Consider the following 70,324-nt stretch of genomic DNA (forward strand, 5'->3'; position numbering starts at 1 on the left):
GGACAGGAATAAAGACGCAGACATAGAGAATGGACTTGAGGACATGGAGGGGAAAGGGTAAGCTGGGATGAAGTGAGAGAGTGGCATGGACATATATACACTACCAAATGTAAAATAGATAGCTAGTGGGAAGCAGCTGCATAGCACAAGGAGATCAGCTCGGTGCTTTGTGACCACCTAGAGGGGTGGGATAGGGAGTGTGGGAGGGAGACGCAAGAGAGAGGGGATATGGGGATATATGTATATGTATAGCTGATTCACTTTGTTATAAAGCAGAAACTAACACAACATTGCAAAGCAATTGAACTCCAATAAAGATGTAAAACAAAAACAAGTGTACAAAATGGAAATATCGAAAAAGATATAGAAAACATAAAAAAGGAACCAAAAATACATTTTAGAACTGAAAATTACAATAACTGAAATGAAAAATTCACTGGAAGGATTCAAAGGAAGGTTCAAGAAGGAAGAAGAAAGAGTCAGGGAATTCCAAGTAGGATAAATTCAAAGAGATGCACACCAAGACACATTATAATCAGACTATTGAAAGACAAAGACAAAGAGAGATCTTAAAAGCAACAAGAAGGAAGTAGCTCATCACATACAAGAACTCTCCAAAAAGATTATTATCAGATTTCTCTTAGAAACCTTGGAAGCCAGAAGCAGTGGGTTGACATATTCAGAGTGATAAAGGAAAGAAAAACCTGTCAGCCAAGAATCCTATATCTGACAAAACTGTCCTTCAGCTATTAAGTAGAAATTAAGACATTCCCAGATAAGTGAAAGCTGAGAGAGTTTTTTATCACTAGACCTCCCCTACAAGAAATGCTAAAAGGAGTCCTTCAGGTTGCAATGAAGAGACTAGAGAGTTATGTGAAGCCATGTGAAGAAAAAAAGACTCCTGGAAAAGGTAAATACACGTGTAATGATAAAAGCTAGTACTATTATAACTTCGTTTTATAACTCTCTTTTTGTTTTATATATAATTTAAGAGATTAGTCCATTAGAAAATAATTATTAGTCTATGTTTTTTGACACACATGTATAAAGATGTAATTTTGTGACATCAGTAATCAAAGAGAGGGGACAGAGCTGTATAAGAGCAAAGTATTTGAATGCTATTCGAATTAAGCGGGTAGATATTCAAATTAGAGTGTTGTAATTATAGGATGTTGAATATAATCCCCAATGGTAACTACAAGGAAAAATAGCTATAGAATAAACACAAATAAAAATGAGAAGGAAAATGAAAAGTTTCATGACAAAACATCAACTACACATAAAAGATAGTCATGCAGGAAATGAGGGAGAAAAAACTATAAGGCAAATAGAGGACAAATAGCAAAATGATAGAAGTAAGTCTCTCATCAATAATTTATTTAAATGTAAATGAATTAAACTCTCTAATCAAAGGCAGAGATAAGCAGAATGCCTTAAAAAACCATGATTGAACTACATGATATCTACAAGAGTCAGACTTTAGATCAAAGGCCTAGATAGGTTGAAAGTGAAAGGATGGAAAAAGATATTCCAAGCAAACAGTAACCAAAAGAGAGCAGGGCTATACTAATATCAGACAAAATAGACTTGAAATCAAAAAATGTTATAAGACAGAAATAAGAACATTATCTATTACAGAGCGTTCAATAAAGCAGGAAGATATAAAAATTATAAACATTTACACACCTAATAACTGATCAAAAACTGACAGAATTGAAGAGAGAACTAGTTCTCCAATAATAGTTGGAGACTTAAACACCATGCCACCGTGCTTCCAATAATGGACAGGACAGAAGAAAAGTAAGGAAATAGAGGACCTGAACAACATAATAAATGAACGAGATTCAGCAGACATATTAGAACATTCAACCCAACAACAATAGTGTACACATTATTCTCAAGCGCACATGGCACCATCTCCAAGATATGTGGGGACACAAATAAAGCATCAGGAATTTAAAAAATAGATATCATACAACTATCTACTTCAACCACAATGGGATGAAGTTAGAAAACAATAACAGAAGGAAACTGGAAAAATCCACAAATTTGTGCAAATTAAACAAAACATTTTAAATAATGAGTCAAATAAGAAATCACAGGGGAAATTAGAAAATACTTAGAGATGAGTGAAAATGAAAACACAGAATGCCAACGCTAATGGAACACAGCAAAAGCACTGCTAAGGGGGAAATTTACAGCTAGAAATGCCCACATTAAAAATAAGAGGATCTCAAATAAACATCCTAACTTAATAAATTAAGGAACTAGGGAAAGAATTAAACACAAATCTAGCAGAAGAAAGGAAATAATAAAGATTATGGCAGGGATAAATAAAAAAGGGAATAGAAAAACAGTAGAGAATATCAATGAAAAGGTTCAGGAAATTTCTTTGAAATGTTTAAAAAAATTGACACACCTTTAGCTAGACTGACTAAGAAAAAAGGGAGAAGATGCAAATTACTAAAATCAGAAATGAAAGATGGGACAGGACTACTGATTCTACAGAAGTAAAAATATCACAGCAGAATACTACAAACAACCATATGTCAACAAATTGGATAATCTGAATAAAATAAATATGTTCCTAGAAACACAAAACCTAACAGGACTGAAACATGTAGAAATAGAATTCCACATGTTATTTATTTTAAATTTAATTGCCTTCTAAATTCTTGAAGACTTGGTTTGTATTTATTTATTCTTAATACTATAGACATGTAGAAAATTTATTTTCTATATTCCACTATCACAGAAGCTAATAAATAATGATTTTTATTTTTTATTCAGATTAAAAAATATTCTTTACATCGTGGATTACCAAAGTTTACCCAGACAATATTTTGAAAACCTTTAAAAAAATTAGTATATGGTAGGACACATTTTTATACTACTGTTGGTATTTATTTAGTGTGTTGTTTTGTATTCTGTGGCTATTTTATACAGAATTTTAAATTTACTTTGAGAGTTCATAATGTCAGCAGTATAGCTGGAAGGATGGAATGCAGTGCAGAGTCAGACTAGAGACCAAATTCTCAACTGAATATTGGATACAACATGTTTTGATGTCCTGCACAGTGTTCTCTAAAAGATTAGAACTTATCAACACGCTACAGTCAAGAGAGAGCACATGTAAATCCAGAAGATGTGGCCACATAGGCGCTGAATTTCAGCGTGGCAACCACTGGCTGCATCACGCCCTTCAGCCCACTCTCCAGTTTCCCAAGTCCCCACTGCTTGCTACTGCCTTTCTCACACCCACTGCACCTACGGGTGTGACCCCTGGGCCTGGGGGCTGAGTCTGACAGCCTGCTCGGCCAGCCCTCCTCATCCTCCTGCAGAATCGTCCTCTTCCTCCTGAAGGGGCCACCTGTGCTCTGGGAGTCCCTATGTCTGCAGTTCCTTGTCCTACCAGGCACTGCCTCTTTCTCCTGCCTTCAACCCCTCTCCCTCTTAGTCCCTCTCAGTGTTTGAACACTTAAAATCTCTTCCATATTTTAAAATCTGTCCTTGTATTTTCCAGCCTTAAAAAAAAAAAAAGAATGAATGGATGAATGCTAATGTAATAATATCTGTTCTACATATTTTAAATATTATGACTGTTTAATGTTAGTTTAAGAAAATCATTTTCTCAGTGGAATCTGGTCATGTTTCTTTTCCAAGCTCAAGATGTGTAAAACTCAGAATGACAACTTCTTTATATTGTGAAAAATATAACTATTGAGGGCCCGCACTTTTGTGTGTGTGTGGCCACCATCGCCTCCCTGTGGGCAAACCGAACTAGGAATCCACCTGACCCTGAGCTGCATGCTGAGTCTGGACCTCAACCTGGAGCCCTGAGGACTGGCAAGGTCAGAATGGCTGGAAGCATCTGCCATGGGGACTGAGCTCTGCTGGTCTCTGGTGACACAGTCTCCCAGCTCCCCAACTTAGCAGAGATGTACAGACTCTGACTCTGTGACTTAACAGGGATTAGATAGAATATATCTGCTTTCCTCAAACCCCCACTCCATACTCTATCTTGGTGGTCAGAAACCTTCACTGAATACTGGGTTCATACCTTTCTATCCTTGTAAAGTGTTAGCTAATTTTAAACTTATTTTTCTGTAGTGTACCAACCTTGCATTTTAACTTGTAAAATCCGTTTGCTTTTAAAAGTTCTTCTCATCTCTTTTCATATATCCATTACCTTGTAATATACTTTAAACAAGGGAAAAGTGAACACAGACCAACCTTGTCCTATTCTCCTCATTCTGAAATAACGTTCAAGCTTCAAAGAGGAAAGTTGGCAGGTAGGACATTGTTCTTGAGGAGGTTGTATCACAGAGCGTCATCAAAGGCCACCTGAGCCACCCTCTCCTACACAAAACCACACGCAGGTCAGGAGCCAAGGATCAGGGCAGGAATCCGTGGACCTGGGCAGCCAAGGTGTGCTGGGCCCACTCTGCCTGTGGTCCTGTGCCAGTCCTCCAGGCTCCTTGCTGGTCCCCCCTTCTGGCCCCCCTTGCAGCAGGAGAGGCTCCTAGCTGCTCAAAGGACAGCCCCCTCCCCCCCCACTCAGATCCCTCTGTGACCACCACAATCCAGGTCACTGACCCAGTCAACCCAGTCAACGTGAGGGTCATCCAGCTGGCTGTCGGGACATCTCTGGACTGCACCTGGATATCTTCTTTGCTAGGCCTGGTTCTGAATTTAGAGTCACTATTTAGGCCATAAAGCTACTCGATTAATTAACAGTTGGTCATTATCACTCTTAGGCATACGACTGAAGGGACGAGTCCTCCATAGTCCCTGAAAGGAAAGCACTGACCACATTTACCTTTTCTGTACCTTGTCGTGGGTGTTTCTTGTATACCATTGATAGTCTGTTCTAGAAGATACGCTGCTGTCAGGGATTATAAAGAGTCGGCGGAGCGTTAGGATTGCTTGGAGTCCTCATCTTCCTGTGCTAGTGGCTCGTTTAAAGTTTCGATATGAGGGACACCACTCTTTGGACTTAACTTGGCAGTCAGAGCCTCCCAGAGCCCGGAGGAACTCGGCAGCCCAGCAGCAAGCCTGAGCGATTCCTGGGAGGGCAGGGGAGGTGGAAGATTCGTGCTCTTGTGATTCAGGCTTGTTCCCCGAGCGCACTGCCAACTCCCCCGATTTACCTGAGATCTGACTGGGGACGGGAACCAGGCTGCCCTCAGCGTCCTGGCGCCCAGAGCTCGGCTCCCGAGTCCCCGCGCCTGGAGAGGGACACGGACTATTTCCACTGCTCTGGGTGCAGATACCGCGCTGAGGACCCCGGGTGCCCCGGGTCGCAGGAGGCCTCGGAGATTGGGTAGTAGTTGGGGGCGGGGCGGAGAGACGCGGTGGGGCGTGGCCTCACTCAGGCCACACCCAGGCTTGATCCAGGCACCCGGATGAACTTCCACTGCGGTTCGGAGAGGGTACCCGGTCCACGAACCCTGACCGTGGCAATGATCCGGGGTTACTGGGATATCCGCGGGGTGAGTGGGGGTCCACCAGGGCGGGCAGGGAAATGCTGCGCAGCTGGGGACCGGTTCGCCAGAAACTTCGTTTGTGGGGCTCGCTGCAGCCCAGCCCCTTCCCTCCGCCTCTCCTTCCCTGGTCGGGGAGAGGGTTGGGAGTGTGGGAGGGGACCCGGAGCACAGAAAGTCGCGCGGTTAAACCTCATGTCTGTCCTTTGTCCCGGCTATCTCTCCCAGCTGGCTCACGCCATCCGCCTGCTTCTGGAGGACACAGACTCAAACTAGGAGGAGAAGAAGTACCCGCTGGGGGACGGTAATGGCATCCTTGTCATGTCCTGGCTTCTGCTCAATTCATGCTGATTTGGTACCAAGCAACCCATGTCCTGGCCCCTGTTATTTCTGTCTGCTGCCCTCCAGCAGCTGGAGAGAGGTCTAACCCTTCCCGAACTCTTCGAGTGTCTAGCTGGCCTCCAAGGCCGGCCATGAGAGCCGATGGCCGGGCCCCTGTATCAGCCATTGGCACGGGTTCCCTTTATTGCTTGCACTAACCCTTTGTAAATCTTACTCATGTGGGTTCCAGAGCCGTCTAATTGTGCTTTCCCCCAAAACTCCATGCGAGATTTAGAGGTTCAGATTCCAGATCCACCTGTTCAGGGGCTCTTGTCTCTGACTCCTTGGTAGGTCCCCCGGGAAGGAGGGTTGGACTCCGGGGCAGTTTGTTTCACTGCATCTTCTTTACCACAGCTCTCAACTATGACAGAAGCCAGTAGCTGAATGAAAAATCCAAGCTGGGCCTGGACTTCCCCAATGTAGGTGCAGGGGCTGGGGTGCTCTGGGGGAAAGTGGACGGTGTCCCTGTCCATCTGCTTACCCAGCTTAGAGGTTTCAGGGTCCGGTGCCTTCTGCTCGGCCTCTCAGCTTCCTGGTTCTCTTCACTGCCTTTCCCTAATGCTGTATGTCCCAGCTCATCCCTTCATTTTACAGTATATTGTTTAGTGTCTACCATGGGCCAGGCTCTGTGAGTGCCAGGTTTCATCTCTGCCCTTGCTCAAGGGAGTGGGTGCAGGGGAGCCTGGTGGCCCAACCGACCTGGCCTGTTGTTCCTCCAGCTGCCCTACTTAATTGATGGGGCTCACAAGCTCACCTAGAGCAACGCCATCCTTTGCTACATTGCTCGCAAGCACAACATGTGTGAGTGGAGCTGTGGGTGGGGGATGGGCTTGTCTGGGGCGGGATCCTGAGGGTGAGTCCCTGTTGTGTGGCCACAGGTGGGGAGACAGAGGAAGAGAAGATTTGCGTGGACGTATTGGAGAACCAGGTTATGGATGTCCACTTGTGCATGGCCATGATCTGCTACAGCTCTGACTTTGTGAGTCCCCTCCCACCGGGCTGGACAGGGTTTGAAATGCTGGTCAGGGTCACGTCTACACTGGTCTTTTGCCTTTGAACTCCTTGGAGCTACTGATCCACCAAGACATTCCCTTGGAAACTCTGACTTAGTTCCCACCAATCTTAGGATAGAGTCCAGACATCCTTGGGTGGAGATTCAGTTCCTAGACAGGGTGTTTTCCTCGTTAGCCCAGCACCTCCTCCTCGGCATCTCAGGCATAAACACATGTGCCCAGCAGGCAGCCTGGGGTCAGACTTTGTTCCTCTCCCTCCTTCCTTTCAGCCTCTCAGCTTCTCCTCATCTGTTCAGAGACTGCATCAGCATTCACACCCTTTCTGTCACCCACGCTGGAACTTAGGACTTCTTTCCTGAGTCATTTGAGCGTTGATCTTCCTGAGGTCTGAGGCCTGCGCTCTGCCAGGTCTCACAGCACTGCTGGTCTGACCCACGGCAGGTGCTTGGAGCTGAGTGGTGACAGGTTCAGGCGCGGTGTTATTTTGCCCTTTGCCTTCCCATCTCCTCTCACAGATGGGAGGTGGTACCTGGTAGGAGTCTAATGAACACAAGTGGGTTAAATCGCAGTCTGGGCACTGACCCAGGTGTACTTGGCAGCTGGGATCAGGCACAGCCCTGAGAGGCCTGGTCTCTGCCCAGGGCGTCTATATCTGAGGGCAGTGACAGCTGTTTTGTGCCTCAGGAGAAACTAAAGCCTGATTACTTGAAGGAGATCCCTAAAACGATGAAGCTCTTCTCAGATTTTCTGGGGAAGAGGCCCCGGTTTGCAGGGGACAAGGTAAGGGGGACGGCTTCGGGGGATGGAGAGCTGTCATTTTTCCCGTGTTCAGAGTTTGGTGCCCATTCACGCTTTGCCTTTCTGCAGCTCACCTACGTGCATTTCCTGGCGTACGACATCCTTGACATGCACCGCACATTTGAGCCCAGGTGTCTGGATGAATTCCCAAACCTGAAAGACTTCACTTCCCGTTTGGAGGTGATTCTCCTGACCCCTCTAGTATTTATATCTCTCTTCTCTTCCCTCTCTTCACTGATGCTTTCCTAGTTGGAACCCAGATGAAGAATAACATTTAATGAGGACTTGGTTTATGCCAGAATCTCTGCTCAGCATCTAACATATACTGTGTCAAATTTAATCTTTGTAACATTCCTCCGTGGTAAAAGAATTATCCTCTTCAATTTACAGATAAGGAGTTAAGCTGAAAGGATAATTTCTGAAGGTCACAGGGCCAGTACAGGCTGTGCTGGGCTCCCAGTCAGAACATCTGGCTTCTATGGGCAGCAGTCAGTGGCTCTCCTTTTCCTGTATGGAAAAGAAAGCTCAGGTCCTTTACCTGTCTGGTTCACAGCTCTGGAAAGTGTGGAGGAAGCAGAACCTTCAGGAGTTTGCCTGCAGCTGGCATTAGTAGAGTTGAGACACCGTAGGACTGATATCAAGTACTAAAAACACAGACAATATCTTCTCTAGATCTCCAGAGGGGTCTGCACAAGTGAGTCGCCGCCAGTTGTATTGAGATTCTCAGGACTGTAGTTGGTGCTGGGATTTGAGTACATACATAGGTGTCCTTTGGAAGGATTTTATCTCGACACCTCTTATAGTGGGCACTTTCCTTCCCTCATCTTCCTTCCTTCTTCCTGCCAGTTACCCAAGATTCCGATCTCAGAGGCGGGATGGTACATTTATTTTTAGTAACATTCACTGATCTGACCCTCTCCTCTGTATGAGGCACTGTGTCAGGCACAGTGGGGATGAAGAAGCAACACAGTCCTGGCGCCCACCTTCTGGGGCTCAGTGCAGCTGGAGAACTACAGGAACCCCGAGCTGTGTGGTGTGCGTGGAACCACTTGGTGCTGGAAGAGCACAGCCTGACCTCACCTCCCAGCTCATCATCGGTCACCCTCAGTCAACCAGTGGGAGAGCAACAAGTCTGCTTTATGTCAGCTTTGGGAATTTGAAGCTCTAATCCAATAGGTTTTTCAGTACAATCTGTTCTCTATTCCCACCCCCACTCCCCACCCGGCCCCATCATCAAATCTGCTTTCTTAGCTAGTTCTCATCAGCTCTGGTTCTGCTCCAGGCTTATTGGCCTTGAGAATTTTGCAAGAGCTGGGATGACTTCCCGGCAGGGAGGATGGGGACAGATGTGGGCTGCAGTATGTGGCCTGTTGGGGCCTGAGCTGTTGGGTACAGGCACCCCTAGGATCTTTGAATCCTTGGAACTTATTGGGCACTGTCTGTCTTGGGAAGACTGTGCACAGATACACCTGAGTGTCTCACTGCCTAGTTGGCTGCAGCAGTACTGGGATGTGGTAGGTTGGGGCCCAGTGAGACTGGGCTCAAGTCCCAGGCCAGGCAGGTGGACTCTGTCCTTTAAGTGGAATAATTAGAGTCTGGCTTGGCCTGGCCTGTGCTCCACACCTTCATACTGATCTCGGGTGGCCTCGGCCTGCAGTGGCTTGAAACAGGATTTTGGTTCTCAGCCAGAGACTGAGGTTGGGTCGTGGCGCTGAGAGCACCAAATCCTAGCTGCTAGAACAGTGGTCAGTGACAAGGCCCTGGCCTTTGGCTTTGCAGAAAAGAATTCCCACGAAGATGGAAAGTAGTGAAACAAGTAAAGTGTTTATTAGGAGAAAAATAAGAGTACTGTACGTGTGGATAGACACCCGGGTGGGCTCAGAGAGAGAGTCGCGGCCTTGTGGTAGTTTGAATCACTTTTATGGGGCATTTCTTCCAGGTTTCCTTTGACCAGTCATCTTGCTTTGCCTGATTCTGAGTCTGTATTTGATGTATCTTAGGGTCCTCCCCTATGTGCTTGCACATCTCTTAGCCAAGATGGATTCTAGCAAAGAGGCCTATGGGTAGTTGACATCACTTACTATGAGTTGGCACTCCCTCGCTTTTTGACCTCCAAGGAGCCTTTTTGCGCATCTGTAGTCAGGGAGGTCTCCTTGACTTCGAGAATGAGGAATATGTGGTCTTTTATCTCTTATCTGGGCAGGGCCCAGCCTCCCCCATCATCCTGCTTTTATGGAGTTTCTGCTATTACGGAGTTTTTGTCCACAGGGGACAAACTTCAGCTGTTTGGCCTGGGGCCCATCTATCTCCTGCCTCAAATCGCCCCCTGAGAGACATGAACCCCAAGAAATCTTTATTGGGAGGACAAAAGGCAAAGGTCTGTCTTCTGTAGCTTCTTCAGGCTGTCAAGAGGCTCACAGACCCTACCTAGTTGGGGTCACAGAGCTCTCGCCCTGACTCATTAAGCGACCCGGGGTGACATCTGCTGTTATTCCAGCAGGATCTGTTCCAAGAAGTGTCTGGAATCTCTGCATCACCGTCATCTTGTCTGGGAAACCGTTGTGTCCTTAGAAAGAACAAGCTAGGCTTCTTAATCTTAAGTAGATTTTTATTTATTTATCTTTGGCTGTGTTGGGTCTTTGTTGCTGCTCATGGGCTTTCTCTAGTTGCGGTGAGCAGGGGCTACTCTTCGTTGCGGTGTGCAGGCTTCTCATTGCAGTGGCTTCTCTTGTTGTGGAGCACGGGCTCTAGGCACACGGGCTTCAGTAGTTGTTGCACACAGGCTCAGTAGTTGTGGCGCATGAGGTTAGTTGCTTCATGGCATGTGGGATCTTCCTGGACCAGGAATTGAACCTGTGTCCCCTACATTGGCAGGTGGATTCTTTTTTTTTTTAACATCTTTATTGGAGTATAATTGCTGTACAATGGTTGTTAGTTTCTGCTTTATAACAAAGTGAATCAGTTATATATATATATAAAAATATATATACGTATATGTCCCCATATCTCTTCCCTCTTGCGTCTCCCTCCCTCGCACCCTCCCTATGCCACCCCTCTAGGTGGTCACCAAGCACCAAGCTGATCTCCCTGTGCTATGCGGCTGCTTCCCACTAGCTATCTATTTTACGTTTGGTAGTGTATATATGTCCATGCCACTCTCTCACTTCGTCCCAGCTTACCCTTCTCCCTCCCCATATCCTCAAGTCCATTCTCTTGTAGGTCTGAATCTTTACTCCCATCTTGCCCCTAGGTTCTTCATGACCTTTTTTTTTTTTTTTTTAGATTCCATATATATGTGTTAGCATACAGTAGTCGTTTTTCTCTTTCTGACTTACCTCACTCTGTACAACAGAGCCTAGGTCCATCCACCTCACTACAGATAACTCAGTTTCGTTCCTTTTTAATGACTGAGTAATATTCCATTGTGTATATGTGCCACATCTTCTTTATCCATTCATCTGTTGATGGACACTTAGGTTGCTTCCTTGGTATCAATTCACATTCCCACCAACAGTGCAGGAGGGTTCCCTTTTCTCCACACGCTCTCCAGCATTTATTGTTTGTAGATTTTTTGATGATGGCCATTGTGACTGGTGTGAGATGATACCTCATTGTAGTTTTGATTTGCATTTCTCTAATGATTAATGATTTTGAGCATTCTTTCATGTGTTTGTGGCAATCTGTATATCTTTTGTAGAGAAATGTCTATTTAGGTCTTCTGCCCATTTTTGGACTGGGTTGTTTGTTTTTTTGATATTGAGCTGCATGAGCTGCTTGTAAATTTTGGAGATTAATCCTTTGTTTAATCAGTTGCTTCATTTGCAAATTAATCAGCTGCTTCATTTGCAAATATTTTCTCCCATTCTGAGGGTTGTCTTTTCGTCTTGCTTATGGTTTCCTTTCCTGTGCAAAAGCTTTTAAGTTTCATTAGGTCCCGTTTGTTTATTTTTGTTTTTATTTCCATTTCTCTAGGAGGTGGGTCAAAAAGGATCTTGCTGTGATTTATGTCATAGAGTGTTCTGCCTATGTTTTCCTCTAAGAGTTTGATGGTGTCTGGCCTTACATTTAGGTCTTTAATCTATTTTGAGTTTATTTTTGTGTATGGTGTTAGGGAGTGTTCTAATTTCATTCTTTTACATGTAGCTGTCCAGTTTTCCTAGCACCACTTATTGAAGAGGCTGTCTTTTCTCCACTGCATATTCTTGCCTCCTTTATCAAAGATAAGGTGACCATATGTGCGTGGGTTTATCTCTGGGCTTTCCTGTTCCATTGATCTATACTTCTGTTTCTGTGCCAGTACCATACTGTCTTGATTACTGTAGCTTTGTAGAAGTCAGGGAGCCTTATTCCTCCAGCTCTGTTTTTCTTTCTCAAGATTGCTTTGGCTATTCGGGGTCTTTTGTGTTTCCATACAAATTGTGAAATTTTTTGTTCTAGTTCTGTGAAAAATGCCAGTGGTAGTTTGATAGGGATTGCATTGAATCTGTAGATTGCTTTGGGTAGTAGAGTCATTTTCACAATGTTGATTCTTCCAGTCCAAGAACATGGTATATCTCTCCATCTATTTATGTCATCTTTAATTTCTTTCATCAGCATCTTATAATTTTCTGCATACAGGTCTTTCATCTCCTTAGGTAGGTTTATTCCTAGATATTTTATTCTTTTTGTTGCAGTGGTAAATGGGAGTGTTTCCTTAATTTCTCTTTCAGATTTTTCATCATTAGTTTATAGGAATGCAAGAGATTTCTGTGCATTAATTTTGTATCCTGCTGCTTTACCAAATTCATTGATTAGCTCTAGTAGTTTTCTGGTGGCATCTTTAGGATTCTCTATGTGTAGTATCATGTCATCTGCAAACAGTGACAGCTTTACTTCTTCTTTTCTGGTTTGGATTCCTTTTATTTCTTTTTCTTCTCTGATTGCTGTGGCTAAAACTTCCAAAACTATGTTGAATAATAGTGGTGAGAGTGGGCAACCTTTTCTTCTTCCTGATCTTGGTGGAAATGGTTTCAGTTTTTCCCCATTGAGGACGTGTTGGCAGGTGGATTCTTAACCACTGTGCCACCAGGGAAGTCCCCCAATTCAAGTTTTGCACCAGCTTACTTTTAAAATTCATTTATTCAGTTAAATTTATTTTAAGCTTAGTCAATCCTGACCATTCTCAAAACTCTTTTCTTGGGGTCCACTTTCCACAAAGCTTTTTGTCAGTTTCTGTATCCAGTACTTTTTTTTTCCATCTAGAAACAGCCACCTGTAAGTCAGACCTACTTCTTTTTCCCTTAATAAAATGCAATTCCATTCCTCATATCTTCTTTACTAAAAACACACATCCTACTTTCTTTAAGCAACCATGAACTGTCCTTTGTATCAGCACTCTGTAGATTGGTAAACATAAATCCAAATAATAATTTCCTGAAAAATGTGCTTTCTTACAGAAAATATAGATGTGTGGCACCAAACATATTTATTAATAGTTCTAGACCTTTTGTTTCTCTGTAAAAGGAAGCCAGTGTTCAGTAATGAATGTTTCAGTATCTTATTTTATTCCTAAAAAGTTCACCCGAAGCTGTTATCTCATTTGAATTTTTTTCCTTAGAAGTTTGTTCACATTGAGTTACTTTCCTTGCTGACAAATTTACAACGGATATAACAAGATTTTATTTAGCTTATTTTAAACCTAGATGCAATAAAAGTGTTATACTTAATGTTGATGACTCTAAAGACATGTCTATATTAATTAGATCAACAAACTTAAACATTAATACCAGTTATTAATTTAATACTGAATATTTCCCAGTTCATGTGAACCTGAAATTCACTTAGCTTAATTTCTCTTGTATTTAGAATTGCCTGATTTGTAAGTGCTTACTTTCCTTTAAGCCAATTAAATAGAGCTCATTTACAAATTAACCTCAGCAATATTATCCGAAGACAAAGACATACACTGAGACATACATATATCCAGACAGATCCAATGAGAGATCTAACTTCATTTTCTAAACTTAGTCATGAATTAGATATCACAATGTAAAACTCACTAGTTTATAAATAACAGTTGGAATAAGAAAAAATTTAAAAGGCTTCATTCCAGTTTTTTTCCTCAGCTTCAGGAATTAGAGATGGTCTAGGTAAGTGTTCCTGAGAGCCCTGGTCTCAAGGCACAGGGAGAGAAAATCAAGTTCTGCTAGTAGGACTTGTTCCTCAGTGTCAGAATTCTGAAAAAAGTAACAAGCTAGCTTTTTCTAATTGCACATGAAAAAAGAACCAGTTTTGTAATTTAAAAAAAAAAAAGTTTTTTTTCTTAACCAGTTTTCTCCAGAGACTAAAGAATATTGTGGCCACACTCAAAAATCATCTTTCTTTTTCCTTGGTCATAGTTTCATAGCTAAAATTTAGACCAATTTAGTGCTCAGATTGGCCTGGATACAGGGGCAGACTGGCTGATAAAATGTTGTCCTGGCAGGGATTGTCCCTCCAGAGAGGTGGGGGTCTTAGTTTGATCAAAAGAATCTGAAGGAGTAAGGGAACTTGCAGGAGTGGGGGGAGCTTGGTTTCCCCCCTGAGAGTTGGGAGAAGTTAGAAGGGATCACTTAGAAGGTCAGGAGAGTTTTCCTCAGTCCATTTCCCCATACTATGGCAGTAAAGATCTAATTGTAAGAGACCCATTTTCAGGCCATTTTTTTCCATCCCCCTACTTAAATAAAGGCCAGGCAATGTTACAGCAGGACCTAAGCTTTCCTTTCTCAGCCCATCTGGCTTAACTGCGCTCCTAGAAATGAAGTCCAGCATTCTGGAAACATTACTAGGAGGCACCTGAAGGAGATTCAGAGCGTCCTCTGAATTTCCTTCAAATCCTGTGCTTGGTGGGATTTTGAGTGTCCTCTACTCTCCCACTGATCCCTGACCAGACATCTCTGGTCTACCCAGTCCCTCAAGTGAGGGGTTCCTTGAACCACTGCTGGTGCATTGCCAGGGCTCTCCTTGAGCACTGCAGTCTGCTTGAAGGTGGCCAACCCAATAGGCTGTCCGTTGCAGACTGCCAACGCCTGGAGTGAAGGGGGAACTCTGGAGGAATTGGAGTTGGCTGCAATGGAAAATGCCATGGGGGTCAGGACCTGAGGGCCTGAGGGGTGGGACTTGAAAAGAAAGTGAAGCAGAGAGCAAGAGAAAGAGGGCAAGAGTGAAAGTCAGAGGCCTCAAGCCGCAGCTGGGCAAAGCCCGCAATTTACCTTAAATTCCCTGGTTTTGGCACCAAATAAGATCTCAGGTGGCCTCAGCCTGCAGCGGCTTGAAGCAGGGTTTTGGTTCCCGGCCAGAGACTGAGGTTGGGTCGTGGCGCTGAGAGCACCAAATCCTAGCTGCTAGAACAGTGGTCAGTGACAAGGCCCTGGCCCTTTGGCTTTGCAGAAAAGAATTCCCACGAAGATGGAAAGTAGTGAAACAAATAAAGTGTCTATTAGGAGAAAAAAAAAGAGTACAGTACGTGTGGATAGACACCCAGGTGGGCTCAGAGAGACAGTCACGCCCTTGTGGTAGTTTGAATCACTTTTATGGGGCATTTCTTCCAGGTTTCCTTTGACCAGTCATCTTGCTTTGCCTGGTTCTGAGTCTGTATTTGATGTATCTTAGGGTCCTCCCCTATGTGCTTGCACATCTCTTAGCCAAGATGGATTCTAGCAAAGAGGCCTATGGGTAGTTGACATCACTTACTATGAGTTGGCACCCCCTCGCTTTTTGACCTCCAAGGAGGCTTTCTGTGCATGTGTAGTCGGGGAGGTCTCCTTGACTTCGAGAATGAGGAATATGTGGTCTTTTATCTCTTATCTGGGCAGGGCCCAGCCTCCTCCATCATCCTGCTTTCATGGAGTTTCTGCTATTATGGAGTTTCTGTCCACAGGGGATGAACTTCAGCTGTTTGGCCTGGGTCCCATCTATCTCCTGCTTCACTATCACCTTTCATCCAGGTTTTGCTGAGTGAAATCTGGTCTCTTCTGCAAGTTGTTTGGGCACTTTCTGAGACCCTTTGTTTTGCTAGGTGTCCATCCCTCTGTGGGCAAACCCTGGGAACCTAGAAGTCTTTTCTGAAAAAGAGGATGTTTTTGCAGAATGAGAAGAACGAGTACTCCCATAACAAGATGTTGACTGGAAAAAAAACCCCTCACAACTTAAAAGCAGTGAGTTTCAGTTTTATTTGGGGACCTTACTGAGGACTGTAGCCCGGCAGACAGACTCTCAGAGAGCTCGGAGGAACTGCTCTCAAGACGTAAGGTAGGAGACAGTAGGTATATGAATTTTTGGCTGGGAAGTACATGTAGTCAAGCATGCATCTTGGTAAAAGATTAGTGCTAATTATCGAAAAACAAATATCTCAAGTTAATGATTTTCGTGTTTTTCTATGTGTAGGTAGATGCACGAATCTGGGGTGACTGAAATTCTTTGTTCGATATGCATCCTAACTCTTTAAGGTCCCCCATATCCAAAACACAGAATGTTTCATCCTGGTTTTCTCCATCCTGAATTCCCCTCAGGGCGCACTGTCAGTGGGTGACTGCAGTGGGTTGCAGCTTCCTCCTTTCTAAAACCGATAATGAGGGAGACTCTTTAGGCTTTTTACTATTCGTGGAAAAGACTTAAGATTTACGTTCATTCTTGACAAATCCTTAAAAGAGGCTGTGAATTAGATTTTGGGTGAAGGAGGCTTTCTAACCATTTGAATTTTAAAAGGCCTCTTTTCCTTTATTTTTTCCCTTTGGTTTCAGGTTCTACCTTATTAAGTTAATCAGGCTCAGTCTCAGGTCATTGTGGGCTGTATTTACATTTCTGAAATGTGGGGATTCGCAAGGCAAACATAGTTGCTTTTATTTTTTTGTTTTTAAAAAATGTTTATTTATTTGGTTGCACCAGGTCTTAGTTGTGGCAGGTGGGCTCCTTAGTTGCGGCTCATGGGCTCCTTAGTTGTGGCATGCAAACTCTTAGTTGCAGTATGCATGTGGGATCTAATTCCCTGACCAGGGATTGAACCTGGGCCCCCTGCATTGGGAGCTTGGAGTCTTAACCACTGTACCACCAGGGAAGTCCCCACAGTTGCTTTTAATTCCCCAAAGAACTGGGCTGCCACCTAAATGATACCAAAAGATTGATTTGCCCAACTACATTTTCTTTAATTTGTTTTCTTATATCAGAAGGAAAATTTCCAACTAAACTGGAAATCAAAAGATTTCCATATTCCAGAACTTTAGGGATCAGTGTATCATGCCTTCAAATGTTTGCAGAAGGTCCTCTTTCTGAGTGCACAAGTCAAACTCAGACCAATTTACCCTAGGGACAAACAAAGCAAAACAAACAAACAAAACCCCCAAACCAAACTCCATTATTGCTTTTGTTAGCCCCTGAATATTAGACCGCAGCTTTTACCTCATACTCTGTGGACTCATGTAACCCTATTGGTTTCCTTTATCATGTTTAATTAACATTGCCTGAGAGACAGATTATATACCCTGTCTTATACCAGGCAGGGGAGCATTCCCCAGTGAGACATATTGTACATCCCCACAATATATCAGGTAAAAGAGATGAACCATCTTACATAAAGCCTGTTCAAATACACCAATTTTTTGGGACTTCCCTGGTGGGGCAGTGGTTAAGAATCCGCTTGCCAATGCAGGAGACACGGGTTCGAGCCTTGGTCTGGGAAGATCCCACAGGCAGCGGAGCAGCTAAGCCTGTGCGCTGCAACTACTGAGCCTGTGCTCTAGAGCTCATGCTCCGCAACAAGAGAAGCCACCTCAATGAGAAGCCCGCATACCGCAACGAAGAATAGCCCCCCACTCGCTGCAACTAGAGAAAGGTTGAGCGCAGCAACAAGGACCCAATGCAGCCAAAAATAAATAAATAAATTTATTAAAAAAAACACAAATACACCAATTTTTAATAAACTTTCATCTCAATTCTATCAACTCTTATACCTTTAACTGTTGCCCTCACTAGGACCCTATTAACCAGTCTTGGTCTTATAAGGAGTCCCAGAAACTTTCCTTTTTATTCCCTGGCCATTTTACCCATTTCTGTATAAAAGGCTTTGGGGTCTCCAGTGAGGGGTTGAGCCAAGGGACCCAGGGCTTTTTGTCAATCTTTAACTTGATTGATTGGCATGTTGCCCCGAGCAATTGCTGGTCAAGTATCTGAATGTAATTTTTTTTACCTTTTTGCCTTTAAAATTTTTCTAAACTGGGGTAAATAGAATGGACTTGTTTGGGACCCTTTAACATTAGGAGGACCAATAAGGGGTCTTTTTGGCCTCTCCAAAACATCCTTTTTGGTAGTGTTGTATCAAAACCGTTGTTTTAATGCTGTCGAAGTCTGTTTCATTTATCCCATCTCTTAATAACCATCTAAAGATTTCCGTCCTATAAACTAAGGGAGTTCTTAAGGTTAGCCATTATATTTCTTTGTATCCACCTTCTAGTTTGGGTTTCCATAGATACCAATAAAACAACTGTTTACAATGAGAGGTCTCTAAAAATTTACCAATTTAGAAGTTTTTCCAATTTAAAGGATCAATTGTTAGGATTTTTAGTTGTGATTCAAACCAATAAGATGCAAGAGTCATCCCCAAAAGAGAGTGCAAAGGATGTAGCCTTCACCAGAACCAGAAAGTTTACTCCCAAATATAGTCGAAGAAAATAAAGGCCTTTGTTGTACAGGGACACAAGGAAGGTTGAGACAACAAAGGCGCTTTATGGACTGGGACCACTTATGACACGTTTCCCTGAAGCTGGCGTAGCTGGACAAAAAGACTGCTTGGAATCTCAGACTATGCAACTTTCTGCCAAATGTATACCATATGTGTACCTTCTCAATTGCAGAGACTAAGCTACCAAAACACAGTAGAAGATGCCTAAGATCAGGTAGAATATTTATATCTCAAAGGCATGGGGAGATGATGCACGTTCCTCCTAGAAGGGCATTTGTTTCCTTAAGGTCAGAATTTTGGAAAAAAAAAAGTTTTAAAAACTTTTTGGCCAAAATAATCACAATTTTACCAAGGCTTTTGAATTATTGTTGCTTTCTGTGGGGAATCAATTTTGGTGTTACAAAAACGAAGTTGAGAGAGAGACGAATAGCATGAAGGAGAGCATTGCAGTGGACACTCAGAGGAGCGGGGAGGAGCAATGGAGAGCAGGTCCAGCTTCAGGGGCCTTTTAAAAATTCGGATATAATTTCAAGCCATTTTTTGTTGCTTTTCTGCAAGAAGTTACTTTCTCATTTCCTCTTTTAGAAGCTTCTAAATACCAATCGAAATGAGCATTCCATTCAGTCTGTTTGATCTTATAACCTGCTTTCTCTAGCTGTATACACCCAAAAAACCCAGTATTGGAATGTCCAAAGAACCCCGTTTTGGCCATTTTTAGGATGAGATCTCCTTTGGTATAGCTTCCCCAATTACATATTTGCAAGTATAAGCTCCGTATGTAATGTACCTAAACCTGGCTGTGGTGTTAGTCATAGGTTAGCAATCTGTCACTCTTCTTTCTTTTGTTTAGAAAGCTTTGTTTCCCATTTCAGAGTCTGTTTTTCAGGATAAATTACTATTGAAACTGTATGTGGTGGGCCAGTGTGTTGTTTTTGAGCTGAACTCTCCTAGTTGTCACCCTAGAGTCATTTCAGGTCTTTTACACGTCTCAGTTTCTCCCTCTGACAGTCTAAAGCCTCGATGGGCACTGGGAACACTGGAGGCCAAATCTTTTTGTGTGTCCCCAGATGGGCCACTTTCTGTAAATTAAAGAATGGGTTTCCCTATGGGACTGCTGTGTGGTATAAAGGACTGGCCTCCACCACTCCTGCAAGTTTCTCAGTTGCCTGAGAAAGCCATACCTGGCCAGGAAGAGCTCTGTCCCTTATCTTCGGAGTTAAGAGCTCTTATATGGTATCTACACTATATTCCAACTAATTCTGTTAAAGTTGTCAATTCAAGGAAAGATGCCAACCAGCCCCTTACCTACTCACCCAGCCTGAACCTTCCCAGTGGCTCTCGACTGGGTACTTTCTCAGTATCTCTGAACTGAGAAGTCAGGTACCTTTTTCATCTGCCACTGAATAAAACTCAGGATTGTCAGCCAAGATGGTAAAACTGAGATCAGGAGAGACTCACCCAAATTCGTATGGACATGTAGAGAGGTGGACCGGCACAAGGGGCCTTGCTGGTACCAAGGCTCCAGATCCTTGTAAAGTTCCGGTGAGGGGAAGAAGTCTCCTGGGCCCCTTTGTGGCCACTAGAACTGTCCACTGGAAAGTAAAACCCACACAACGTAAGAGCAGTGGGTTTCCCTTTTTTGGGGGAACTTACTGAGGACTATATCCCGGGAGACAGCCTCTCAGATAGCTCCGAGGAACTGCTCTCAAGAAGTAGGAGGGGAGGTTTGGGAAATAAGAATAATCAACTCTAAGTCTTGGTAAAAGATCACTGCTAATCACCCAAAAACAGGTATCTCAAGTTACTGATTTTAGTGCTTTTCTGTGGATGGAAAGGTGCACACATCTGAGGTGACTGGAGTTTTTCCTGAGTTATGCATCTTAACTATCTAGGGGCCAGGTATCCGAAATACAGAATGTTTCATCTTGGTTTTTTCCATCCTGAATACCCCTCCAGGCACACTGTTGGTGAGCAACTGCCCTGAGTGGTGACTTAACTCTTTGTATAAGTGGATGATGAATGAACCTTGTTCTTTTTGTTTTCAGCTGCGAGGAAGGGAGTGCAGCAGAAAGAGCTCAGAATGGAGAGTGAGAGCGAGCCAGGCTGCATTCTAGACATATTACTTATGAGCTGTGTGACCAGGAGGGAGGTGCTTATCCTCTGTGTGCCTCAGTTTCCCTTCTGATAAATGGTGACAGTAGAACCTATCTTGTCAGGTAGTTGTGTAGAGATTCTAAACCTATATTATCATCTCTAGTGGATACACAGCACCTTATACAGGGTGGAGTCTCCATATGTGATAAGTCTTATTAAGAAATCAAATGCATTACAGGAAATTGGAAGAGTCAACTTTCCAGAGCTGAGCATCCCAAAAGGCTGTCTATTGCCCCAACATTTGACCCCACATGGAAGGGCTGTACCAGGGTACCAAACTTGGGGAGAGCTGCATGAGCCCCAGTGGGGCAGCAGACCTGAGGTCTGGCCTTCTTTTTCCCACCCTCAGGGCTTGAAGAAGATCTCTGCCTACATGAAGTCCAGTTGCTTCCTCCCAGGCCCTCTGTTTCTAAAGACTGCCATGTGGGGCAACAAATACTGCCCTGTAACCAGGAGACGGGAGTGAGGAGCCATTGTCCTGGAGACCAGGTGGACCTCCCTGTGCACAGAACCGTCTGTCTTTTTCTTTCTCCTTCTTTTCACTTTAGATGCCGTCTTGGCCCCCTTTATCTCCCTCCCAACCCCCTTTTCATCCATCCTTTATTCAGTTCCCCACTTTTCTTCAGCAAAGTTCCTCCCCCACCCCACATTATCCATCCCTCCTGCACTAAAGCCAACTAGACTATCCTTCCCTTCCATGGTTGCTTCTGCTGTGAGGAGCCCGACCAGACCCCTGGCCCACAGAGCTCTGCTCTGAGCTCCCAGCACTGCCCTGAAGATCAGAATTGGCCTGGTGTGCAGGTGCAGGCCCTGCCTCCCAGTGTGGTTCCTGCCCAGCCCTGTCTGATCCCCAGTAAAGCCTTAATGATACCTGCTGTGTCTTGTCTTATTCCCTCCTGGCTTCCTGGAGTCACGACTGACTGTTGGGTGTGTGTGGGTGTCCATTTTTCCTTCTGTTGTCCACTGCAGAGGCTCCGTGGATGGGCATGCATGTGTGTGTGTGGCGGGGGGTTGGGAACAGGTGGGATTATACTATTGCTTGCTCCTTTCTATTTCTACTTCATGTACCTCTGTTCTTTAGCATGGGGTCTTTACAGAAAGGGGGCCCTTCTGTGCCTGGTTCCCTCCTTAATTCAGCATTCATGGGAAGCCTCCTGTCAGCTTGTGGTACTCTGTGTCATGGCTCAGGGGGCTCTTGGGTGTGCTGGGGAAGGGGTTTGAGTAGTCTACTGATAGTGTGGGATCCTGGTGGCCTACCTTCTGTCACCCTTTCCTGGAGGCTTTCCCTGCTTTAGATACCCTTCATCTGTGTTCTTAGATCTCAATAAAACATACCCCCACTGTATTATAATTGTTGTTTTACTTGTTTTGCTCTCCAGCTCAACCATAAAGTCATTGAGGAGAGAATCCATGTCTTATTTGACTTTATACTTCTTATATCGATCATACTGCCTGGTGCACAATAAACATGTAATGAAATTTGGAAATTTGAAAGAATTATCTCTCGTTAAAGCCCTGGCGAACTCTACAACCATTATATGGATTTAGAGCCTTGGCTATAGTTATCTCAGCCATCTGAGATAAAGAATACAATTTCAGAAGGTTTAAAATCTACAGGTCTGGGGGAAAGCCATTAGCTCTCTCTAACTTAAGCATTTAGTAGGCTGTAGCTGCCCCTTGGATATCCTGATCTGAAATGGGCAGGCCTAGTGGGCTGGATCAAGTGTAGCCACTCTGTGCAGTCAAGAGGTCGTGTGGCCATTTTATGTTAGGATACCTGCAAAGTGTAGGGCTCTTTAGAGTACCATCTTATTAGCAGGTTCCTCAAACAGTGGCTGGATAGTGGAGTTGGGCCATCTTAAGGCACGGCCTCAAGTCTTAGCTCAAAACAGGGAGTAGCTTTAGAGAAGTATCCTGTTGAACATTTGTCCAAATGACCATTTCTTGCAGTTATTACATAAACAGCAGTAAAAATAATGTTAAAGGTCTTTAAGAATTAAGTGATTAAAGATAAAAGTGGTATGCTAAAACAAAGTCCAGTAAAGGAGAGCAGCCAAGATGGTGGAGTAGTAAGACTCTGAGTTCACCCTCTCTCATGAGCACACCAAAATCACAACTCTCTGCAGAAGAACCCATCAATCAAAAAGACTGGGACCTACCAGAAAAGATCTTCTATAACTAAAAGACACAAAGAAGGAACCACAACAAGATGGGTAAGAGGGGAGGACTCCCGATATAATGAAATCCCATACCCTCTATGTGGATGACCCTTTTTTTCCTACCAATACCAATACAATTTTATTGGCATATGGAATGTGAACAGATGTTTTCAAACAGTCTAACCTTATACAAATGTATGGCATTATTAAATAGTTAATAAAGATCCTAAAATGTGACACAGTGGTAGACACTTTGAGCTCTAGCTCACGTAGCTGAGGTGTGTGAGGTCCCCAGAGCTGTGGCATGGCTCTGTAGCTGGGGTCAGGGAACCGCTTGCAAACCATGAGTGAGAGTTCTGAGCCCTGCATCAGGCTCCCCAGTCTGGGGGTTCAGCACTGGGAAGATGATCCCCCAGAGCACCTGGCTTTGAAGGCCAGTGGGAATTAACTGAAGGGGGAAAGAGATTTCACTCTTAAAGGGTGCTCATGAACTGGAGGGACCCCCCTGAAGTGCTGGCCTCAGCCAACTAAAGAGTTCAGGACCTGCACTATCACAGGCACCAATCACCCTTAGACCAGAACGAGGGGCACAGTTAGGAGGTGGTCTGTGCTGTGTCAAGGGGCTCAGCTGCACTACAAGAAGTTCTTGGCTTACCCCTGGATCCTGACCATCATGTGGCTGGAGAAATTGGGCATGTGGATCAGGCAAAAGGCTGACTGGCAGCAGGTAAAGTTGCTGCTGTGATCTCCTTCTGGTCGACCGTCCCTACTCAGCAGAGACCAGAGCTGCCCTTCATCTTTCAGCCCTGCTGCCCCCTGTGTTTTCTCAACACCACAGAAAGACAAGAAAGGCCTGAGCCTGTCAGAACCAAGGAAGCTGATAAGAGGGTGAACAGAGACCTCGGTGATCTCTGAGAAACAGTGAAAGGTGACACAGGGTGTGAAAATTTCACCTCTTTTGAAAGGAATCTCAAGAAAGAAATACAGAGCAGAAGCAAGAAGAACTACAGTCCTGCAGCCTGTGGAATGGAAACCACAATCACGCAAAGTTAGACAAAATGAAATGGCAGAGGAATATGTCCCAGATGAAGGAACAAGATAAAACTCCAGAAAAACAACTAAGTGAAGTAGAGATAGGCAACCTTCTGGAAAAAGAATTCAGAATAATGATAGTGAAGATGATCCAGGATCTCAGAAAAAGAATGGAGGCAAGGATCGAGAAGCTGCAAGAAATGTTTAACAAAGACCTAGAAGAATTAAAGGGTGCACACAAAATATCACACATACTGGGATCCAGAGCAAATGCAGTAATTTGATAGGATCCTGAGTCAGACCTACCTGCTGGTCTTGCAGAGCCTCCTGGAGAGGTGGGGGTGTGTGTGGCTGTGGCTTACCCTGGGGACACAGATACTAGTGGCAGACATATTTAGGAACATTCAACCAAAGTAAACACTCCTGTTGGTTGCTGCCATCTTAGCTCAGTAGTACCAAGCCCTGGCCCCCCACCAGCAGCCTGTAGGCACCAGTGCTGGGATGCCTCAGTCCAAACAACTAACTAAGCAGGGGCAGTGTTCCGTCCATCAGCAGACAGGCTTCCTAAAGACTCCTGAACCCATAGCCACCTCTAGACACACCCCTAGACGTGGCCCTGCCCAGCAGAAGGCCAAGACTCAGCTCCATCCACCAGTGGGTAGGCACCAGTCCTTCCTGCCAGGAAGTCTGCACTAGCCTCTAGACCAGCTCCATCTATCAGGGGGTAGACACCAGAATCAAGAAAACTATGATCTTGCATCCTGCACACAGAGTCCACCAATAGCAGCCCATACCCTACCTTGGGACCAGCTGGGCCCTGGCCCTGCCCACTAGCCGGCCAATGCAACCTTCAGGACACTCTGGACCCCATACCCAACTGTATCAGGAACTGCTCCCACCTCCACCCCAATGATCTGAAATGAGGTCTTGGACCCCTGGGCCCTGCAGGCAGACTCCAGGAACCAGCTCTGCCTGCCAGTAGTATGGCACTAACCCCAGGATCTGGCAACAGCCCTGGAGTCTTCAGAAACTTGGCTCTACCAACCAGTGAGACAACACTAGCTCCTTGGCCCCTAGGCTTCTGTAACCAGCTGCCTCATGGCCAGGCTCTGCTAAACTGCAGTTGGAGCATCTGCATAAGGCAGGACCTGGCAACAAGCAAGCTTACCAGACCACCCACATAGCCTGACACAACAAAAGGACCCATGCAGCCCTCTTAGGGGGAACCCCTAGAGCATATAGCTTGGATGATGAGAGGGGAGTGCACTGCTGGGATGCATAGGACATCTCCTGCAGAAGGCCACTTCTCCAAGTTTGAGAAATGTAACTAACCTACCACATACATAAAAATACAAAGAGCAACTTAGACAAAATGAGGTGACACAGGGATATGTTACAGATGGAAGAATGAGATAAAACCTCAGAAGAACTAAGTAAAGATATCATTCTCTCCAGGAGGAGAATGGATGTACAGAGTGAGAAGTTAGAATTTGTTAACAAAGAGTTAGAAAATATAAAGGACAACCAAACAGAGATGAAGAATACCATAACTGAAATGAAAAATACACTAGAAGGAATCAATAGTAGTCTAAATGATACAGAAGAATGGATCAGTGAGCTGGAAGACGGAGTAGTGTAAATCACTGCCACTGAACACAAAAAAAGAAAGAAAGGAAATGAGGACAGTTTAAGAGACCTCTGGGACAACATCAAGCACACTAATATGTGCATTATAGGGGACCCAGAAGGAGAAGAGAGAGAGAGAAAGGACCTGAGAAAATATTTGAAGAGATAATAGCTGAAAACTTCCCTAACCTGGGAAAGGAAACATTCACCCAAGTCCAGGAAGCACAGGGAGTCCCATACAGGATTAAGCCAAAGACAAACACACCAAGACACACTGTAATCAAAATGACAAAAATTAAAGATAAAGAGGGAATATTAAAAGCAGCAAGAGTAAAACTAACAGATAACATGCAAGGGAACTCCCATAAGCCTATCAGCTGATTTTTCAGCAGAAACTCTGCAGGCCAGAGGGTAGAATGATATATTTAAACTGATGAAAGGGAAAAACCTACAACCAAAAATACTCTACCCAGCAAGGCTCTTGTTCAGATTTGATGGAGAAATAAAAAGCTTTAAGACAAGCAAAAGCTAAAAGAATTCAGCACCACCAAACCAGCTTTACAACAATTATTAAAGGAAACTTCTCTAGGTGAAAAAAGAAAGGCCACAAATAGAAACATGAAAATTATGAAGTGAAAAAGCTCACTGATAAAGGCAAACATACAGTATAGGTAGGAAATCATCCACACACAAGGCTAGTAGGGAGGTTAAAGACAAAAATAATAAAATCATTTGTATCCAAAATAAGCAGTTAAGAGATACACAAAACAATTAGATGTAAAATATATGATATTGAAAACAGTAATTGTGAGGGGAGGAGAGTAAAATGCAGGGTTTTTTTTTCTACTAAACATTTATAGAAGACTTAACACCTATCCTTCTGAAACTATTCCAAAAAATTGCAGAGGAAGGAACACTTCTGAACTCTTTCTATGAGGCCACCATCACCCTGATGCCAAAACCAAAAACATCACAAAAAAAGAAAATAACAGGCTAATATCACTGATGAACATCGATGCAAAAATTCTCAATAAAACACTATCAATCTGAATCCAATAATACATTAAAAGGGTCACACACCATGAAAAAGTGGGATTTACCCCAGGGATACAAGGATTTTTCAATATCTGCAAATCAATTAATGTGATACACCACATTAACAAACTGAAGGCCATATGACCATCTCAACAGATGAAGAAAAAGCTTTTGATAAAATTCAACATCCATTTATGGTAAAAATTCTCCAGAAAGTGGGCACAGAGGGAACATACCCCAACATAATAAAGGCCATATATGACAAACCCACAGCTAACATCATCCTCACTGATGAAAAGCTGAAAGCATGCCCTCTAAGATCAGGAACAAGACAAGGATGCCCACTCTCGCCACTTTTATTCAACATAGTTTTGGAAATCCTAACCACAGCAATCAGACAAGAAAAAGAAATAAAAGGAATCCAGATTAGAAAGGAAGTAAAACTTTCACTGTTTGCAGATTACATGATACTATACATAGAAAATCCTAAAGACACCACCAGAAAGCTAGTAGGGCTCATCAATGAATTTGGTAAAGTTGCAGGATACAAAATTCATACACAGAAATTGCTTGCATTTCTATACACTAACAACAATCAGAAAGAGAAATTAAGGAAACAATCTCACTTACCATCACATAGAAGAGAATAAAATACCTAGGAATAAACCTGCCTAAGGAGGCAAAAGACCTGGACTCCAAAAACTATAAGACACTGATGAAAGAAATTGAAGATGACACAAATGGATGGAAAGATATGCCATGTTCTTGGACTGGAAGAATCAATACTGTTAAAATGATCATACTACCCATGGCAATCTACAGATTCAATGCAATCCCTATCAAATAATCAAGGGTACGTTGCACAGAACTGGAGCAAAAAAATTTTAAATTGGTATGGAAACACAAAAGACCCCAAAAAGCCAAAACAATATTGAGAAAGAAGAATGGAGCTGGAGGAATCAGGCTCCCTGACTTCAGATTATACTACAAAGCTACAGTAATCAAAACAGTGTGGTACTGGCACAAAAACAGAAATACAGATCAATGGAACAGGACAGAGAGCCCAGAAATAAACCACTTATGGTCAATTAATCTATGACAAAGGAGGCAAGAATATACAAAGGAGAAAAGACAGTCTCTTCAATAAGTGGTGCTGGGAAAACTGGACAGCTCCACGTAAAAGAATAAAATTTAGAACATTCTCTAACACTATATATAAAAATAAACTCAAAATGGATTAAAGACATAAATACAAAACCAGATATTATAAAACTCTTAGAAGAAAACACAGGCAGAACACTTTTTGACATAAATTGCAGCAATACTTTTTGGATCCATCTCCTAGAGTAAAAGAAACAAAAGAAAAAATAAATGGGACCTAATTAAACTTAAAAGCTTTTGCACAGCAGAGGAAACCATAAACAAAACAAAAAGACAACCTATGGGAGGGGAGAAAATATTTGCAAATGATGAGACTGACAAGGGATTAATTTCCAAAATATACAAATAGCTCATACAGCTCAATATAAAAAAACAAACAACCCCATCAAAAAATGGGCAGAAGACCTAAGTAGATATTTCTCCAAAGAAGACATACAGATGGCCAAGAGGCACATGAAAAAATGTTCAACATCACTAATTATTAGAGAAATGGAAATCAAAACTGCAATAAGGTATCATCTCACACCAGTCAGAATGCCCACTATCAAAAAAATCTACAAATATTAAGTGCTTGAGAGGGTGTGGAGAGAAGGAAACCCTTCTACACTGTTGTTGTGAATGTAAATTGGTGCAGCCTCTATGGAGAACGGTATGCAGGTTCCTTAAAAAACTAAAAATAGAGCTATCATATGATCCAGCAATCCCACTCCTGGGCATATATCCAGAAAAGATGAAAGCTCTAATTCGAAAAGATACATGCACCCCAATATTCATAGCAGCACTATTTACAACAGCCAAGATATGAAAGCAACTTAGATGTCCACCAACAGATGAATGGATAAAGAAGATGTGACACACACACACACACACACACACACACACACACACACACACACACACTGGAATATTACTGAGCCATAAAATAGGAAATAATGTCATTTTCAGCAACGTGGATGGACCTAGAGATTATCATACTAAGTGAAGTAAGACAGGGAAAGATAAATACCACATATCACTTATATGTGGAATCTAAAAAATGATACAAACGAACTTATTTACAAAAGAGAAACAGATACGCAGGCATAGAAAACAAACTTATGGTTACCAAAGGGGTAAGGGTGGGGGCAGGGAGGGATAAATTAGGGAGTTTGGGATTAACAGATACACACTACGTATATAAAATAGATAAACAACAAGGACCTACTGTATAGCACAGGGGACTATATTCAATATCTTTTTATAACCTATAATGGAAAAGAATTGAAAAAAAAGAATGTGTGTTTGTGTATAATTGAATCACTTTGCTGTACACTTGAAACTAACACAACACCATAAATCAACTATACTTCAATTTTTAAAAAAGACATGAGAGAGCGGGAAAAAATGCCCAGATCAAAAATAAATCTGACATGAAGAAAATAAAGTCTAGTAGAGCTAAAAGTTAATGAAACTGGTAAGATAAGTCAGTAAATGTTTTTGGCTTTGCGCGCCATATGGTCTCTGTGACAGTTGGTCCCCTTAGCAGCCATAGACAATACATAAATGAATGGATGGAGCTGTATTCCAACAGAACTTCAAAAACAGGTGGCCTTAGTTTCCCTACTCATGATTTGGAAGCTCAAGTTAAAAGGGCATAGCTACATTAAAGCTTAAATCTTAGATTTGAAATGTAAAAGGTGATTATCAAGGAAAAAAGGAGCAAAATAACTCAATCCTTAAGAAAAGAAGGAATATGTGATAATGAAGTCAGTTGCAAATGAAGTTTTTCTAATCATTGTGGTCAAAATTGTAAAAGGTAAAGACATACATTTTAAAGTCTGGGGTAGAAGCAGTAGAATGTATGTACTTCAAACTGAGGCAACCAAAGAAGATGAATTTTCTTGTGGTTGGGATCTGGCAGAGTTCTTAAGACTTGGAATTCTTTGGCACCTCAGGGCAGTGCTCCTACACCATTCAATGTGCACCTTTCCCCCTAGAACGAGAAAACAAGACACATTCTGAGAACATGGCTGCCTGCATTGGGGTCTCCTCCATTGACCTGTAATTACCTGCTGTTAATGACAAGTTCCATGCCTAGTATTCCTCCATTATCATTGTATCAGCAGAGAAAGATGAAGCTGATAGAGATCCCAAGCCAGCGGCCTACAGAAAATGGAAGTTTAGTCTTCCTTCATGTCCCATGGAGAATAGTCCAGGCTGTTGAGGCAGTTTTGCTCCATGAAGTTATTCAGGAACTCAGGCTCCTTCCATCCTGTGGCTCTGCCATTCGTAAGGCTGCTTCCTCATTTCCTTGGTTACAGCTATATCATGAGTATGGGAAAGAAAACAGAGCAAACCCAAGGAAGCAACTTCCCATTATACAAGTGAGGCAGAAGTTGCAAACATCACAAGTGATCACATTCCATTTGTGATCAGCTGTGTGGCTTTACCTAGTCACAAGGGTAGACACATATTTCAACAGAAGGATAGATTTGGTGGACAGCTGCAGTCTCTCCCACACCCAGGAGACTGAGGATTAAAGGTTAAACTCAAGCAGAAACCTTGGGTTTAAGCCAGTGGTTTCAAGCAGGTAGGATAGAGACTAAGGTATTAAAGATAAGATGTTTATCTTCAGATAGACCTAAGGGGAGTGGCATATCCTTTAGTGTTCCTTCTTGCTGAAACAGGAAAATAATTTTTTAGAGGTATCAGGTAGCTCACTGAATCCCTGGGAGGGCCAAGGAGTTGGCATTGGAAGCTGGGTAGCTAGGAAGTGTGCCTAACCACAAGTGGGACTGTCCTAGAGACAACCCCACAGCCACTGCTGGGCACAGACACTGGGACTCCTAACCCTGACATGTGGCACTGGAGGCGAATGTGTCACCACTGTTGCCTCCAAAATCCTGATCCCTCCACCACTACCCATGCCAGATAAATTCTCAGGGCCTGCCTCTTTGGAACTGAGGTCCTGTACCACCGTGTGCAGTTAACAGAGCCTGGGTCACAGGCCCATGCCTCAGCCACAAGGGAGGCTGGAAGAGCAAGTGAATTAGTTAGGGTTTTAAGTTCTGCTGTATGTAACTAAATAATAACAGTGGCTTAAATAGGACAGAAGTTTATTTCTCATGTGAAAGAAGATCTGGAGGTAGATAGTTAAGCACTGAGAATGTTGGCTTCATAGTAGGTTTAATGACTTAGTTTCTTAACTTTATGCTTCATCATCTTCAGCAGGTGTTTTCCATTCTCTATGTCACCTCATAGACACAAAACGGCTGCTAAAGCCCTGTCACATCTGTGTTCCCGACAGCAGGAGGGAGAAAAAGGAATGGGGCTTGCTCTTTCCCTCTTAAAGAAACTTCCTGATAGTAACATATAACACTTCTATTTATATCTCATTGGCTAGAACTTAATCATTTTGGAAATGATGTCTTCCTGGGAAGTAACATGCCCAGCAGAAGTGGAGATTCTGTGACAACAGAAGATGGGGAGATGGGATATCAAGTGTCAGCTAGCAATCTTTTACCTTGGGGAGGTGGGACCTATAATGTGAGAAATTCCCCACCTATAAGAATGATGTTTAAAAGATGCAGAGGATAGATGCCTAACAGAAACATAACCTTTTCCACACGTGCATTTCCAAACAATCATCCCTACAGCCACCACAAGACACTCATGCAACCATCCCTGTACAAACAAAAACACGTGCACCCTCTTTCACCCAAAACAGGAACCACCCAAAGTGTCATCAACTACTGCATCCAGTTCCAAGTTTGGCATCTCGGGGTGACATTCAGACTGATATTTTGAAAATGACAGACTAAAGCATAATGTCAGTGACTTCCAGTTCATCCCATATGAAATAGTAAGGGAATGGGAGGTGTAAAACAGGGAAAATTAAGCGAGCTCTATAACTTAAAACAGCCTGCACTCAGATTTGCAGATAAGCTGTTTTGCATTTATCTACAATGCTTATAGGACGTTCTTCTTTGGTGAGAGGATTCCAAAGAGATGCTGCATAATAAGGCTTTTATACTAAACATTGATACCTGCAAACTAAAATTACTCCCTGGATCAGCTCTTGTGTCCATCCCTCTGGTGACCCCACTTCCAGGTTCATGATCGTCCCACTTTATTAGTCTACCACCTGATTGATAACAGACACAGAGACCAGCCTGCTCTACATGGTAACTCAACACTTGGAAGCAAAGAAGAGGGTCCAGTCCTGGTGGATTCCAGAACATGCCCATTGTCCTATTCCTATTTAATCAGATCTGGCTTTTCCTAGACTCTCCTTGGTGGGGTAGCCACACCCCCTGAAAAAGCATAGTCCTGCCTAAAAGGCCCAACAGCCATTCTGCATTTCCTACATTCTTCTACTTTTCTCCCCATTTTAAACATAATTTTGGAAGGAAGCAGATATGCTTTCAGTCACAGTTCAAAAAAAAAATCTGTTAATACAGTTGGAAACATTACACCACAAAAGATAATCTCTCATTTTCCCTCCAACTTCTCACACAGCATGAACATTATCCTGTTTATCCTATTCCCACCCCTCGCCACCAATGTAAATACCCGCTCTAATGACAGTAACCTCAGGTTGGCCCTGGGTCTTCATGTGTCCTCTGCACCGCAGCATCTATTCATTTGAAATTCAAACATACTCACATCTATATAATCTTTTCTTCTGGATTTAAATCTCACGTGTGAAGCACCTATAGTTATTTCTATTGAAAACCCCCCAAAAACACTAAGAGCTCATGCCTGTTGGTCCTCAGCAATGTTTCATTACAATTTGGCCTAAGCAAGGAGCATGCCAGACCACGAAATCTCATCACCCACCCTCCAGACTCAGAGTTCTTTGCTGATCCCCGGGACCTCCCTGAACCTGAACTTCTATGCTGATTCCAAGCACTTCGGCCATCTGCTTCAAGAACAGGGCATTTCGTGTTGTGTTGTCTCCCAACCAGAACAGAGAGAAATTTTTAAAGTTCCTTGAGAGCATGAAGCACTTTTCTGAAGCAAACTCTTCTTTTCTCCTTCCATTCTCATTAGAAGGAAGGGAATCAATGCATCGTTGTGTCTACTTTGTGTCAGGCTCTATACAAGCTCCAAATTAAAAAAAAAATTGGCTTAAGTCACAGTCCCTGTTCTCAGGCAACGTACAGTTTACCGGCAGAGACAGACATTTAAACCAGCAATTAGAGTTCAGTGTGGAAAGTGCTGATGGAGGAGAACACTGAATCCTGTAGGAACAGGGATTTTAAAAGTCAGTGCATTTAAATTAGCTGGGGGGAGGTGGAGGAATGTCCGGCAGGATAAACCAAACCCCAGTGGCTTAATGCATATTTATTTCTTGCTTATGCTTCACGTCCACTGTGGTCAACAGGCCCTGGTTTTCATGGTCTGTCAGAGACCCAAACTGATGGAGGCTTCTGCCTGGCACCTGCTCTCAGTCATGACAGCAGTTGGAAGCAGATATGGCCACTCCCACACTGGCTTTTAAAGCTTCTGCCTAGAAAACGTGTATAATTTCCACTGCATTTAATTGGCCAAAGCAAGTCAGAATGTTACACGTAAGTTCAAGAAGGTAATGAAGCTTCCCTAAAAGGAAAACAACCAGAAATCTTTGGTGACCATCACTAATGCTTCCCACAAGGGTTATCAGCTGTGGCTCCTCTAGGCAGGGGCTTCAGCTTACCTTACACAATGAATAGGCATCAGGCAGGCTTAGTTGGCCGGAGCAAAAGCATTCCAGGCAGGGGGCACAGCAAGTCCAAAAGCGTTAAGATAAAAGAGAACATGGTGCTTCTGGATAATTTATATTTACAAATTTATATAGCATCCATCCATTCTAAATGTTTTAAGAACACTGGCTTACTCCTTACAAGGTCCCGGTGAGGGAGGGTTCATTTGTCAGAGAAAGTACAGAGGCACAGGAGGCCAGGGTTTACTGTAGCAGAGCCAGGACCCGAACCCAGGTAGCCTGACTCTAGAGTCTAGGGAATTCAGAAAAGCTAGAACCCAGTGCTCCAGGGCAGGGAAAGAGGCGGGCGCCTGCCAAGAGATGCAGCTGGAAAGGAAGCAGAGGTCAGATTATGAAGAATTTTGTAAACTGGAGGAGATTGTCTTTTTCCCGAGGCCCAAGAAGCCATTAGCCATATTCAAGTAGGGGAGTGACATGAGCAAGCCTGCACATTAGCAAAATCACTGGCTAAATTTCACTTCCTTCCCTCTCCCCTACCATCCACCTGAACTCCTTAAATCCCTTTGTATCCACATGGCTCATTGTGCCACCTAGTCCTGCAGCTGAAGGATAAGGAAAATGCAATTTCTGTACCAAGTCCAGGTGTTTTCATAAGCCCTTAAACTGTCTTTAAAGGCAGATCCATGCCCATACACATCAGAGTCCCTCACTCCACCCATCCCATCAATGAAATAACTCTACAAATTTTTCTTGAATCACATAAGTTATTTCCTTCTGAACTGGAAATGCCTTAATCCAGTTGCTCAACAATGAATACAAATGAATTTCCCTAATACTTTTTGGGGACCTCCTCCACCAAATTCAAGTCAGCGATCACAAGTTTTTTGTTTTAAAAAGTTCTTATTGACGCTACTTGCACAAACCCATCACTAGTCTACTAGTTTCACACTTGTGCGATCTCTGTGCCTCTGGGATGATAGGGCATCCACTTCCCTTCTTTCCTTGCAGGGAACCACCATGAGAGTGTTCTCTTCTTGTCCGTCTTAGAATTAGAGTTAGGGGCAGTTGGGACCTAGGGGAGCCACATCTCCTGTGGAATGGATCTGTTCCTCAGTGACCTTCCCTGCTCTCTTGGTTTTGGATAACCGTTAAATGGATTTTCCCTAACAAACATAATGACTAGAAAAATTTGGAACATGTGATTTTTCTACAGTCTATCTGGAATTCAGGTGCAATATGGACCTATGCTTTTAAAACCTCTCCTTTACAATTGCCATGGTGCTCTCTTCTGTCATCACTTTTTCCCAGGATTCTTTTCTCAGGGGACTGCAAGGCCAATTTCCCATTTCCTTGCCTCTTCCCTGTGGTGAACAGACTCTAAAATGGCCCTCATAATTCCACCTTCTGGTACTCAACGATCTTGTGAAATCCTCTCCCCCTAAGTGTAGGCAGGACCTATGATTTCTTCTAATAAACTGCAGCAGAAGTAATGGGATGTCATTTCCTTGATTATATTACATAGGACCGTAGTGTCCCTCTTGCCAGGAGACTCTTTCTACCTTACTGGGTTTGGGGAAGCAAGGTCATCTTTGTTGGGTCACAGGATATGATTTGAATTTTAGAAGATATTGACAAATTGTCCTCCAAAGTAGCTATACCAATTCACAAGTTCACCAGCAAGAAATCCTTATCAATTTCCCAAGCTTTGCCAACATTCACAAACTTTAAGTTTGTTCATCTGCAAAATGCTCCTCTTACTGGTATAATTGGCAGTTTCTTGGAGTATAAACATTTTTAAAACTTTCTTTGGCTATTAATAGTTCTATTTCCATAAATCATCTGTTCATAGATTTTTGTCCTTTTTAAAAAAAAACTGAGTTGCCTCCACAATGAGGTATCACTTCACACCAGTCATAATGGCCATCATCAAAAAGTCTACAAATAATAAATGTTGGCGAGGATGTGGAGAAGAGGGAACCCTCCTACACTGAAGGTGGGAATGTAAATTGGTGCAGCCTCTATGGAGAACAGTACGAAGGTTCCGCAAAAAACTAAAAATAAAGTTACCATATGATCCAGCAATCCCACTCCTGGGTATATATCCAGAAAAGACAAAAACTCTAATTCAAAAAGATACATGCACCCCAATGTTCATAGCAGCACTATTTACAATAGCTAAGACATGGAAGCAACCTAAATGTCCACTGAAAGGTGAATGGATAAAGAAGACGTGGAATATAGACACAATAGAATATTACTCAGCCATAAAAAAGAATGAAATAATACCATTTGCAGGAACATGGATGGACCTAGAGATTATCATACGAAGTGAAGTAAGTCAGACAAAGACATATATATCACTTATATGTGGAATCTAAAAAATATACAAATGAACATATTTACAAAACAGAAACAGACTCACAGACATAGAAAATAAACTTATGGTTACCAAAGGGGAAAGGCAGTGGCAGGGGATAAATTAGGAGTTTGGGATTAACAGACACTCACTAGTATATATAAAATAAACAGTAAGGACTTACTGTATAGCATAGGGAACTATATTCAATTAAAAAAAAAAAACCTGGGCTTCCCTGGTGGCACAATGGTTGAGAGTCCGCCTGCCGATGCAGGGGACACGGGTTCGTGCCCCGGTCCGGGAAGATCCCACATGCCGCGGAGCGGCTAGGCCCGTGAGCCATGGCCGCTGAGCCTGCGCGTCCGGAGCCTGTGCTCCACAATGGGAGAGGCCACAACAGTGAGAGGCCCGTGTACCGCAAAAAAAAAACCCCAAAAAATCCCAAGTTGCCTTAATGAGAGTTCTTTACATGGTCTCTATACTGGTCCTTTATCTCACTTGTCATTTCGTCACAAAAAATTTTTATGTGGAATAATGTTGAATTTGTAAATCTTTCCCTTTATAGCTTTTTAAAATGTCTTAGAGAAATGTTTCCTACCCTATGATTCCAAACATTCATACGTTTTCATTAATACTTTATGTTTAACACTGGGCCTTAAACTCCAGATGACTTAATTTTAGTGAATGGTATGAAGTATGGGTCTATTATTATTATTTTTAATAAATTTATTTATTTCTATTTATTTATTATTTTTGGCTGTGTTGGGTCTTCGTTGCTGCGCGCGACCTTTCTCTAGTTGTGGTGAGTGGGGGCTACTCTTTGTTGTGGTGCGCAGGCTTCTCATTGCGGTGGCTTCTCTTGTTGTGGAGCACAGGCGCTAGAATGCATGGGCTTCAATAGATGCAGCGTGTGGCTCACGGGCTCTAGAGCACAGGCTCAGTAGTTGTGGCACACGGGCTTAGCTGCTCCGCGGAACGTGGGATCTTCCCGGACCAGGGCTTGGATGCATGTCCCCTGCATTGGCAGGCGGATTCTTAACCACTGCGCCACCAGGGAAGCCCAGGGTCTATTATTTTAATTGCTAAGTAACTGTCCCACTCCTATATGTTGGTTAGTCTACCAGTTTAAAATATCATCTTTATCACATGTATAAGGGTCTGTTTCTGAACGCTAGTTCTGTTGAGTTCATAGTACCACACAGTTTTACTTATCTTCACCAGGTCTTCACAGGGGCTCTAGTCTCATTTAATACACTTGTCATCTACAGCCGTGCAATCTCACCTTTATTTCTAGTACTCTGAAGGGCTGGGCAAGAACCTCTAGCCCTTGAACTCAGGTGTGGGGTGGGGGAATGTCAACGTTGCAGTGATTGAAATAACATGTCCTTACTCTCCTTTGGCCTTTACTCCCAAGAGACATCCAGCTGGACACCAGTAACTGCAGTGCTATTTATTGAAAAGAGCAGAGAAAGTACAGGCCCCCCTAGGGACAGGATGGAACAAAACAAGCAGTGCAAGTATGCCTCCTGCTCAGCATATTCTCTTGTTGCCCCACTGGGCCATCTTGTTGTTGATGGGCATCTTAAGGAAGCGGTCAGACTGCATGTAGGCAGCTATTTTCTCCAAGGCCTGAAGGGAAAGCACACCAAACCTTATAAAGACTCTAGCCCAGCCCAAAGCCCCATTCCAAAACAGCAACACTCACATGCTGCCTGACTCCACCCCCAAGGCCCTCACCCCTGCCATTTCTTGTAGACAGTGCCTTCAAGGTATAGAAGCCAGGGCCTTCCCAAGACTTAAAGGCTTAGAGGTGTCCAACCTTGATCCCTTTAGGCAAAAGCTGGTGTTGGGCAAGAATCTACCACAATGGGGTCCCTTGGGGCCCGGGGAGAGTCTGTTTTTGTAAGAGAAAGGTGCAGGGAGCATCACCTCAAAACGGCGCATGAAAGCCTTCAGATTTGGAAATTCATCCAGGCACGTGGGCTCAAAGATATGGTTCTGATCTAACACATCATAGGTGAGGAAATCCACAAAGGTGAGCTAGAGGAACGATAAGATCATCAGGTCTGGGGAGTTCATTAACACCTGCAGAGATAGAAAGGGATCCCCTCCTTTTCCTTTCTTCCTACCTTTTCCCCTGCAAACCATGAGTATTTCCCCAGGAACAAGGAGAACTGTTTCAGTTGTCCAGGTAGCTGTTCCAAGTACTGAGGCTTCAGTTTTTCCTGGGAGAGAAGTAAAAGGGAAAGTGAGAATAGCTGTCATCATCTGCATGCGAATGGAGCAGAAATAACACTTGGGTTCCTCAATGCTCCTTTTTCTTGATGCCTTCCTGCTGAGGAAACTCACGTGGTCAGCGTTGTAGCAGAGTTGTATCAGTTGCATGCGAAAATCCATTATTTGGTTCTCCATCATGTCCACTCGAATCTTTTCTTCTTCAGTCTCACCACCTGTAGGCCAAACTGTCATTTGGCCTTATCCACCCCCAGGTGAGCAGCCCTCACCTCACCAGCCCTACCCCACTCACACATATTGTGCTTGCGGGCGATATAGCGCAAGATGGCGTTGCTCTGGGTGATCTTGTTCTTACCGTCCATGAGATAGGGCAGCTGGAAGGAAAAGGAAAGGCCAAATGAACAACCTGACTCTCTCTTGCCTACCTGCCTCTCTCTCCTGGGAAAGATAAGACTTGCAGGGAAGTGAACAGTAGAGAGAAGATGCTGTGTCAGGAGAAAGAAGAGAGTAAGTAAAAGTTAGTAACTGAGTCCACACCTGATTCTAGACAGGGGTGCTTAATCTGTGTGTGTGTGTGTGTGTGTGTGTATGCGTATGTGCACGCCATGGACGCTTTTTTTTTTTTCTTAATTATTTATTTTTGGCGGCATTGGGTCTTCGTTGCTGCACGCAGGCTTTCCTTAGTTGTGTCTAGCGGGGACTACTGTTCGTTGCAGTGTGTGGGCTTCTCATTGTGGTGGCTTCTCTGTTGTGGAGCACAGGCTCTAGGCGTGTGGGCTTCGATAGTTGTGGCACATGGGCTCTAGAGCACAGGTTCAGTAGTTGTGGCCCACGGGCTTAGTTGCTCCGTGGCATGTGGGATCTTCCCAGACCAGGGCTCGAACCCATGTCCCCTGAATTGACAGGCGGATTCTTAACCACTGCGCCACCTGGGAAGCCCTGGACCCTTTCTTAGAATAAGGTTTTTAAATGCATAAAGCAAATTACATATATTTACACGATTTATATAATATTAAAAGAACAAAATTGTAAGAGTAATATGTGCCTATGAATGCATTAAATAACAAGAGGTAATAACTATCATACTTTCAAAATATGATAAGTGTAAATAATATTTATTTATAATATCTGCAACACATTAATATAATACAAAAATATCCATTTTCTACTAGTGACAAAGTCACAGGCATGGCTAATAATCAAGGTCACTGACTGCCTATACTCACAACAGAAGGAATTGTTAACTTTTAGTTAGTGGAAATGAAAATGTAATTTTTTCTCCATCTAAGTTCAAGGACCCCTGAATTCTACCTATTCTATCCAGGTTAAAAGCCCATATTCTAGATGCCCCTAGAATAGAGAGGAAAGGAGCAAGGATATACTTGAAGACCTTCCCTTCTGTCCCCTATTCTCCTAAAGCCACTTACGTTAGGAAAGTCCAGGTCTAGTTTGAATTTCATATCCAGCCACTGGCTTTTATCATAGTCAGGAGCTGTAAGAGAGAGAATGAAGTGGGATCCAACCTCCTTAATATCCGACCTGAGGAGAGTGGAAAGATCTAAAGACACACCCTAATTCCAATACCTCACATACCTAGACCCCCAAAGCTTAACTATTACTCATAAAGTGTTAAGACAGGGTTGGGCTATGGCAGAGAGAGAATCCCCAGATCACTCCCCACACTGGACACGGCAGAGAGCTCCCAGGTGACTGGGGCAGAAGTCCCACCCGACCTCGTCGTGATGCCACCCTCAGGGCAGAAGAAGACAGGGACATTTGGAGGGCCTGCTCGGCTTAGCGCGGCGTCGCACTGCCACCCAGAGGGGCATTACCTTCCCCGCACGTGTATCTTTTCTCTTCATAGGCTGTCTCCGTGAACTCCAGGAGCATGCGGATGGCATGCGCCAGCTGGGGAGTAAAAAAGCTCCCCGTCAGTATCTGCACAGCTCCCAACGGCACCCCCAATCCACGCCCGCCAATGCCCCGCCCCCTTCCGGCCCACGGTTGCCCAGACGCTGCATCCCGCCGAGCGGGTAGTTAAACGGCTCCTGAGACCTACCACGTTGGGCTTGCTGCCCTCAGCCCCTCTCCCCCAGGCCAGCGTGTCCAGAGGCGGGGCAGGGGTCGGCCTCAGCGGCCCGGGAGCTCGGCTGGGGCCGGCCGCGCTGCGTTAAGCGTCGCGGCGTAGGAAGTTTGGCCCCCGAGTAGAACCCCTTCTCTCGGAGACCACTGACCGTGAGCCCCCGGCCACCTCCGCGTCCGTCTACCAGACCGAGCGGCTTGGCAATTGAGACGGCACTCACCCCGCGAATATCCCAGTAACCCAAAATCATGGTTGACTTCGACGACATTTCGTTATTGCGTGCCTGCCTTCGCGGACTGGGGATAGTTGGCTAACGGGAGGGGCTTTATACCCGACGTAAGTAGGTGGCACCAACGTGCGCGCCTGACTCCGCCCCCATCGTCGTCTTCCCCTCCCCCCCGAGTGTCCGCGTGGCCACGCGCAGGCGCGACTGCTGCAGTCCCTGGGGTTGGGGGCGAACCGTCCCCGGGCTAGGCAGGGGAGGAGAGTGACCCGGACCTGGGTTTGGGTCTCTGCATTCTCCACGCGTGAAGCGGAATTGTGTTTGTTTACTAGTGCCAATTAGGGTGGGAGGAGCCCTAACAGCCTAGGCGGTGAGGGCCCTGGTTACCCCCGGAGAGTGCGATTCATGCCATAAATATTTATCTAGCGGGTGTGGGGGGTTTGGGGGGAGGTGGGCAAGAACCAGGAGGCGACTGAGACTGACCACCAGGGAATCTCTGTCTTTGGCGTGTGCATTGAGGATGGATGGAGAGGAGTTCGGAGCTGCTCGTTAGGTGTCTGGCCTGGCCTCTACAGCACAGCTACTTAGAACACAGAGCCCCTGTGTTCTAAGACCCCCTAGCCGGGGTTTGGGAACTCACATTTCCCCCTTAGTTTGGCTGAAGCAAAGATGAGACTTTTTTTTTTTTTTTTTTGCGGTACGCGGGCCTCTCACAATTGTGGTCTCTCCCGTTGAGGAGGGCAGGCTCCCGGATGCGCAGGCTCAGCGGCCATGGCTCACGGGCCCAGCCGCTCTGCGGCATGTGGGATCTTCCCGGACCGGGGCACAAACCCGTGTCCCCTGCATCGGCAGGCGAACTCTCAACCACTGTGCCACCAGGGAAGCCCAGATGAGACTTTTTAAAAGGACAGTTCACTAAAAGAAGAAAGGAAAAAATACAAACACATTGGGACAGATGCATTTATAATGCCTGATTTCTCCTCCTAAGATAACAGGCCAGTTACAAATTAACTTGGGTATAAGACTAACACTTAAGGAACACCTATGATATGCTAGTCAATAGTCTAGGTATTTCACGTATGTTACTAATTTATTGCAATTTAAGCTTCACAACAACTTTGTGAAGTAGGTTTTATGCCCATTAAGATTATTGAGGCCTGGAGAGGTTGGGTGAGTTGCCTTCCTAGGTTCAAGTGTCCATGGGTGGCCTGGGATTCAAACCTAGGTCTGTCAGCCCAATTTGTGTTAGTTCCTTTGCACTTGGATATCCAGACAGTCTCACCTCATCTCAGTCCTTGCTGGGAAATCTGGGGAGCATACTTTTTTTTATCTGGTTCTGGAGGGTTTCCCTGTTTCTAGGACTCCTTCAGCTCCATGAAGCCCCAGAAGGCAATGTGTCAATATCTCCTCTCCCCGTTCCCCCAAATTAACTTTTCTGGTTAACTTTTGCCCTTGAAAGTCAAACCTTAAGGGTCTCACTTTTGTTCTATTTTGTGAGGGAAGATGTTTGCTTTCTTATTCAGTGTCATCAGCTAAGAGAGATGATTTTCGGAGGCCAGGAACTTGAGGGGATGACATAGGCAGTCGAAAAATACAATATTCTGGCAGTGTTAGGGTCATGGACAAATTCAATTAAGAGAGACTAAGGGAAAATCTTAAGGACCCTTAATCCATAAGTACATCAAGCCTTATCTGTAGACTAAATCAATGAAAGTACAACCGGTTTTGTAGGGAGGGCAGTCTGTGACAGTTCTGAGATTAAAGAAGGCTATGTATACTAAATATCAGAAGCCACAGACAGTACAGGCTCTTCACTTAACGTTTGAGAGAAAAGGAAGCCAGAGAGTGAAATGACTTGCCAGAGTTCACACAGGCAGTCCAGTGTTCCAGTCCAGCGTTCCCTACGCTCTGCCACTAAAGAGACAAGCTGGGGAGGGGGCTCAAATTTAGCTCACCCAACAGGAGGGGACAAAAGTATTAGAAGAGAAAGTTGCCAAGTAGAGCGTGGACCACCTGACACGCTTTTTCAGTGCGTCTCTGGATCATCAGCCAGTATGGCTGATCAAAACCTACCACTGTCAGCCCCGGTACTCCTTGCTCCTGTGAAGTGTTGTGTCCTCAGCTGTGCTGGGTGCCTTGGAATATACTGGAAGAAGTGTACACAGAAGGATAAAGATGTCAAGGATAGCCTTATTTTGGAGTTTGTTTATAAAGTAAGGAGAGCTTGGACCATAATTCTCAAATTCTGGCTCAGCTCCAGTGAATTCCCGCTCACATTCAAACAGTCTGGCCCAGTGATGGATGTAGGGCTGCTGCTGTTTCATGCCCAGTGTCCCAGCTCTTCCTGACTCTCTGCCTTTGGCCCCCATCAGGGCCAGAGGAAGCTGCAAGAGAGGCGCATGACAAGCTTGAAGATACTTTTATTGGGGAGGAGGGGGGCTAAACAGAGTCCTGACAAACCTAGGCTTAAGTGCTCCAGGCTCAGGAAAGAGATGCAATAAATAGGTGGCAACTGGGGAGAGCTCTCAACACAGCGAGAAGGGGCACCATTCGTCTCAACCTCTGGGCTTGCTCATCTTCTTTGCTGTGTGAGCTGGGGTGTGGGGTTCGCTGCAACCTGGGGGCCTGAAAGAAGAATTCTCGGGGCTCTAAAGAGTTATCATATCCGCCATCTTGCTTGTGAGAAAGTCTTGGTCTTGGAGGTGTTTGAGTTGCTGCCTAAGGGTTCATCTGAGGAAAGAAAAGGTTGAGGTGAGGCTGGTGGCAGGTGAGGGACCCCAGAGCTGATGCCAACAATCAGCTAGGAGCTTCAAGGCATGCCTGAGCACATGAAATCAAGCCCCTGGGGGAACTGTCCTGTGGCCAGACCTGACACATTGAGTGCCACCCCAGGGTTGGGGCTGCTGGCTTGTCCACCTGACACTCTCACTCAGGGATCATCCCACATTTCCAGCGGTGGTCAGGATCCCAGGGTGGCCTCACCCCCAGCATCCTTCTGACAGCCTCCAGCCGTGCCAGGACCTTTGGGGCCTCCTGGGGACACAGCATCTGTAGCTCCCCAGGTCTCATGTGAAGCAGCTGGCGCCCCGTCATGGACCCGAGAGTCTTCACTGTGCTGGGAACAGAAACAGCAGAAACTGTCAGTGGTGGGGCGGAAGGACTGGGCCTGGGTGTCTGTGTGGAGAAGGGGCTGTTTGGGCTTGGAGACTGGGGTGACAGAAGAATTCACAGAAAGGGTATCTGGAGGCCAGGGAGTAAGATAAACATATTGGCTGAAACTAATTTCATAGCTCCTGAGGTTGAAGGGAGAAGCGCCCTGGAAGAGACTCTTGTGATGGGGAGGGGTGCCTGATTATTATCTGAGCCCTTTACAGAGGTAAAGCCGTGGGACTTGGCACTCACACAGTGGAGAAGTTCTCTGCCTGCAACCAGGCTGTGACCTCCTCAGGCCTTGAGCTAAGTCGAAGCCCTGGAGCCTAGAATCAGGGGAAGTGGGGGTCAGAGGCCATCTCATCTCAGAGCCACCTACAGCCACCATCATCTGGGTCCCTTCTCTGGGCTTCCGTCAGATCACTTGTCTCACTCCATGGTTCACTTGTCTGATAGGCACAAGGCTTGTTCTCTGCTCTGGTCCCACGAATAAACTCAGGATACAGTAAGCGTGTGATAATACTGATTAAGTTGAACCGGGACCATCTCCTCCACTTGTCACTGGATCCTCCCTGCCCCCACCTTTGACTCAGGCTTTATAGCTTCTGAATAGTCTAGGCTGGGTAGTACCGGAGGGAACGACTTGCTCTGGCTTCCAGGGAACCCCGACTGCAGGGGCTCCAGGATGTTGCTGGGGATGTAGCCGCTCCGTCCCATTTCATTCTTCACCAGCCACCACCGTTTACTCTGGTCCAGAACCTGCCAAGAGTCACTCCAGCGGTGACCCAAGCCTCTGTCCGACCAGCCTTGCCCCTCCCCCACCAGGCTTTCTCCCTCCTGGCCCTTCCCCACCTTCCCTCTCCCTCTCTAGGCCACCCACGCCATGCTCCCAGTAGCTCCCACCAACCACCACCTCCTTTTATCAGCTCAAGCCCATGCCTCACCTCCAGTACCTCTCCCTGGACCACAGTCAGTTCCCGCTGGTTCCTAGCTTCAAACTCATATAGGACTTGCATTTTCACGGCTGGCTTGACAGGTCCGGGTCTGGAGGGCCCAGGGTGGGGTCCGTGGTTGTGTGTCTCCTCTTGAGCAAAGTGCGAGTTGCTCCCTAACCTAGGGCTTCCCCCGCTACCCCCGGAGACAGTCAGGATGGCCGGAGAGTGGGGCCTCAGAGACTGGGCCCCTGTCTCAGCCCCAGATACCTCCCCGTTGGAGTCTAAGGGTGACTTTTGGACTTCCACAGATTTTGAGGGCAGGTCCTTCTTAGGTGGGCTTGGGGTGTGGGTTTCTATAAGCAGAAGGGGTCTGAAATGTTGATTTCTCAGGACTCTTCCAGCAGTGGAATTTTCTGCATCTCCTTTGAGCACTTAATACTCAAGCTCTGGGAAATCAGAGGTATGTGTGGAGAGTATTGAAAGAAGAAGGGATCGGAGCCTAGGAAGGTAAAAAACTGCCTCTTCACCCAAGGTAGGGGAGAGATGTACCTGTACGTGTATGTGCCTGGCTAAAAGAGAGCCCGGACGTCAGTGACATGTAGAATCCACAGATCCACAGATCAGCCCTGTCCCTCCCTCCCTAGAACCCTACGGTCCTGACTAAACCCAGGGCGTACCGGAGGGAAGTAGAGTCTTGGTATCTTGAAGGTTCCTGTAGGGGTAGAACAGAGTACGAGCAGGATGTCAGCCAGCGTGGTGGTAGGGAGGTGGGGTGTGAGACCACAGACCCCCTTGCACACAGCTGCCTCATATCCCCTCACCTGTCTGCCCACCACACAGAACCCACCTACCACTTAGGTGTCACGTGGCCATGGTTTGGACTGAGAGAGTGGACTGAGAAAGCCCAGCCAGAGACTAGGGCTTTGAATAGGACTCTGTGCTAAGCTCCCCTTACCTCGTAGGAAGGTTCTGGAAGCTGCCAACCGTCATAGAATGTGGGTTGGTAGGGCAGGGGCTCACTGCCTGTCCATTTGGACCTGGGGAAAGAACAAGGCTGAGTCCACTCTGTGCCAGGCTGTGGGATGTGGAGAGGGCGGAGATGACAGGGCCTAGCCTGGGGAATCTTCTAGGTAGTGGAGGACGTGGCCCACGGGCACTGATCAAAGGCCCCAGGACACCCACATAGGAGCGAACAGCTAAGCATGTGCAAATCCCACAGTGCAGGTATGCATGGGCCAGCCTCACCTCTGCCCGTGAAAGTGCAGACATATCAACACCAGAAGAGATGAGTACTTTATCTCACTGATGGGGGGTTTGACTAAAAGTGGTGGAACCGCAGAGCGTTAGGGCTGGAAGACCCCCGCGGGGTCTAACTGGTTAGAGTTCCCAGCAGCAGATCTCTTTCTAGAGGGTTAGTACGTGGAACTCCGCCTTGTGATCCCAGCACAGCACTCTGGCCGGCTCTAGGGTGGGAGCTGGTACTTGCCACTCAGCCTCCCCCTCACCCATTGCCTAGCACGCAGGAGGAGCAGCACACTGTTGGTGGTCTCCAGTCATGCTCTGCTCGCCGGCCCGGGGAATGCCAAGTCCCCTCTTCGAGGAAGTCCCCTCCCTACCTCTCGGAGGCAGAGGTGAATGCTTCCTCTTTGCACTGCTGCTGAACTCCAGACACCCTGGATTATTGCTCCTCTCACGCTGAATTGCACATGATTCTCACATGTCTGTGTCTCTTACTTACGTTGAACTCCTTGAGAGCTGTATCCATAATACAGTGCATGGGACACAGGAGGCAGCTAATTTATTCAACGGGGACAAGTAAGTGATTCCCCCTTCTGAATCGTTTTTATCGGCTCCTTTTCTTTGCCCTAAAAACATGCTCAGGTCTTCCCTTGACTCTGTTACTGTGCCCTTTAAGCTGTCATTCTATTCCCTTTGTCCAGTTTTTTGAGGACGTGTCCATATGCCCTGCCTGCATTTTCTTACCTCTGGTTCTTTCGTTATGCCTTGCAACCTGACTTTTACCTTTGCCATTGCTCTGTTGAAACTAGTTCTTCTAAAGTCCTGATAATCTGACTGCCAGATCCAGTGGCCTTGTATGGTCTATATCCTTCTGGATTACCACAGAATTTAGTGTTATTTATAGTTTTGGGTCAATTTGCCTAAAATCAAATAACCTGAATAAAATTTACCTGAAATTTAACTATTTTGAGAGTTTTTACAACTCTTTAGTTATTCTATTTTCTGTGTTTCTGTCTTTCATCTCATTCATTCGTTCATTTTTGGTTACTTTAAGAAATGAGAAAACATCTTAGGCCACATCTGACTTAATTTTATATTTAAAATAATAAACAGAGTCAGAAAATAAAATAGAGGTTACCAGGGGGCTGGGAAAAGAGAGGAGTGGGTACAGAGTTTTGGTTGATTGTGTAATGGGTAGAGTTTCTGTTTGGGATGCTGAAAAATTTCTGGAAATGGATAGTGGAGATGGTTGTACAACATTGTTAATGTACTTAATGGCATTGAATTATACACTTAAAAATAGTTTAACTAACTTTTATCCTATGTATATTCTACCACAATAAAAGAAATTGATTACATTAAGTTATAATTTATGTCTTTAGATGAATTGGACACAAAAATCCTTTAATGGGGCTGAATTGGAAAAAAAAACCCTGCTCATTAGGCAAAAAGAATCCTAGAACCACTGGTTTTTTTCCCAGTTGATTTCTCTTTCTAAAACCCTCTTCTTGGACTTCCCTGTTGGCACAGTGGTTAAGAATCCGCCTGCCAATGCAGGGGACATGGGTTCGATCCCTGGTCCGGAAAGATTCCACATGCCACGGAGCAACTAAGCCTGTGCGCCACAACTACTGAGCCTGCGCTCTAGAGCCCGCGAGCCACAACTACTGAGCCCGCGTGCCACAACTACTGAAGCCCGCACGCCTAGAGCCCGTGCTCCGCAACAAGAGAAGCCACCGCAATGAGAAGCCTGTGCACCGCAACGAAGAGTATCCCCTGCTCGCCGCAACTAGAGAAAGCCTGCATGAAGCAACGAAGACCCAACACAGTCAAAAAGAAATAAATAAATTTATATAAAAAACCCCAACCCTCGTCTCTCTTGGTTTTCATGTTCTGCTTTTTTGTTTCTCCTTTTAACTCTCTGGAATTTCTCTTTGCCTCCTTAACCATGTTTCCTTTCACCACCTTGAAGTTTCCCCAGGCCCTTCTCTCATGGGGAGAGCAGACCATGCTTGTTAAAGTGAGCTCTGGGGCTCCCACCACAGTGCTTACCTCCAGGTGGCCCCAAATATCACTTCTGTACTGACTGTTCTCAAACTCCTGTAGCCAGGTCGGACCTCTCCCCCAAAGCCCAGGCCACCCTGTCTCTGCGCAGGTTCCATTGACACCTCAGCTCAGCATATCCAAGCTGGTTTCATCCTCCCCTCCCCACAGCTGTCATCAATTTGGCCTTGCCGCCCAACTGCCCATCTCACGGTTCCACCCGCGTGGAATATCTCTTTCTCTCTTAGCTCCTTGGCTGCTGGGTTGCAACTCTTATTGATGTTACATTTGCAGCATCTCTTACATCAGTAATTGTTAAAATCTGGGCAGGAATTGAGACAGAGTTTTCACTTTGTCCTTGACAAAAATGAGAAAAATTTTACTAGAAGTTTGCCAACTCTCCTTCCTTGGGAAGAATTGTTCTTTTTTCTGAAATAATGCTTTCCTTCAGTGGTGGGTGATGGTAAGTGGTGGTTTTGTTTTGTTTTCATTGTTTGTACTTAGCCTAATTAAAAGTTGGACACTCCAGGTAGAGTCCTTCAATTTGTTTTGAGATATTTCATAGAATAGAGGTTACCAGGGCCTGGGGAGTGGGAAGAATGGGTACAGAGTTTTGTTTAATTGTTTAATGGGTACAGAATTTCTGTTTGTTTTAAGACACAATGTAGAGCCTGCCACCTCCTGCCCTGTGTGTCCTGCCCTATGCCCCCACGTCCCTTGCCTCTGATTCAGTTAGGCTTTGTCGTCACTTACTGGCTGGTGGTCCAGGCTATGCCCAGCCCCTTCCAGAGGTTACTCTCAGGTGGGCTTAGACAGGACTGCAGCAGATCAACGGCCTTGGTGGTGAGGAGGGGTGAGATCACTTGGACTGCTAGGCCAGGCTCAGGGCACTGCTCCAGGATCTGGGGAGGGACAGAAGGTTTCAGGAAGTCTGGGCTCTTGCAGGGCCAGACAGGAGTGGGGAAGGGCCTGGGGTCCCTGGCTTCCCACTTTTGCAATACCGCGTTGCCCCAGGCCTGCTCCTTCCTGCCCCCACTGGTGTCCTTGGGGTTAAGGACAGTGCATAGTGGGGATGGCGTCTTGGGGTCAAGGAGAAGAATGTGCTGAGGTGAGCAAAGGGCAGATCCACAGACTCCCTCTGCCCCCTACCTCCCACCCAGGCCTCTGTCTCATCTTAACTTCAGCATGTCCCTCTGCACCACCCTGTCCTCCCCCGACTCACGGAGTTCAGAGTTTGGAAGAGGAGGTGTATGAACACAGGGGCGCCTGTATCCTGCAGCATCGTGGCCAGGTTTCCCTGAGGATACAGGGCGAAGCCTGTTACCACCCTTCCTCCCACCCTACTTTCACCAGGACCCCAGGGCCCCATTGTTCTGGGCCTTGATGGGGAGCCTGGCATTTCTCCAAAAGTCCCAAGAGTGGGAAGAAGCTGGAGAAGCTTGGGATGTCCATAAGACAAGAGAGGAGGGGACTGCTGAGGTGGGGTGGGGGGAAGGGCTGGGGAACTTGTGGGGAGCCACATACCAGGAGGTTGAAGCTGTACTTGATCTTCTGGAAGCAGTCGATGTAATGTGCCTCTGTTATCCCTGTAGAAAGAAGTGGGAAGGTGGTGGGTCACAGATCATCCCAAGACTCTCCCCCCACTCCTCTCCCCTGGCCCTCAACACTCACCCCCCTGATGCTTTATCTGTTTCTTCCTCTGTCTCTTCTTCTTATGACTGGTGTTTGACTGGTCCTCCTTCAGCTTTTCCATGAATAGCTCGATGTCTCTTAGGACGTGGCTCAGCACCTCCTGGACCCCAAACAACCCATGGTCTGAGTGGGCATTTAGGCCCACCCTGGAACTCCCAACCCTGACCCCCCGCCCCCTCCTACCACAAGCCTGAGCCTCAGGCCCAGCCCAGGGTCTGACCAAGGCTCCGTGTCCCTCCTCAGCCCAGGCCCTGCCTTGGTCATCCTGGCACCTGGCTCCTTGGGGTGATGGAGACGACTGGTGTCCTCCCTTGGGCCAGGACCAAAAATCCTCAAGGAGCCCAAGACAGTCTGCAGTTACCTGATCCCGTCCTGGGTCCCCGGGGGATGGGGACCTCCTCGAAGGAGGCAAAGTGAAGGCACTTGAGTTTTGGATGATGGAGTGGTGTGGCAGGGGCCTTGGGGATCGTGGTGTGTCTGCAATGGAAGGGAACCATGGCCCAGAACTTCTTTGACCTTTGACGGGAATCCTCTCCTCCCACTGGCCCCCACGCCCAAGCTTACTGTGCTCTGGGGTCATCCAGTGGTGCTGCTCTGGAGGGGGTCTGCACTCCAGAGGAGGTACCTGCTCCTTAGGGATCGGCCTTTCCAGAAGAGGCCCCCTGCATCTGTCCTGACCTGGGAGAAGGGCTCCGAATTGGGGCCTGTGAGCACATGGTGGGGACACAGCTTTGACAGGGTTCTTGGGACAGAGGCACTGCCCACCCTTCTGCCCTAGGACCCAAGGGTACCACTCCCTCTCTCCAGGAGCCCGACCAGCCCTGCTCCCTGGTCTCCATCTGAAGCCTTCCCTGACTCTCCCCTGCCTCATCTGCCTGCTCTCTGGGGCCAGCCCCTCCCACGTCAGCCTCTGAGGCCAGCCTCCAGTGTTCACTGGGCCCCGCCCCAGCCCCTTCCCCATGCCCATCTGTGCCCTATTTCAGCCTGGCCCCTCCCCAGGTCTATGCCTATGTTATTGGGCCACAGGCTCCTGGGCTCCCCCAGATGTGGGGCAGACCTGAGCTCTGAGGTCCTGCAGGTGGGCTGGGGCAGAGGCTGCCTACCTTTGCTCTAGCTCCTCCTCCAGAGCCTTCTGCAGGCTGGTCTTCAGTTGCTCTGCCTGCAGGAAGCAGCAGTCAGACAGGCTGGGGATGGGGGGTCGGGGAGGAGTGGGGAGTGATGGCTGTTGGATTCCACACCTACTCACCCCCACTTCCTGGCACTGGAAAAGCAGAGTGTTAGTGGCTGGCAGGCCTGAATCCTGCACAGTGATGGACAGGACAGAGTTGTAGGAGCAGGTGTTGAGTGCCACGTCCATGTCCTTGATGCCGTCCAGGCGGTAAGATTCCAGTTCCTCCTGGGCCAGGCAGAGAGGTCAGCTGTGAGGTCACTGAGAGCCAGGCTGACTCCTGGGAGCTCCTGACCTGGGTTGCTCCACCCTTCTAGTGGTCTGGGATGGGGCGTCGTCTCCCCTGATCCCTGTGTCTCTGTCCCCCGTTTCTTCCTAGTCCTGGGTATGTATTGTGTATGGGGAGGGGTGGTTGCCATGTGGGACATGCATCGATGGTGTTCACGCCTGGTGCTCGCTTTCCCACGGCCTGGGTCAGCTATGATCCCTTGCGGGGAATGGTGGGAGGCTGACCTTTGTCTCGATGTCCAGCAGCTGGAGCCGGCCATCCCTGACCTGCAGGAGCAAGTCCTGGCTCCACACCTGGCCCTGAGCGTCCATTTCCTGCAGCTTTTGCAGGGCATCCTTGGGCTCCTGGACTCTCTGCGTCCCCAGCTTACATGTCAGCAGGTGCTGAGGGGAGAGGAGAAGATGCAGGACTGGGAGAAGGTTTGGAGAAGGGGATCACAGGTGGGAATGCGCAGGGCTGGGGGGTGGGGGAAAGGCAGCAGAGGGGGAAGACATGTCCCTGGCCTCCTTGCTGGGGAGTGCCAGGCCATCCCTATAAAGCAAACTTCAGGGGCCTGTGTGATGGCCAGAGGCAGTCAGGCTAGGAGGGGGCTCCCAAGTCAGGGTCTGAGGGGCTGTAGGAGGGGGTTTAGGACTCTGGAGGAAGGACAGTCATGGCCTTTAACAGTCCAGGCCAGCTGAGGGGGCTAGATCGTGGTAGATGTGGGCTTCAGCTACCCAACAAATAAGTCTGAACTCCTCTGGGTGGGATATATATAGGATGCTCAAATTCTGTCCCCGGCTTCCTTTGCCCTCTTTGGAATCACCATCCCAGCCTGGTGCATCTCCTCCCTGACCTGGCGTACCTGTCTCCGTGCCTTTTCTCATGCTGTTCCCCCTGCCCAGAAGGCGCGTTCCACCTCTGCTAACCCATCACCTCCCAGTCTCTGAGGAAGAAGTCAAGCCCCCCTTCTCCCTGATTCTTGCCCAGAGAAGTCCATACTGACCTCTCTCTCCACTCAGGCCCTTGCCCCCCGCTAGTCTGATCATTCCAGCAGTGTTTTTATCCTTGAGGAGACCCCTCCCTTCTCCTATCCAAACGTTGCCTTCACAAGTGACAGTCCTGCCCCTCACCCTCCCCTCCAGGCCCTGGTTGGGGGGAGGTTGTCTGCCTCCTGCCCCTTGATCCCACAACGCCGCCCTCTGCATAGCTCCCAGCTCCTCTCCCAGTTCACACGGCTGGCATATTCAGGAGCTCTGACAACATGACCAAGTGCCCTGGCATCCTGGACATGCCTCTTCTTGCTCTTGCCTGCTAAACCTAACCGAAGCTGGTTCCTAACCCCTATCCCTCCATGAAGCCCAGTGCTCCTGGGCCCAGCCCAGATGGCTGGGGGGCCCTGACCTCTGCCGCCCTCTGGAGCCCCCAGACGGTTGCTCCAGCATCCCTCGCTGCTTCTTCTGCTTCTTCTCCGGGAGGGCCCTAGATCTGCTGCTGCCCAGGGGCGGTTTCTACCCCAGACCTTCAACCTGACCTGGTGTCTTCTCTTCTCCGCCACACCCTTCCAGTCTGAGCTTTCTCTGTGGTGTCAGCAACTCTCCAGGCAACTAGATGTGGCAGAGCCAGTGTTGTCTTCCCACGCAGGGCCAGAGCTTCCATTGTAGGCTCTAAGCTGCGCAGGCCTGCCCCGGGGAGCTCAAGCCCAGAAAGCTCCGCTCTCAGACAGTGGTCCTTTCAAGTCCTCAAACAGGGACTGCTAACCTCACACAGTCCTTCCTCCAGCTGTGGCAGATCCTGGGGCAGGGGGTGGACTGGGAGACAGGCGGGGATGGGGTGGTGGCAGGTGCCTCCTGACCTATCCCTCTGCTGCTTGTTCCTGCCCGGGGATAGGACGTCCACCACCTCAACCTCTAGCCTGGCCTTCCCTGCCCATCTTCCTTCCCCACATTCAGCAGATGCTCAGTTAGGCTTGCTGGACCCAAGCCCACCTGCTCTGACTGGGTCAGGCCATTGGCTTCTGTGGCAGAGACTTATCTCAGATGTCTGTTTTTTTGTCAGGGTGGTGGACACACGGGAAAACTTGGGTTGAATCAGGAAACTGTCTGGGGCCCCCGGGTTACTCACCTCCACCCTGAACTGCAGGTGGGTGGGCTCTGAGGTGAGATTCTGCAAGTACTCCTTCCGGTGCACTGCCGTGGCCCAAAGCAAGGGAGTGGGGGCAGAAGAAGGAGGTGAGACATATACAGCAATAGGGGTTGGTCAACTTGGTGAGGGAGGGAATGGAGGGCAGGGGGTTCAGGGAGCTCAGTGGGAGGGAACGGGAGAGGGCACTGCAGGGACAGCTTACAGTAAATGGCTCTGCTGCTGGGCCGGGACATGTTGACACTGCTGAGATGACTCCCTAGAAGCTGAAATGAATGGAAGAGACAGCAATCAGGGCTGGGGAGAGGGATACTGGGGCAGAGCTGGGCAGGACAGCTGTTGCAGCCCATCCCTGACCCGGGTCTGAGGCTTGGACCACAGGTCTTTCTGGATCCTTCTCCAGACATACCCTCTGCTGAGGAGCCCTCCGTCTTGGCTGGGCCTTGAAGGCCCCCAGGCAGGCTCCCAGCTTCCCATTATTTGGCCAGTAAAGCTCATTCCAATGGGCTCAGGAAAGCTGGGTGGACAGGAACTTGGGACCAGATCCCATCCTGGGGCTGAGTGTAAAATATGCCAGATGGGTGTGCCTAGCTTCTGGAGGGAAGGAATTAGGGTCTGCAGCCTTCCCTGCCAAAGCAAGCCTCTTGTCCAAGCCTGTTTCAATTCCTCAAATTAGGAGGAGGCCAATGCTGGCTCTTATGCTGGGGACCCGCTCAGAAGGGGTGTGTGTGTGTGTGTGTATGCACATGCATTTGTATGCACGTTGATGATGCGGCTCTGTAGGATGTGTCAGTGATCTGCACTTTCCTGAATGTCTTACTAAATCTTCTGTCTCTTTGCCTTTCCATTCTCTGAACCCTCTTCTCAGAGTCCCTCCCCACACAACCCTTTAAATTCCAGCTCAAGGGAATAGACATTTTTCCAAAGAAGATATACAGTTGGCCAATAGGCACATGAAAAGATGTTTAACATCACTAATTATTAGAGAAAAGCAAGTCAAAGTCAAAATCACAATGAAGTATCACCTCACTCCTGTCAGAATGGCTATTAACAAAAAGGCAAGAGAGAAAAAAAAGTTGGTAAAGAAGTGAAGAAAAGGGAACCCTTGTGCACTGTTGGTAGGAATGTAAAATAGTGCAGCCACTGTGTAAAATGATATGGAGACTCCTCAAAAAATGAAGAATAGAACTACCATATTATCCAGCAATCCCACTTCTGGGTATTTATCCAAGGAATATGAAATACACACCCCTGTGTTCATCATGGAATTTATAATAGCCAAGATATGGAAACAACCTGAGTGACCATCAACAGATGCAGGATAAAGGAGATGTTGTATATACAATGGAATTAACCATAAAAAAGATAAAATCTTGCCATTTGCATGGACCTTGAGGGTGTTATGCTAAATGAAATACGACAGAGAGAGAAAGATAAATAACGTATGATTCCACTCTTTTGTGGAATATAAGAAACAAACGAAACAAAATATATAAACAGACCAAACCAAACGAAAATGTAGATACAGAGGACACAGTAGTGGTTACCAGAGGAGAAGGGGCAGGAGGGAGGGGGAAATGGGTAAACGGAATCACTGTGTGGTGATGGATAGAAATTAAATTTTTGGTGATGAGCATGCTATAGTGTACACAGAAGTAGAAACATAATGTTGTGCACATGAAACATATAATGTTATAAACCAAGGTTAACTCAATAATTAAAAAAATCTAAATAAATAAATAGATTCCAGGTTAAGGATCACCTCCTCCATGAAGCCCTCCTTGACCACCCCACTCCACCCTTCCCATCATCCTAATGCCACATCAAACCTTGTACGTTCCTCTCTAACAAGAGCAGCCACCCTGGTTAGTGCTGTGAGCCTAATGCTAAGTGCCTTATGAACCTTATATCATTTCGTTTTCACTACCATCGCTTATACTTCCTTGGCCCTATGTGCTGAGCACTGTTCTACAGATGTTACCCCCATCAACTCATTTAATCCTCAGAACAACCTTGCTGGGTGGGTTCTGTTATTATGCCATTTACCAGATGAGGATGCTGAGGTTCAAAGAGGGTAACAGGCCTGAAATCTCAAGGAAGTATTTGATAGAGAATGAACCCAGCCGTGTCTGACTGCAAACTCCATGTTTTAACTGTCTATATATGTGCCTCTGTCACTGGGCTGTGACCTCCTGAGGACGGACTTATCTTGCCACTGCTGTCCACACAGCACCCTCCTGGCATAGAGGGGGTCTAGAATATGTATATGTTGAAACGGAATGGAAGTAAATGAGGTGCGTGTGTACGTGCAGGGTGGGGCGGGAGTTAGCTGAGTGTGTGGGTCAAGGTCATGTGTCACTTTAATGATGTAGGTATGCATCACGAATAGGGTGTCAGTTCCGTGGGTGTCCGTGCATCTGCGTGGTGCCTCTGAGTTGTCCAGAAACCTTGGAATATCCTGGGCAAAGTGTCAGAGAGCAGCCCACGCCCCTGTTACCAGGACTGTTATGAAAGTAGCAGAAGATCTGATAAGATGACTCAGTGCTGGGGAAATGGTTGCTAGTAAACAATTAAGGGATTGTGGCTGGGTCTCTGTTTTCCTTGTTTGGGAGGAACCCTTTCCCCACCAAGGGTAAGGGGGTACTAAAAGTCTGCTCTCCCTCTCCCCAGCTGCACCTCTCAGGCTGCAACACTTCCTGCTTCTAGATCCAGAAGACAAAGAAGAGAAAATGAACGGTGTTTCGGTTAGCTCCCCGCCAGCCGCCTCGCACAAGGATGGTCCCTGTGGGTCTCTGTGAGCAGGTTCAGGGAAACATCTGCTGCTCAAGATCCTGATGACACAGGCAGGGGGTGGGGGGGATCCTCAAGGTGGAGCGTGGGGATGGGGGGATGAAAGGTGGGGGGTGGAGGAGCGGGGGCCTCCTTGCCCCTGGGAAGGGGGGATCTCTGGCAGCCCAGTTTCCCCATTTATCCCCCACATTTAGGGACCTGGAGTGGGGAAGGAGTTCGGGTCTGCATCACGGACCCTGGGAGAAGCAGCCCAGGATGCGGCTGGAGCCCTGCTTCCTGGCTGGCTAGCTTGGCCGAGTCCCAAGCTCTTCTTAGGCTGCTCGTCCTGGCTACATCTGACAATGGGCAGGAGGCCCTGGCCTGGAAGCCTCACTGAGTTGCATCCGGCATCCCCCGCGGCTTGGGTGGGCCCTGATCTCACCGAGGGCCAGTCCCTTACCTGGGTCCCAGTGAGGCCTGGTGGCTGGTCCCCCCGAAGGCGCAGTTGTTTGAGCTGCTGGTCTGATGCTGGTGGTGGGAAGGCAGTGGCTTCTCTGCTAGAGGCGCAGCCACAGGCAGAGGCCCTGTGATCAGGTGAGCCCTGACGGCGCAGACAGGTCTTAACGCTGGTGAGGCCATGAGGCAGCCACACCTGTGCTCTTTGGACTCTGATGGGTGGGAAGGCCTCCTAGGCCACCACCTGCCCAGCACCAAAGCCTGGGCCTGTGGCAATGCCTGCGCCGACATGTGTCCCAAGCTTAGCCAGACTCCTGCTTCCCAGCTTCCTCCTCTGCTTGCCTCTGCCATTAGTGTGTGGCCCCCTCTTGCCTCCCCCTTTGGGTACCTCCTCTCAGGCCCCAGGTCAGCAACAGGCACCAGGGTTGGGACCAGAAGGAGAGGGCACCCATGGTTCGGGAGAGTCTGGCTTCTGTGGTCAGGGCACAGGTGGCTGGAGGTGGGCCCCGGCCTTGGGGGCAGCTGTGGGCTGGCACGTGTGCCTGTGTGCGCTGCGCACGTGGGTTCGTGACCGTGTGTGCCCAGGTGGTACCTGCGAGCAGGATGTGGAGTTTGTGAGAGCAGATGAAGGCTGGGGGCCGGGACCACCATGGGCATTAGGTGGAGGGATAAGACTTCTTCCTAGCAGGGCCCACCTCATTCTGCCCTTTCTTCTTTCCCCTCTGACCCAGCAGGGAGCCCTCTCCCTCATCCGCTCTTTCCTGCCCTACCCTACCCCGTGCCCTCAGACCTCTGGTTGAGCCTGGGTGGCTTCAGCAGAGATAGGAAACTGAGGTCTGCCTCTGTGCCTATTCGTGAACTTACCCAGTCCTCGTGCTTCATGGTGTTTAAAAGCCTTCCTTGGCACCCAGGCTGCCTGCCCTCTGGGGGCTCACAGTCTAACAAGGGAGGTAGGGTGTAAACAGGGAGCGAGGCAGGAGGGGAGAGGAGGGAGGGAAATGCCCGTGTCCATGCGGTGGTGGGTCTCGTGGGCAGAGACCCGGGACCCGTCGGGTTAGGATCTGTGCTGGAGAGCCCTGTGGTCTGGGGGCAGAGCCAGCACGCCCACCCTTCGCTTCCTTGGGTCCATTCCAGGAGATCTCAGCCTCCTTCCCTGCCCCCGCTCCAGCCAACACCGCCCTGGATGGCCTGGAGTCCAGGAAGGGGGTCCTGGCTGGGGGCCTTCCCCACCTAAGAGAGTCCACGGGGCAGCCAGCTTTAGGGGCCCAGGGATCAGGTGGCTGCTGAGCCAGCCCCCAGCCGTGGCCACATGGGACCAGCTCTCCTGACCTCCCTGGCTGTTCTGTTCCCTGGGTCTCAGCCTCTTGGTCCTTCAGCTTCTTTCCAGATAGGACAGCCTGTCCCTTCGTTGCCTCGCCCAGTGCCGGCCCCAGCCCCGGCCCAGGTGCCCAGCCAAGACTATGTCTCTTATCTTACTCAGCTCAGGCCAGGCCCTGCCCTTCCCACAGGCTTCTCCCCATTTTCGCATTCAGGGGCCAGCACAGCTGGCACTCTCATGGAGGATGGGGGAGGGGGCTGGGGGAGGGGCGCAGCCCACTGCAGAAATCCGCGTGAAATCTTCAGGTGGAGAAACCAAGAGCTCCATCTGCATCCTCAGCGTCTTGCATCTGCAGGGGCCTGTAGGAGTGCCCTTGGGAGCAGTGTGGGTATCCTCAGACAGGAGCCCTTTGCAGCTTGGGTGGGGCTGGGCCTGGGGCTTCTTCAGTGCCAGGCATTGTGGAACCACTCCGGTAAAGAGGGGCATTAGGAGAGATGGAGAGGCCAGGCCCCTCATCCCTGGGGACTGGGGGACCAAACTGATGCTTCTGCACAAAGAAAGCTCCAAGTGTCAAAGTAATTCTTTGGCAAAGTAATCCTGGCTGGGGCACCAGGAGCCAGGACGCAGGTGGGAGGGGAAGGGATTAGGGACTCATTTCATTCATTCACTCATTCATTCATTCATTCACTTATAAATGCACTCCACAGCTATATACTGAGGGCTTCCTCTCTGCCAGGCACTGTGCTACATGCTAGGGACACCTTGGAACTCAGCTTGAGTTCAGTGTCTCCCTCCAAACCGCCCAGCCTCTCCTCCCATGTTCCCAGCTCAGCAAAGGCACCAACACCAGCCAAGCATGCAAGCAGGGCACTGGGGCCACCCCAAGTCCTCCCTCAGCCCCTGTACCTGGCCCATCACCCATCCTGTGGGTCCCATCTCCTTAGCAAGTTCGTACAGATCCATCTTCCTCCCACCCCACCGCCGGGGCCTGAGTGTCCCCCACTTGTCAAATTGTCTGCCTGTGACGGTGCTGGAGTCTCCTACCCTCCTAGCCTCCAGTCTTGTTATTAGTTCCCCTCCCCCTTGCAGACAGGGGATCTTCCTTAACTGGAAATCTGATCATTCACTCCTCTGTCTAAAACCCATCACTAACTCCCCTCTCATCTCAGGATAAAATCCAAATGCCTTATCATGGCACTTAAAAAAGATGCACAAATTTATTAAAACTTGAAGACATCTAACAATTTATTGGATAAATTCTTATTAATTGTAGGAAACCTAGAAGGTCCAGGAATTCAATTTCAAAGGATTTAGAAAGAATTCCTTCTAAAAGCTTTCACTATTACATTCTTTGTTAAACTGGGACTTGGATCACTTTGGGCATCATTTCGCCCCTGAACCATTGCCTTGATAAATTAGTCAGCAGCAGCGCATGAAATGGTGGCTAGATGAGAGACTCGTATTCTCTCTTACCCAAATGTAGCAAACAGCGCCATAGGTCCTACTTAATGGAATAGGAACTTCATGAACTTGAGGCTCCTGCCTCTGATTATGGCCTTATCTCCCCCTACTTGTGCCACTTGCACTTTACACTCAGCTTAGAGAATGATTTGTGATTCCTAGACACGTCATGCCTTGGTACCTAGCTACCCGCTGTTCTCTCTGCCCATGGGAAAAGCCCACTATGCTTCATGTCTACCCGTAAGCTCTGCCTCTTCTGGAAGCCTTCCCACTGCCCAAGACTGGTGGGGACTCTGGCCCTGGCTTCCCAGATGCCTTGTACACATGTCCCCCCACTACTGCAGGTGTCACCTTGAGGGGTATGTCCCCATCAGACTGGAATGCCTGAGACCCCAGGGTAGTTTATTACCACAGTCTATAGAGGAGAGGAGGACCTGTGGACAAATACATACACTGTGGCATCCCAGGCACAAAGGACCATACTCTGTTTGGGGGCATCAGAGAAAACTTCCCAGAGAAGGGGATGCTGGGGTCAGTGCTTAAAAATCACGTAGGAGTTTGGCCCAGCAATGAAGTGGGAAGGGAATGCCAGGTGGAAGGAGTAAAAATCCTGTTGGATGGATGGGTGAAATGGAGTATTAGAAACTGGGAATGGCTAGAGTGTGTGTGTGTGTGTATGTGTGTGTGCACGCATGTGTGTTTGAGTATGGCAGGCAGGTGGTGGCAGGTGACAGGGGATAAGTGTGTCTTTATCATCTGGTGGTAAGTGGAGTCACTGAATGCTTTTTTTTTTTAAATTAATTAATTAATTTATTTGGCTGCTTTGGGTCTTCGTTGCTGCGCGCGAGCTTTCTCTAGTTGCGGTGAACGGGGGCTACTCTTCGTTGCGGTCTGCAGGCTTCACATTGCAGTGGCTTCTCTTGTTGCAGAGCATGGCGTCTAAGTGCACGGGCTTCAGTAGTTGTGGCTCGCAGGCTCTAGAGCGCAGGCTTAGTAGTTGTGGCGCAGGGGCTTAGCTGCTCCGCGGCATGTGGGATCTTCCTGGACCAGGGCTGGAACCCGTGTCGCCTGCATTGGCAGGCGGATTCTTAACCACTGCGCCACCAGGGAAGCCCCTCATTGAAAGCTTTTGCACAAAGGTGTGACAAGGATGTCGTTGGTCCCTGCCTCCCGAGAGGGCCCTGCCACTTGCTTGTTCTCAGGGCATAGAGAGAGGCTGCTGAGGAATGGTGGGTAGGGATGGACCCAGGTGCACAGGTTTTAGACTGAAGGGGCCAAGGAGCCCCTCCAGGCTACCCTGGCCTGGCCCGGGAAACAGGCCTGGGCTTCTCGGAAATTCCAGAGCAGACCCTGATCGGTAGTGGGGATCTCTGGAGGGCTCTGGGGAAAGAGAGCTCTGCTTTCCTGAAGAGCAGTGAGGGAGATAGGCCAGGGCTCTGGTTATTTGAGGAGAGAGGCCTATTTGTGGCTGAAAGGCCTCTAGCGGTGGGGTGTCAGCTAGGAGCACCTCAGGCTCATGGAGCTGAGTGCCAGAGCAGCGTCCAGCCCGAGCTCTGGCTGGCATCCTGCACAGACGAGGCAGGCCTCCACGTCAGATTGGGGGCCTGGGGCCTAAGTCATGGTGGTCACGGCCAGGGGCTGGTGCCTGGCCCCCGGGCTGCTGGGAGTCACAGAAACAGACCCCATCTCTGCTGCCCCCAGTGCTGGCATGCAGGGCAAATTACTTCTATGAGCCAGACAGAGTAAATAAGGGCGATGACATCCCTGCACTTGGAGCTTACATTCCAGGGGTAGAAGAAGCAGACAGATATAGAGTGGGGTCCAGGGAGTAGCTGGACGGGCCGGCCTCGCTGGGAGAGAAGGGGCCTGAGCCAGCGGGAGCTCCCGCGCACACGGCCTCTGCCCTGGTTCTCTGGAGCCTCCACCTCCCTCCCGGCAGAGGCCGAGGAAGGAAAGGGGTCTGACAGCAGGAGGAGGCTGGGAGGGGGTGATCTGAGGGCAAATGGTCAACTCTGTGGGGCCTGTGTGGTGTCGGAGGATTAAGTTTTCAGGAAGGAAGGCTGGGCCTTAGGCGTTCCTAGAAACAGCCCCATCCAGGGACTGGGAGACTGGGCTTAGAATCTCAGGCCTGCCCCCATTTGCCTAGCTCACCCTGAGTTCCTCAGTCTCCTAACCCCCCAAGCCCAAAGCCAGTTCTCAGGCCTTGTTTCTCTTTCCTTCTCCTAACTGTCTGTGGCAGCAGGATGTTTTTCTAGATGACAATCTAGATGACATTCTCAGTATCCCTCACCCCACTTCTGGGCAATTGGTTCCGCCTCCATATCCAGCCTTGGATCTGTTGGGTGACACTCCAACACATGCCTCCTCTTCCCTCCCCTCCATCTTGCATCCCACCCCTCATCCAGGGAGGTAGGTGGTCCCAGGGGCCCAGATTCATCCAGCCTCCCCTTACCCAGACAGCCCTGGTGGAAAGGCCCTCAGGGACGTCTGGAAAGCTCCTCACCAGAGGCCTGAACCTTGGACTGTGATTCAGAGCAGGCTGCCAGAAAACCTGGCGTACAGAGGAACCATGGGTCAGGCCGGGGAGGGCTGCTTAGGAAGGGGCAGTCTCTAAGAAGGGCCTGTCCTTGATGATCTCAAGGGAGGGGACGGACATGGGCCCAGCTCACTGTCCCAAGAGGGACAGCAGCCTGGGTCGCCCTCCCTGGGCCTGGCCTGGCCGCCTGTCATGGGTGTGCAGGGGAGCGGGCTCACCCAACGCCTCTGTCATGCACTTCTGCTCCTGTCTCCATTTCAATCCACTGCCCAAGGTGAGCACCATGCAGCCATTCAAAACCGCGTGTAAAAGTCTACTCAGTGATGTGCAGGAAAGTTCACAGTGCGGCATTAGACGGAGACAGCAGGCCACACGATGGTAGATACTGTAAGATCCTAGTTTTGTGAAATAAACAAAGAAGTACATAAATTGAAATCATATAAATAAAAACAGAAAAAATCTAAACAAAACTTTTAATCATGTAAATCGAAACAGAAAACATTGCAATCATAAATCTAAATATAGAAAATGTTCATGATTTTGTATTAGGTGAAAAAAAGCTTGTTACAAAATGGTAATACTCAATTTTGTAAAAAAAAGAATTATAATCACGAAAATCTAAACATAGAAATAAACGTCAGCATGTGAATCTAAACATTTATTCGGCATCCATTCTGTGACAGGCACCTATCTGTTGAATGCTCACAACAACCCTTTGAAGTAGGTTCTGTTATTTTCATCTCCAGGTTAGACAGGAAGAAACTGAGGCACCAGGAGGCGAGAGGTAATTTATCCTGGGTCACAGCCCAGAGATGGCAGGAGTGCCATTGGAACCTACGCAACTTGGCTTGAAGAAAAGGTACTTGAAGAAACAATGTCAGGTATCTTCAGGGCTTTTTTGCAGGGAGGCTTCTTCTTTGTGCTTTTCTGTATTTTCCAACTTTTCCCCAAAGAGCATGTTACTTTTGTAATCATTGTCTCTCCATTCCTTCTCCACCCCATGCAAAATAAATGGGAATTTTTAAAGTAACAAAACAACACAAAATTGTCCAGGAAGGTGCTCCTCCTGCAGCCCTGGGACTCAGTCCTGCCCAGGGGTGGCTGCTGGTGGGTGAGCTCAGTAGCCTGGGGCCCCAGGAGAGCCAGCGGGAGGGCTCAGCCCTCCCCTCTGCGCTGTGTGGTCCCCGAGGGTCCCAAAGGCCTTGGGCTGTGCCCCTGAGGAATCTCAGGTCTCTCCATGGAGGCCACCCAGCACTTGGGCTGGGGCCAGGCCATACCCTGGTTGGCCTTGAGAGGTGCTGGACATGCTGTGCTGTCCCTCCTGAGCCTTGGGCGGGGGGGCGGGGGGAGATGGGTGGGAGCCTAGGGCCAGCTGAGCAGTCTCCGTGGTTTCTTGGCCCTCACACCCGTGCCACATAGTCCCACCCCACATGGCTCCTCCACAAGAAGTAAGGTGCCCTTCTGCAGCATCCAGCTGCTACTGGGACCCTCTTAGCGACCAGGCCCTCACTACCTCTCCAGCAACGCAGGCCGTGTGGAACCCTCCACAGCCCAGAGCAAGGGCCGCAGAGCCAGAAACACTCAGTGTGAACCCTAACTCTGGCTCTTAGCTGTGCGGCCTTGGAACCTGAGTTCGCTGAGCTTCGGGTTCATGGTTCATCAAAAGGGCTGATGATGACGGGGAGGATGACGCAAGACAACATAGGTCACATGTCTGGAGCAGGGGAGGGGCTCCGTAAATAGGCTTCCCAGCACTGGCCTCCCTGTAAGTCCTTCTTGCTGCTCCCAGCTCTCCCTGCAGAGCCACACAGAACAGACCTGATACCTCCAAGCTGTCTCTTCCCTGGCAGGTCTTCCCCAGCTCCCTTGGCAACACCAGCATAGCATGGTGCCAGGCAGGCTGCCACCTTGGTCTCTCCAGAGCACTGTCTCAAGTACCTGGCTCCGTGGGAATCCCTGGGAAGCCTGGTTGAACATACAGAGTCCTAGACTCCACCCATGCAGAGTCCAGGAACGAGTCCCAGAGTCCAAAGTTTTAGTCTCTCCAGCGGTTCGATGGGAGCCAGTGGGCAATGTCCTGCCTTAAGTGTGTCAGCCAGAAGAGACCAGTGCCAGGCTGCTGCCTGACCAGCTTGGGCCTGAGAGGCTGTCCTTCTGGCCGCTTCCCACCCTCCCCACTCAGTCCCCCCCATGGGGTGCGCTTGTGCCACAGACAGGCAGCATCCTTCCAGAGAAGAGTCCCACCATGCTCTGCTCTGAAACTGGACAGCAGCTCAGGCCGGAACCCCAGCCTGCCCAACTCCGACCCAGAATATTTGTCCAAAGAGAGGCCTGAGCGCCAGCCTCACCGGGCTCCCAGAATGAGCCCGATGAGCCTGATCTGTGGCTGCACTGACCTCCCCAGCAGGCTGGCAGGGCCGTAGCCTTGTGCAAAGAGCACAGAACTCAGGCCACCAAAGACCCTGCCCTGAGAGGCCTTCCCTGGATTCCAGAACAAGCCTCAGACGGAAGGGCCAGCTGCGGAACAGCCAGTGGGGGGGCTGCCCCTTGTCCTGGGACTGGGATCCAGAGGCCTGCAGAGAAGATGCTGGGCATCTCCAGCCCTGAGGCTGACCGTGTCCCAGGGAGAGTGTGGACAGCTGCAAGGCCCTGCGGCGAGGGGGGGCGGGCGGTGCTGAGCCCCAGAAGGGCAGTGGTGTCTGTGACTCAGGGCAGGCACCCACTGTACCAGGCCCTTCAGTCCTCTCAGAATGTGGTCCCCTGGGCTGGAGGGGGCCTTAGGGAGATCCACAACCCCTTAATTCCTGGCCCCCTGAAACACTCCCTTGGAGAATGTGCTCACAGTCAAGGCAGTCCCTGTTCCAGCCAGCCAGCCCCGACTGTTAGAACATTCTTCCTTAGGCCAGTGTCAGGCCTGCATTCCTGGAACAATCACCTAGTGTGTCTCCTCTTTTAAGGAAAGCTCTTCACAGGTTAAGAGATAGTATCAAGTTCTCCCTGAGCTGCCTAAATAGTCATCAGTGCCTGAACCCCTGGGGGCAAATTTAACTCTTGGAACCTCAGTTTCCTCATCTGCAAAATGGAGACAACCATGGCTACTACTTATTGAACGCTTGCCCTGGCCTGACACTGTACTAAGCATGTCCCACGCCCCGAACAGCGGTGATTTAGTAAGAAGTTTTCCTCACCCTTGGCCAGCCTCCCAGGCCGAGCTCCGCGCTGGCTGGGAAGAGGTGTGGGCTCCCTCTGCTGGTCAGTAGGTGAATTGCAGACAGGAAAGGCGAGGATACGGTGGAATCATAGGCAGTCTTGGTGAGTGGGACCTCAAAGGTGGCCTGGCCGCGCCTGGTATCTTACAGATGAGGAAACTGGGACCAGGGCTGCCACCTCATTGAATGAAGTTTGCCTGCATGGCCTCTGGCTTGGGGAGCTCCCCCGCCTGTCCCCCGCAGGGAAGCTGGGCAGTTCAGTCCTAATGGGCTCTCTGACTCCTCCACTGTCCCGCACCTTTTTATCCCATCCACCTCACTCGGTCTGGGGCTGCCCAGAGGAAGCGCAGGAACTTGTGTGGTGGGGAGGACATAGCTGGGCACAGACACAGGGCAGAGGCTGAGGCCCCAGTTATGCCCTTCCACCAGCAAGCTGCAGTTCCAGGGAAGGTCCTGAAGGGCAAGGCAGGGGTCAGGAGGGGTGGGTTGTGGTGTCCATCCAGAGAACACCATCCCTAGGGAGAATAGGGGCCCCAGAGGGCTGGGTCTCCCAGCCTGTGCCCCTCAGGGACACAAGTGGGAGCTTCAGGGACATCTATGTCCTGCCTGGATTCGCTTATCTACCTGTTAACAAAATAGGCAGGTGAGGCTCAAAGGGGCTTCCAGTTAGGCGCACTAGCAGACTTGGAAGATTCTGGAAACTTTGCAGCTTCTCCATGTTTGCCATTTATAATAGTGGCTTTCATTTATTGAACATCTCTTTGCCAGGAGCTGTGTGATGTGCTTTACGGGTATTATTATTTTTTCTTTCAATAATGCTACAAAGTAGGTATTATGAAGGCCATCTCACAATTGGGGAAACTGAGGCTTGGAGAGGTAAGGAAATGGTTGTGTATCTGAAAGAGCTAGAATATGAATCCATGTCCTCTGATGTGAACGCCTTTCCACTAACCACACTGCCTCTAGTTTGTTCTCTCCTCCCTGTCCCTCGGTGGTTGGCTATAGCACCTCTAAAATGAGCAAGACCTTCCATCTCCACCTCCCTCCTCTCTCTTGCCCACTGTCCCTGGGCGAGTGCAGCCACTCCCGAGGCTTCAGCCATGGTCTAGGAGGTGCCTCCACTGATGGCTCAGGCCCAGTCTCTCGGCACCTCTGACCCAGCTCTGGCCATCTCTTGGTCGGCTTTGGCCAATGTCCCCCAAACATTTCGGGCTCACCATGCTGCAAACTGAGTCTGTTCCTCCTCATGCATGTGTCCTTATCTCAGTCTCTGGTCCCACCATCCACTCCCCACATCCAGTCACTGAGTCCTGGGTTTTTCTTGTTTAAAACTCCCAAATGCACTCACGGTTTTCCATCCCTGCTGCTACTGCCTTAATTCAGACATTCCCCACACCCCTGCACCTCACCCCTTATTCCACCACAGCCTCCCAAACCTCCCACGTGTCTCCTCCCCAGGGATTCTCCCTTCTGCTGCTTCCCCACCTCTGCCCAACAGATCTTCGTAAACTTCAGATCTACACACATCACTTCCCTGCTTATAAATCCTTCAGTTACTCCCATTGCTTTAAGGGGAAAAAAATATTTTTTAGCTTCGCCCATGGCTCTTGAGATCTGCTTTCTGCCTTCTCTCCCATTCACACCCGTCCCACCCTAAAGCCATCTGCACAGAAGTACCTGGAAATCCAGACCTTGCTTCACCTTCTGCCACCCCATCTTTCTAGCCTGATTAATGCCTATTCCTTCTTCCCATCTCACCTCCAACATGCCCTCGTCCTGGAAGGCTCCCTGGATTCCCTTGCCTCTCAGCCGGTTCAGGGGTTGTGGTCTGAGAGGACGTGCCGCTTCTTATATCTCTGTCTGAAACCTCAGTCCAAGATATTGGTGAAGACCTTCATTTTCTCTTCTACTAGGCAAGGAAATACTCGAGGACAGGGTTTTTTGTCTTTTCCGTGTAATACCCACAACCAAGCCAGTGCCTGCCACCTAACAGAGGATCACTGAGTGAATGAATGAGTGAGTGAATGAATGAATGAAGGTAGACAGGAACCAGAAGTTAGGAAAGCAGAAGTGGCTGTGAGTGGAGGGAGTGCCCTGGATCCTGCTCTGAGGAAGGGGTCGGTGTCCCTTGGACACATATTTCTCCCAAGTCCAGCTGCATGTCAGGGGGCCTCCCCCTCTTCGCCACCTCTCCCTGACAGCTGGCACTGCCAGAATACTAGTTTTGTGACGGTCAGGGGGCTGGAGGATGACCTAGAGTTTAAACTGAGACCATCCTTCCCCTCCCGAGGGACCCTGCCAGCCTCCTCAAGGCTTTGGGGGCTGATGGGAGAGACGGAAGTATGAGGTGCTGGGATTGATCACCTGCCCCACCCAGCACTGATTATGCACCGACTGTGTGCAGGGCCCTGTGCTGAACCTCTGAGCTTGCACACATTCCAATGTGAGCATCCTTTGGTCTAGTTGCAGATGAGACTAGGGTGAGCACAAGCTGCAGGGGACAGGAATGAACTCTGGCCGAGTGCTGGAGGACAGATTCGGCAGGGTGAGGACGTCTGAAGCTGGGGCGTTCAGCCAGGAGGTGACACTTGTCCAGATCTTGAAGCAGAGAGAAAAGGCAAGGGCATTGCTAGAAGGGGGATAGTCTGCATTGAGGCTGGAGGTCAGGACACACTGGCAAGCGTGCTCTAAGGACAAAGAACAGATGCTTCACCTGGGCCCAAGGTCTGGGGAGGGAGTGGTGGGAAATCGGTTTGGAAAGGGACACTGGAACCAGGTCCTGGAGGACTTTGCCCGGCTAAGGAGTTTGGACTTGAACAGTAAGTAAGGTCGAATGGTGAGACCCACAGGGCAGTGGGAAGGTTGGGCCTGGGGTGGTCTTTATCTTCGGGAGCAATGCCACTCAGGGTGGCCAGGGAGCCCCCAGCGCTTTCCCCAGCCTCGTCAGCCGAGGGGCCATTTTCTCCGAGGCCAGCAGGGGGCAGGACAGACCCACGATGTTTCCTTAGCCCAGGTCTGGGGTGGGGTGGCCCTTCTGGAAGTGGGGAGGAACACCAGGCCCAGAGGAAACAGGCCAGCTGCTTACAGCTCCGTGTGTGTGTGTGTGTGTGTGTGTGTGTGTGTGTGTGTGTGTGTGTGTGTGTTGGGGTAGGGGTGGAGGCAGGCTGGCTCCATTCCTTAAAAAGCCAGCGTGTGGCCATTGAAGCTGCCAGGTCAGGTGACCTGATGGGACAGCCCTGGGTTGGGCACCCACCCTTCTAGGGCATACGCCCCACCCGAGTCCAGCTCTTCAGCTGTGCCCCTTGCTTTTGGTATCCCCAGCCCCTCCACCAAATGAGGGAGCCCCAGCATCAGGAAGCATCTGAACTGGATGCCTGAGGGCACCCCAGCTCCTTTGGAATCAAACCAAATCCAGGAAAGCAGCTAGGGAGAAGGAAGTCCCATTCCCCTACTCACTCCCTTCCCCAAAGTGGAGGAAGGAAGGTTGTCAGGACAAGCAGAAGTCATTCACATGCGCATTTGACAAAGATTTTACTCGGTGGCTTCTGTGCTAGAGAGAGGGACACAATGATGGGAGGGCAGCATCCTGGCCCAGACCCCCCAGTGCACAGGGCCAAAAACTCCCACAACTTAGCTGGTAAGGGTTGAGGGGCTATGAACAAGTGCCCGGAAACCCTGAGGAGGAGAGGATGCTTCTGCTCATTGAGGGCTGCAGAAGTTTTGACAAAGGAGGTGATACTGAAGCTTGGCCCTGAAACATGAATAAGATTTTGCCAGATGGAGAAAAAGGAAAGGCATCCTGGATGGGGGCACGAGCAGAGCGAAGGCACAGAGGTAAGGTTGTGTTCAGAGAACACTGATGAATAGATATGGTTATATATGATCTTCACCCCCCAGCTTTATGGAGATATAACTGACATGTAACACTGTGTAAATTTAATATGTATAGCATAATAAATTGATATATGTATATATTGCAAAGTGATTACCAAAAAAAGGTAGTTAACTATATGCTTTTTATGTGGCAATCATCGTGCTGTAACATTTATTTATATTATGTTTCTAATTCTCACATCAACCCTCAAGGTGCCATGATCTCCACTTTATGGATAAAGAGACAGATGGTCAGGGAAGCAAAGTGACAGCCCTGGAAAGAAACTTAGGAGCTGACATCCCAGTCAAGGGCCATGTGACCCTACTCTGCCTCCATAGCACTGGCGTTAAGGTGGGGATGGGTGGGCTGGAGGGATATCACAAAGACCACAAAAGTCCTCTTCCACCAGAGGACCCCACCCTCGGCCCCAGCATCTCTGGCTAGGCTGTGACATCTTTCGGTCAAAAACTTGTTCTCAAACAGCCATCTATTTGCCGGTCTTTTCACTTTTTCTTTTCCTTTTAGAAAAGTTCTTGTGCAAATTCTGTTCTTGTGGGTCAGAGATTTTGTCAGGCCTGGGTCAGACAGAAAGACAAGGAGGAACCCTGGGGTGTAGGGAGAGGAGGAGGGGCTGGACCAGACCCCAGGGTAAGTCCGCCTGCCCCTCCAACGCTTGTGCTGGTATCTAAGGGCTGGCTTCTCTCCCTAGGCTCCCTTTGTCTCCCCTGCCTGAGTGGGATGGAGGTGCTGAGAGAGCAGACCTCCCTCCACGGACCTCCTCTTGCAGATGAGAGAGAGGCCTGCTCCTACAGGGCTTCCCTCCTCTGCAATGGACTGTCCAAGCCTCCCCTCTAGGCCTTGGGACAGCCATCCTCACATCCTCCAATGGCCCCTTCTTAGAAATCACCCAGTGCTTCTAAACTGGGGGCTGTCATCTTTTCCTTGCCAAGGGCCCCTTAAAAAATCAATTTATATACATATATTGAATCATTATGTTGTATACCCGAAACTAATATGTTATATATCAATTATACTTAATAAAAAAATCATTAAAAATTATAAAAATCTGGATAAATAATATAAGATCAGAGGAAGGCATATGAAAATTAAAAGCAGGGACTTCCCTGGTGACACAGTGGTTGGGAATCTGCCTGCCAATGCAGGGGACATGGGTTTGAGCCCTGGTCTGGGAAGATCCCACATGCTGCAGAGAAACTAAGTCCGTGTGCCACAACTACTGAGCCTGCGTTCCAGAGCCTGCGCTCCACAACTACTGAAGCCCGCGCGCCTAGAGCCCATGCTCCGCAACAAGAGAAGCCACCGCAATGAGAAGCCCGCGCACCACAACGTAGAGTAGCCCCCAGTCGCCACAACTAGAGAAAGCCCGCACACGGCAACAAAGACCCAACACAGCCAAAAATAAAAGCTTACTTTTTTTCATTTAATGTCATATCTTGGGCATCCTTTTCATGTTGACACCTGTAGATCTACCCATTCTTTGTATTGACTGCAAAGTCCATTGTAAAGACTCGAGTAACCAGTTCCTTTTTTTGCTGGACATGTAAGCTGCTTCCAGTTTTTACTATTACAGACAGTGCTGAGATGAACAACTATATTTGCAGATTGTCAGCTGATTAAAATTTGAATATATGTTACCAAATTGCCTTCCAGAAACACTATAACAATTTACAGTTCCACCAGTAGTGTATGCGAATGTCCATATTCTTGCATCTACACTAATATGAGTATTATCAAACTTTTAAATCTTTGCCAATGTGATAGGTGAAAAGTGATATGTCATTAAAATTTTTTAAGTGTCTTGAAGAGTGAGGTTGAGCATATTTTCCTATATTTGTTGACTATTTTACTTTCTTCTCTTTTTGTGAATCCCATGTTACTGGCCTTTGACCCTTTTGAGGGAGGGCTATGCATCTTTTTCTCATTGATTT

The 70,324-nt window shown here is 47.7% G+C and overlaps 2 protein-coding genes and 1 pseudogene across 8 annotated transcripts; 1 reads left to right on the plus strand and 2 right to left on the minus strand.

The window, feature by feature from the left end:
* The first annotated feature begins 5,405 nt into the window (after positions 1–5,405).
* Positions 5,406–21,392, plus strand: LOC113614598 (glutathione S-transferase Mu 1-like; annotated as a pseudogene).
* Positions 21,393–37,009: 15,617 nt separating this feature from the next.
* On the minus strand, positions 37,010–40,217 carry LOC113614563 (glutathione S-transferase Mu 3). The gene is made up of 8 exons (XM_027096197.1): positions 40,113–40,217; positions 39,642–39,717; positions 39,237–39,301; positions 38,102–38,183; positions 37,924–38,024; positions 37,704–37,799; positions 37,504–37,614; positions 37,010–37,203 (listed from the first exon to the last, which is right to left on the minus strand). Exons 1-8 carry the CDS (start codon positions 40,158–40,160, stop codon positions 37,105–37,107), a joined length of 678 nt encoding a protein of 225 aa, XP_026951998.1. The 5' UTR covers positions 40,161–40,217; the 3' UTR covers positions 37,010–37,104.
* Positions 40,218–42,517: 2,300 nt separating this feature from the next.
* On the minus strand, positions 42,518–56,155 carry EPS8L3 (EPS8 signaling adaptor L3). Of its 7 annotated transcripts, none has more exons than XM_027096189.1 (19): positions 55,982–56,154; positions 52,958–53,018; positions 52,735–52,799; positions 50,856–51,014; positions 50,421–50,570; positions 50,278–50,333; positions 49,739–49,878; positions 49,536–49,651; positions 49,154–49,274; positions 49,007–49,068; positions 48,705–48,779; positions 48,236–48,384; positions 45,156–45,237; positions 44,878–44,912; positions 44,210–44,393; positions 43,896–44,024; positions 43,518–43,591; positions 43,098–43,225; positions 42,518–42,845 (listed from the first exon to the last, which is right to left on the minus strand). In XM_027096189.1, exons 2-19 carry the CDS (start codon positions 52,986–52,988, stop codon positions 42,775–42,777), a joined length of 1,827 nt encoding a protein of 608 aa, XP_026951990.1. In that variant the 5' UTR covers positions 52,989–53,018; positions 55,982–56,154; the 3' UTR covers positions 42,518–42,774. The 7 variants fall into 7 exon arrangements, with proteins under 7 accessions (XP_026951990.1, XP_026951991.1, XP_026951993.1 ...); XM_027096190.1 differs by having other exon boundaries at positions 43,098–43,230; XM_027096192.1 differs by lacking the exon at positions 48,705–48,779 and having other exon boundaries at positions 55,982–56,155.
* Positions 56,156–70,324: the final 14,169 nt, after the last annotated feature.

The sequence above is a fragment of the Aethalodelphis obliquidens genome, unplaced genomic scaffold, assembly GCF_003676395.1.
Source record: "Aethalodelphis obliquidens isolate GAN/ISIS:26980383/991018 unplaced genomic scaffold, ASM367639v1 scaffold100, whole genome shotgun sequence".
NCBI classification, from domain to species: domain Eukaryota; kingdom Metazoa; phylum Chordata; class Mammalia; order Artiodactyla; family Delphinidae; genus Aethalodelphis; species Aethalodelphis obliquidens.

What these genes read in the sequence shown, in the direction of transcription:
- LOC113614563 (XM_027096197.1), bottom strand. Translation starts at nt 40,160, where the DNA reads ATGTCGTCGAAGTCAACCATGATTTTGGGTTACTGGGATATTCGCGGG. An exon ending in TAGACCTGGACTTTCCTAAC is followed by an intron (nt 38,184 to 39,236) that starts GTAAGTGGCTTT and finishes TTTTCCTTCCAG; the next exon opens with CTGCCCTATCTCATGGACGG. An exon ending in TCTGCTACAACGCTGACCAC is followed by an intron (nt 37,800 to 37,923) that starts GTGAGTTTCCTC and finishes CTTCTCTCCCAG; the next exon opens with GAAAAACTGAAGCCTCAGTA.
- EPS8L3 (XM_027096189.1), bottom strand. Translation starts at nt 52,988, where the DNA reads ATGTCCCGGCCCAGCAGCAGAGCCATTTACT. An exon ending in TGCTGGACATCGAGACAAAG is followed by an intron (nt 50,571 to 50,855) that starts GTCAGCCTCCCA and finishes TGCCTGGCCCAG; the next exon opens with GAGGAACTGGAATCTTACCG. An exon ending in GCAGAGAACTTCTCCACTGT is followed by an intron (nt 43,226 to 43,517) that starts GTGAGTGCCAAG and finishes TTCCCAGCACAG; the next exon opens with TGAAGACTCTCGGGTCCATG.